This window comes from Cupressus sempervirens, chromosome 11 (assembly GCF_028749045.1).
Source record: "Cupressus sempervirens isolate cs-2001-9-10 chromosome 11, ASM2874904v1, whole genome shotgun sequence".
Taxonomy (NCBI): Eukaryota; Viridiplantae; Streptophyta; class Pinopsida; order Cupressales; family Cupressaceae; genus Cupressus; species Cupressus sempervirens.
The window spans coordinates 140,215,337-140,287,425 of NC_143128.1; positions in this window are offsets into that span (position 1 = coordinate 140,215,337).

Here is a 72,089-nt window from a genome sequence, read left to right on the forward strand (position 1 = left end):
GGAGTTAAATAAGAAATAAGATTTATCCATAATAATAGCAACTTAAGGGTGTTTTTCTTCCTAATACCAAGTGTGAAGATCATTTAGAACAAAATGGATAGTCATAGGACAATGATAGAGGACAATGACATACTTGATGTAGACCAATTAGTATGATAGCTGAGGGAGCATTTTAGAATTGACAAAGTGGATAAACTGTCACCAAAGAAATGACTGGTTTCTAATATAGATTAAACATTATTAACATGGTGATTTTTTACAAAATGATAATTATTGGAGACAAGAATAGTGCTTTAAAATGATGGAACATTAATCAGTAATCCTTAAAGAAAGGCATTTCTATTTAAATTAAGAGCAATAGACTAGGATATGTAAGACAAAGTAGAGCTATCCTTTAGAGCATTCATGGAGGACACCATTGTGAGGACATAAAAAAATAGAGGTCTATTATGTAATAGAAAAAGATGCACTAAGAAGATTGAGATCTCAAACCTTTCCATGAGCTCAAAGGGAATTTTCATGATGTGACAAACCTATGAGGTCCTTCTAATAGTATTGAAGACTGGTATGGTGAGCATGCAAAGGTTGTAAAAGGGATGTATAAATAACAATGATGAACAAATGATAATTGCACTATTATGATAGTGTTGAAGGTATGTTAAAAGTATGAATTAAATTTAATCCAAATCAACGATGTAGTAGCATGTCAAGGACAATGGTTAGTGAAGCATCAAGGTAGTTATTTTAAGTGGTAGACATGAATGACCAAAAAAGATGGCAACATTGTTCTTAATAACCATATGCAGTCTTAAAGTCGTTCATTAGGAAGATTATCAAATGTAAAACTACTATAAGGGAGATGTCAATAAGGAGTCATGAACAATTGCTAGAGCACAATACAAATAGAAAGAACCATGCAAGTGAGGAGTGTTGGAGGTAAAAGGAACATAGATTCAAAGCTATGAGAAAAATTTAAGAGCCGCATCATTTTTTAAAATCAAGGTCACAACTATGAAACAAGTTTTCTTGAGAAAAAGATGGATCTACTGAACAACATGCCAAAATGCTAATTTGTGAATGCTAGAGGAGCAACAATTTGGAGGACAACATAAAAACAATGTTTATGACAGTCATATCTCAAAATGAGGATCACCTATAGGCCAAATAATTAGAGGTATAGATGGTCATTACATGATAGTCATCTCAACACAAGCTTGACCTATAGTGCCAAATAGTCATAAAGGTGGAAAAGATTATCAATTGATGATAATGGTGACCATCTAATCAATACTAGTGCATGAAATTAGTAAGGAGTAGTCATTATGATTTTAATATCATGTAGCAATATAGAAAAATAATTGACAAACTTTTGTAATATGATGCATCAATGTACAATAGTGGCAAGCACTATGATTGAGTGTCAGTGAAGGAGATCATTCAATAGGTCGATGAAAACCTACTAAGGTTTTGTATGAGCTTTGACAAGCTAAAACAGAATAATCAACTGATACCCTCAAAAAGAGGATTTGTGATAGTGGCAGATCATGTTCATCGATAGTGCATAGTATATGAATAAATGCTAATATAAGGAAGAGTTGTTTTTATACATACAAGTTAGGTTTTTTATATAATGAAGTTGAGTGAAATATTCTAAGTAAAATTTTAGGATGCAAATATCAAGACTCAGGAAAAAAGCATGTGATGAAAGTCTTAGTAATAGTAGAGATTGTAGAACCTCCAAATAATCACCATGAAGAACATATTACAAACCATAAAGACAGATTTAGTTATAGGACAAAGCATTATACAATAAAATGAAGATATTTGACATGCCTAGCTGACATGTGATAGTTAAGAATATGATATATGAAGGTATCATGAGAAACAACCTTGAAGGAAATAATGACCAAATAAGGGTGACAGTCATGGTCTTATATCTTTGTTTGGTCTTTTCCAAAGATTAATGATAGTGCAAAGAATATACCAAACCCAATAAACAACAATGCTAGAGCTAATCATATAAATATGATCTCCCTTGAAAATGAGACATTTAATGCTTATATGACCATAAATTAAGCAAAAGATATACTTATAGAATTATGTTCACAACTTTACATTGGAGTATTTCTAGATTTCATACATTCTTCTACCATTCAGCCATATTAGGACCACAAATGGAGAAAGAAAAATTATTTAGGAGACCAGAAAAAAGCTAAAATGCAAAACACTAATGCTTTGATCGAGGAGGGCAACCTTCTTGATGTAGATATATTCCTATTTATAAGAGGTGTGTAACTAAAGTGGAGCAATTTGACACAAATCTAGGTCACCAACATTAGTGTCCTACTCTCATAACACATAAATATATAAAAATCGAAGGCAAAGAAAAGAAACAATTGGAACTCTCTATAATGGGCCTCCCTATTTCACACCAAGTAATACGAGTTCTCTATATAATTATATGTCACCAAGTTGGGTAAAAAACAAATTTAAAGAACTTTCTATAGATCTTAATATATTACAATTCTCCAAACAAAAGGAATAAAACACTTAAGGTACTATTTCAAAAAACCCAACATCCAATTCTTCTTTCAATCAAAGGAAAGTCTTTGTCAAATAGCTACCAACATCTTGCAAATGAAAAAATTGATATCAAGTCTTAAAGAGAGTTTAATGGTTACGATTTTGACCTATTATAGACATAGATATTTATTTTCCCTTTTCTAATCTAGGGTTACTATCTTTTTGATTTCCAAATGTCTATTCCAAGGAAAAGATGTAGCTTCCTGAACATGTGATTGCTAGTGTTTGATTTTTAGATAGACCGTAGTTGGTTTCCACAGAGTATACTGCTCAACACTCCATTTCTTTCTAGAATATCGCAATTTCTCATAGTGAATAGCTCCATTATTCTGACTTACCTATTGTAAAATGAAAAAAAGGGTTTCACCCTAATAAATTTTTTAATATATGTACAAATGTAACATTACAAAATGAAAACACATTAGATTTATAGGTTGCTAATGAAATATTTTACTTGTTTGATTCACTGCATTACATAAGAGAAAGGCCTAGTGACCCTTATGCCCCTAACTTTACCTTGTTTGATTACCCCTGTGCCCCCTTTGCCTATTCCTGAATCAAGTGTAGAACCATGGAAGATTAAAGAATAATAGTTATGGCATGAAATCTCATGTTGTAGAAGATTAAAGAATTGTGAGGTTTGGAAAAGGCATTAGCACAAGCAAAAATGGTTGAAATCACAAGAGCTAATCTGAAAACCCAAGCTCAAACCCACAAAATTACTAAAGCTTAGCAATGAAAATTTTATTAAACTCAAACCCACAAAATCACCAGAGCTAACTCAAAATCTTGAACTCAAACTTGTGAAATCGCAAAATTTTAGCAATGAAAACTTTATTAAACTCAAACACGAACTCAAACTGACAAAATCACCAAAGTTCAGCAATGAAAACTTTATTAAACTCAAATGTATGCTCAATTCTCTATTATTAAACTTTATCAAAAAAAAAAATTGATCAAAATTTAATAATGACCCAAGTTGGTCAAAATTTTGACCAACTTGGGAAAACTTTGGATATTTTCAACTTGGGCAAATTGAATTTGGTCAAAATTTTGACCAAAGTGGAAAAATAATTTATTTTCTTGACCAATGTGGGAATGAAAGCAAAAAATAAGGAGGATTCGTAGCTTTGGTCAAAAAATTTGGTAGAAAAATAGGTGCGAATGTACTAGTGATGGCTTGATGCCTTGGTTGATTTTCATGGTTAAAGTATTATTTTTCATCATTATGGTTAAAGTATTATTTTTGGTTTGTATCTTCTTGGTTTAGAGATCTTGGTTTCACATGGTATTGACAATTTGAATGGGTGTGTAGGCCTAGAGGATCTTCATACAGGAGATGCATTTTATGATGCCATGGGTGACTCAGTACCATAGTTGAGTGGGAGTTGTTGGAATTGATATATTTATTGAGTGTTTGTAAATGTTGGAGGTTTGTTTTAGATCTTATTTTTGTAGAAGCATCTTTGACATTTGCATGGTGCACTTGTTATCTTCGAGATGGTTCTTTATGATGTATGGAGATGGTTGCATCTAGAGGACATGTGGGGTTCTTGGTAAAGATGTGGTTTATACTTTCATTTGACATGATATCCTTGGTGTGAGGATGGTTTCATTATTATGTCATGGTATACTCTTGATATGCATTTATAGTTTTGATATGTTATAATATGTTTATATGGAACATGTTATCTCTTTGGTTGAGATGGTTTAGATCATGTCGTCATGTTTATGTTCCAAAGGCCATGGTTGGAACTTTGTTTTTGATCTTGGTTTAGTTTCTTGGTATTGATTACATTGATCATTTGATGAATACTTCATGATATTTCTATGTTGCATTTGGAGTTGGCATGGATTGATTGGTTACATGTGCTCATGGATACTTAGAGATGGTGGTGATGCTGATTTTTCTTAGATTAAAGAAGTATTTGTTGGGATAGTTCATGGTTTTAGTAGGAAGTCTGAGGGGCATTTTCCTAATATATATTTGAGAGGAGATTGTTCTTAGATGAGTCTTGGTTGGAGACTAAGATATCTTGATGAGCATTCTCATTCCCCACTCTTGGTTTACTCAATAGTTTGCTACTTGAGAGGTATAGCTAATTATTTCTCTTAGGTGCATTGTGTTTATGCTTGTCTTTTATAGATATGGATCTTGAGCTATGTTACATGAGTTAGTTTTAAAGGGTTCATTTTAGAGATGGTTTAGCATTGGTTATCTCCTTGTGCATATGTTACTACGGTGGTTCAGTTTAGGAGATGGTTTTATATTGGACATATTCCTTAAATTAGGAATGGTTGTTCCATGGTTTAGGAATGGTTTATAAGTTTGATCTCCTTGTGGGAAGCTTACATCTATGATTAGTTACAAAGTATGGTTTAGGTAACATTGTGGATTCCTGGTTGGGGTTTTATGGAGGAGATCATACTTGCGTAGTTTACATCTAGAAGAGTGTGTAGAAGGACATGATATAGGTTATGATTCACATGATTTATCTTTGGTCTTTCTTATCTTCCTAGATGTCCATTTTTCACTTATATTGGATTTTAGATTGGTTGGAAATTGTGATCACTAGTTTGTGTTCATGTATGTCATGTGAGAGATAACATGGTTATTCCTTTATCTCTTTCTTTTGTTGATTGTGGAGAACTTGGGAGAGTATTGGAGATTTTTTATGAGAGTTCTTCTTGCAGGTTATTGATTTTTATGTATTATGGATGTCCTTGATACTACATGGATTCACTTCTTTAAGATTTTGTGAGTGGATTGGTTATAGATCTGACATTATCTTTTGCAGTGGGAGCTTCTTGGTATGTGTGTGGCAGGTATTGCTCTTCATGCTTTTGATTGTAGGTTATAGATTGGATATGTTGATGATGTGAGATTCACTTGATATACCTTTGGAGGTATGGATAGTTGGATAGGTTGACACTTATTGTGGGTGTTATTTGACAACTATGGATACATATGATTACCTTTGGATCTAGTTTTTGTTCTCTGTATTTTAGTTGGTACATGATATTATGATCTTCTAATGTGAAAGGTTGGGTGGATTCCTCTTTGGATGGCTTCTATGTATGTCATGTGATAGTGGCATAATAGGAGGTGGGATAATTCATGTTTGAGATGCTGAATGCTTTGATTTTGTTGTAGGTACCAAGATGGATCACTTGGTGTACTTTGATCCATGATGATGGATGTGCTAGGAGTAATTTTTCCCTTGTTCATTTATGTGGCTATAGATTGCCCCTATGCAATGTATACAACAAGTGGGTGATTTTTGAGATAATGGGTGTTGCATCATTTATAATATTTTAATATTGTATTACTTTATTTTATTATGTAATTTTGTACATAGGAACACCTAGATGGACGTGCAACATGTAGAGATACCCATGGGATATACTTCATGAATTGTATTATAACATTGTGATAATATTTGATGTAATTATTTAATATTAGGGAAAAGAATTAAATGCCCAATATTAAATGTGGGGTCAATGGGTTAGGTAGCACATGTTTTTAGCACATGGTTTATGTAATACAACTTGGTGATTTTGTGAGAATTGCTACTATATGAGCAACCAAAAGGGTAGTTGTAGAGACAAGATGAAAGGGAAAAAGGAAAAAGGCTAGAGTTGAGCAAGAAAAGACTTAACATGTTAGTCAAGGGAGAATTTGTGAAGGTTGGATGCATGGCATGGGATGTGTATACTCATTCTTGTTCACATGGACTGCTTGGTTGTGGCTATGGCTTTGAAGGCTTCCATGGTTGTATTGCAATGATATTTTTTGCTAAATAATACATGATGATGGATGCTTTTGGAGGCTATATCTTGTGTCACATTTTAGTGGGTATGTTGTCTATTATCTTGCATGTGGAGTGATTACATATCTATTTTGATTATAGTATGAGTTATGTGGAAATGGTTATATTCTTCATTGCAATTTTCCTTACAAGTATATTTTCTGAGTGTCATACCTTGACTTTAAATCATCTAGATCGATCTTTTCATGTAGAGAAAGGTTAAGGATTAGCATAAAAGCTTCTCTTATTACCTCATTTGTTACTCTTAATAGGTTTTCTCCATAATGGTTCTTCACCATCCGCAACATAGAGTCATACCTCTTCACCAATATTATCAAAAAATCACTGTTCATGAAAATGCAAGGCACAACTAGCTTCCCAATGTCAAACTCCCATACATTACACAATGGTGTATCATGGTTTCTTTAAAAAAATCACTTCCTAAACAACTCCAGACCACTCATTGATGTCTCCACATCTCTCAACCAATTTCTCTAGTAATAGAAACCCTCATATATTGTCATTCTAGAGTTTTTGGAGACCAATTCATTTCCATTTGTTGTTTCATTGCTAGAAAGGGGAAATTGTTTGAGAAAATCATCACGTATGTTTCTATGTTGGTAATTCATCTTTGCGGAAAAATATCTTTGGGGAGGCTTCTCATTAATTCAAAAATTTGAAAATGAAAAAAATTTCACATCAATGTTAGGGCGCTTACTCACAAATTTTTGATCTTACTAAGACAATTTGATCATAGGAGTTTGTAGTATGGAGGCCAAAAATTTGAGCTTTGTTTTCTTTAGCTTCAGTTTTGTTTTTCTTTGTACTAGATCATGGAATGAATTAAAAAATTTATGCAAAATATTTTCACATGAGGTTTCCTTGAAGCACCATTAATTCTCTAATAGTCTAATTGTGCATCTTACACAAAGAATTTGAAAACTACCCATTGATCTAGAAAAAATCTAATGGCTATTGTTCAAACTTGATACTATGTTGCTTTGTACTTAGTAGGAAATGTGTCGTGTTCTCACATTGTTACTTTGGTTAAAACCTAAACCTTTTTATTTTGCTTGAGATCAAAACAACCCTCGATCACCTTGTATCTGATGATTAGGAAACATCCATGTCTTCTTAATGTTTCCCTTAGGAAATGGAGACACTAAGACATGTGTCATTCCCTCATACTCTCAATTTGGTTAAAAATCTAACATATTTATTTCATGAGAAAATGGGAATCATAGATCTTGGCAAGATCTTGGTACTATTGTTAAATTACTAGTTTTCTATGTTTCTTTGGTTACACAAGACATGTGTCATCTCCTTGTATTCTCACTTTGGTTCAACACACTACATATTCAAATCATGATATTATGATAGTCATAAATCTTTATGAAGATCAATTGTAATAAAAAACTTACCATTTGGGTTAAAGGAAAATAATTTATATGGGATAATGGCTAACTAGGACAAAACCATGGGTTAAGTAGAGACATGAGTTAGAAAAATAACCCTATTCTATTCAAATTCAAATTATTAACAAAGAAAAAACCTTACCAAAGGTAATTAAAAATAATATTAGGATTTTTCAAGGTATTTTACATTTATTTTTAGGGTTTAATTCAAAATTTTGACCTTGATCAGAGGATATAACTATTAAAATTTGAAAAATATTGCAGAACTACTTTGAAATAACTGGGCATAAGAACAAGGGATAACAATGTCTATGCATATACCCTTAAGCTTCTAATGAATTTGTAGATGTCTTTTTGTGTTTGTGTGATTGTAGTAGAGATGGTTTCCAGGTCTAGATCCATTTTAGTAATTATTAGAGAGTATATGATGCATCAATATATATTTTGGTTTATTCTTAAACTAGAATTATATTTCTCTTAGTGATTTAAAGTATATACATAGTTAACTTATTTGTAATAGATATTTGATAGTACATTTTGACTTTTAGTTACCCTAGTTGTAGTAGTAGCTTCCAAAAGTAAGCCTAATCCTAGGGGTAGATGTAATGCCCACCAATATTTTTCTTTTCTATTCTAATTTCTTAAATCTTTTAGGCCCATTTCATGTCTATGTTATCATATATAGTTACATGACATTCTTTCATGACTTGGATTACATATATATCAATGATGATCACTTGGTTATATTTCTCAAGTTATATTTGATGATAGTGATTACTTACATGGTAATGATGGTTTGATTATTCTTAGCTAGTAAATGTGATTTCTCTTACGATGATGTCATATGATAGGTATCTAAATCATGATTATTTTATATCCATGATGGTGAGTTGTTATGTTTGAATATAAAATGATTTGTCATCAATATTTACTATGGTACTTACCCATACTTACATGTATGGTGTGCATGTCTATTTTACTTTTCTGTTTGACATGTCTAATGTTGTTAAGGGAGGGATTCATAGTCACCTACTAGTTGAGATCTATGTGATGTACCATTCTTTGTCATTTCCTATTTAGCTTAGATATATATGAGTATGTATATGCTCATCTTTTATGTAGGTTAAAAGGTGCAGACATTGTCTTCCCTAAATTGTTAGGATGAGTGTGCCTTATCGTAATAACTCAATGGTAAGAATGAGAAGTTAATGATCAAATTCAATCCTATCCATAGCCTAAATACTTGTCCTGCAAGGAGGACTCATATTTGACTTTCTACCCTTTTTAAAACTACGAGTCTTTCTTTGTGTAAGTTTCTTGACTTTCCCTTTGATCGATTTTCCTTGTGTTTTTTTTTATGTAGTTTTATCTTTGAGATTTTCTTGGTAGAATTCTTATTTATGATTTTTGGATTAATTATTAATATTTGACTTTTTGAATGTTATTTGATTTAGAAAGGAAAAATATTAAATAAGATGAAATAATTCTTTGGAATTATTTGAACATATGCTTAATTTAAAGATTTTATTTAAAGTTCTAAATTAGAAAACTAAATAAAAAGAGTTTAAATATTAAATATTAAATATTATTTTATTATATAAATATTTATTTAATATTTATTATATTAAAGTGACATTTAAATAATGTACTTTAATTATCATTATTGATTAAAATAATGAATAATTACTTTTAACATGTTTGCATTAAATAATAAAGTGGGAAAATAAAATAAAAGAGTTTGTCTAATTAAAAAGTGAGTTGAATTTGTATGACAAGACTAATAAAATGCCATGCCACAATTTTACAAGGTCAAACATACTAACATTATTTAGGGTAAATCATAACATTTTTTTTGAAATGTCATGCCATACTTTTCACAAGGTGAAAACATAACCAATACCATAACGAATAAATTTTTTTATAAAGAGAGTGACAATAAGAGCACAATCCATTTTTGAATCAAGATGGAATGAGGAATGCTAGTGGTATAAGTGGGTCACTCGGCACCTTCCCTTGAGCATCGTTCAAATATATTGGTTCTTTGAAGAATGGTTCCATCATTCGATCTCATGTTAACCTATTGTTGATATGATAAGGACTATTCAGTCTTGTCGAGCTTTTGTATTTTTTGAGCTATAGTGTTGTCTAGGAAAGACAGTAAGAATCGAGTCATAGTTTTTCACTGAGTTGCAAGGTGTTGTTGAGTAATGACCATATTTGAGAGGTTTGCAAGTTTCATTGATTGTTGTTGAGGAACCTTCATGCTTTCCAAGTTACCCCAACTAGTGAGTATATATAGTCATGTTGCCCATCCTGATATGATGGTGTTGCAAGGGTGGCAATTTCTCTTTGGGTGGAAAATTCATGTGGTAAATGACCTTGATAAACTAAGTGATATCCAGTGTTACTTTCTTCTAGGTGCATGATTCTTTTGTTATTTGTGCGTTGTCTCTAATTATCCCTTACCTATCAAGTAGGAGGCTTATCCTATCAGTATTACTTCCAATGGGATCCTTCATATGTGATTACTTACACCTCAATATGGAGTCTACATCAAGATAATCATGGCATAAAATCTTACCCTTTCTTGTATAATATATTAGTCTTTGCATCCCTATACCACAAGTGGGGGGGTTTCTTAGTCACAATGTATAAACTTTCTTTCTTGACATTCTCATTTACCCCATTCAAGAGTATTTTGTGTTTCACGAAGCACTAGGATCTACAATTCAAAGGGGTTAACAAGATGACTTAATAAGATGACACACGACTAAATTTTTTTGTAAAATTTAGTTTACTTCTTATTATTATTTATTCATATGAGTGTTACAACTAGATTAGCAATGAGATGGACATCCCTCCATCATCTACTGATCCTAGGGTTTGAGATGTAGACTACTCATACCTACTTCTTCAATCTGCACTCCACATTTCAATGTCACCCTTGCTATTCTGTCATATGAGTTAACATTTCTTGAATGCATGAAACCCTCAATTAATAATCCATTAGAACTATCATCAACTTTGATGCCAACTATGCTACTCTAGGCAATCCCTTCGAATAACAATATTTACATCATTAACACTTTTCTAGAGTATTTAAAATATTCAAAAAATCAATGGGTGTTCAAGTTCTTATCAATACCTAACATCGTCAAGGTGAGCTACCACCCTATTAGTCCTAAAGGTTGGCATGATCAAGAAGAATTATTTTCATGTGTTCCGAGAACTAGAATCAATAGTCTTACAACTATCAATCAAAGGAATTGCATAAAGATCCTGTAAATTTGAACTTTTATAGGTTTGCGATAATATCCAATCTTATCTTGATACTTGATGGTTTAAAATTTGTTACCATGACTATTTACTATTATCTATTTAGGATGTTCAGTTTAGTTGCCCATTTAGTAACATTATATGTAACGAGCCAATTCTCTAGGAGGCCGTACTTTCCCTACAATATGGTGCTATGATAAACTTACCACTACACATTTCTTGTGGACTCATTAATGCCCAGTGTTGTATAACCTAGCTTTGATACCAAAATGTCATGCCACAATTTTACAAGGTCAAACATGCCAACATTATTCAGGGTAAATCATAAATATTTTTTTTTGAAATGTCATGCCATACTTTTCACAAGGTGAAAACATAACCAATACCATAACCAATAAATTTTGTTATAAAGAGAGTGACAATAAGAGCACAATCCATTTTTGAATCAAGATGGAATGAGGAATGCTAGTGGTATAAGTGGGTCACTCGGCACAGGATCTCAAGGTCCTCTTGCGATGGTCTCCTTAACTAATTTACAAACTATGTGGAGTGAAATGATTGTGGGTTCTCATCCCTCATGTACTCCCATATAATCATCCTGATTACCTAGGTGTTTTCCCCTTTCATTAATGTGGGTTCCAAAATTCTTTCAAGTAGATTCTATATCAAATTTACTTTTTTTTTAAAAATTATTATTATTATTATTATTAGTATTGTAATAATTATTAAGAGTTACATAAATTTTATGCAACTTCTATTATGATTCTAGCTTGACATATACCCCCTCAAACATATAAGTAAATTATCTTTAAAGTAGTGTATATCTTAGAATTAACCCTAAGATTATCTTTGTTACTTAAATAAAATTCCTCCTAATTACCATATTAATACCCTAAACAATATTATCCCCTTTATAAAAACATTTCTCCTTGTATTTCTTAAAGTCCCATTAGTACATTATTATAGTACTCTATTCTTAGTTACCTTATAGTAAACTTAAACCTAGACCTAACTAATCATCCACATAATATAACATGACAACTTACCCCATTCATCTTAAGTTAATAATTTCTATAAAAACATAGGCTCTAGGTTAATGCTACTCCCTAGAATCCTCAAAAGCTAGGTAACTTAATAAATAAAATTTATATCCAAGCCAATAATACCAGCTTGTACTCATCCTAGTATCTACCTAAGCTAATCAACTTTGACTTCTAATCCTCTAGTTAATTGTTTCCTAGGCTTTCTAAACTCCAACTAGCACTAATTCCTAAGTAGGCGACTTGGAAGGGGTGCAGTTTTCCAAGGGCATGTGCAGTCAAATCTTCCAACTCACATGTTTTGTTTAAGTCAAGGATAATTAATCACCAACTTGACTTTATCCTCTCTCATGTAGATCAACCTCCACCTCATCATTATTGATGACAGACAGAAGGTACTACTCATAACATGCTGCATGAGAAGGATTCAAATTTATTTAAATTGCCAAGTTTGACAATGAGCTTCTAGACGCCTAAGGCAATGAAGTGGATGTGCCACTTGTCAAATCCATAACAAGAACTTTATTACTTAGCATATTTCTTTCTTAGTTGTTTTCCCAAGCATGAATCACCTATTGGCCATAATTAATTGTGGATAAGATGTGATTGGAGAGGTGGTCAGGCAAGTGGGTGGGCACTGCAAGTGGTCTCCCTTTGGTTTTCATGAAAAGTGTTTTTTTTATTAACTTGCACTAGGTTGAGAGAAGAGGTCACATAAACTATGTATATTTATATTTTTTCTTCTTTTCATTTTATTTATATTAAATATGAAGTCACATCTAACCTAGGCTATGTTTGAATTTTTTTTCATTGAAGGTTTTATTTTTATTGGACATACCAAATACTATGAATTTATGGATGTTGTATTATTTTATTAATCTATAATAGAATGAGTTTATTTTGTATCTACCCATACATTTTCCAGAATGCGATTTCTGCATTTCTAGGTCTCTTTTCACTTGCTCATTGTCTAGTTCTACATGGCACCCATAACATCTATTTTTAATTAACTAACAATTTAGTATGAACATCTAATACACGGTTATCAAAAGACAATAAGGAAATCAAGATATCTTAAACTAATTTTCAGAAAATCAAATATACATTAAGGAAATCTTTTTCCCATCTAGTCTCTACAAATATACTCTCCAATGCATGAATCACAATAATTTGTTTTATTCCAATATAACTAATCTCATTCGCATGCAAGTCTAAAAAGATTAAGGTAGCAAAATAAATTCTCAATCCATTCTCCATGATATTCATGGTACAAATTCTTTCCTCAATATACACTAGAATTAAGCATCGATAAACCAAGACCAACATCAACATAATATCGATAATCATAAGGTGGTGGTAACATTACTCAAACCACACATTGAAGAGGCACACAATAGATATCTCAAACTTTTTACATGAAGCGACTGACAACACATCATAATATAATGAATGTTCATCATGAGGTGTAGTTCATTTCTCCATTCCAACACTAACCAAATAGACTCATCATCTTGCATTTATTGAAATACATGACATCAAGCATCCAATACTCTCCAAAAGAATACCTGCACAAGGAACCAAATAGGGAACCATGGAGGCTCACCTCCCAACCTAGGCCTCAAGGAGGACACCCACTGAGCTTGGGGAAACAAGATATAAATAGTTTCATGCTTCACATTCACATGCCATGCATATGCACAATAAAATTGACAGGATTGCACAATATACTCTCAACACACCCCATCCCAAGGCTTTGCACAAAGATTCAACAAATGAATCAAGAATCAGGTGAAGGTGGGCTCTCATCATGAGGAGGATTGCATAGCCTTCAAAATTCACATCTTTTCAATATCAAAATTCCCTTTCAGGGCAATCAAAATCTTCCCTTCCTCATACCACCTTATACTTCCCAAGATGCAAGTGAGCAAGATAATTTTCATGCCATAAACATATTCAACCATCTCCACACAAGGGAGAACTCCTCAACTCCATGTGTGAGCCCAAATAACCCCTTCACCCCAGACATCTCTTCCCTCCTAAGGGTGAGTGATGCCTCACACCCAATTCACAAGACATATAACATGAACAAAAAATTCAAGAGAGACTCACACAACACTACCCACATGCAACATACAACAAGATCCATTCACAAATACACCACAAGATACCACAATCCCATCATGAAGTGAAAACACCATTTCTAACCTACATGCAAAATGAAGAGACTTGATGGATCATGTTACCAACCTTCCTCCAAGAAAGGAAATGAAGACTTACAGTAGAGCTCCCTCCTCTTTCTTCAACCCTATTAGTTTCTAAAAGTAGAGAGTTGCCAAGTGAGTTTCAATTTTAGCCTTGCCTTTATTTATAACCCTCTTATTTTGGGATTCAATGAAGAATGTCATTTTCATGGGGTCTCCTAGGTCCACTAGACACCATAGAGGTCATTAATAACCCCCTAACCTATAGTACTAACATGGGTAGAGTTAATTTTAATCACAATTTACCCTAAAGTTACTTTATGACCCTCCTAAAGCTAGGTAATTCAAATTTCCATTTTTTTTGGTTAAAGATGACAACCTTGTCCTCTCTTAACTAAGACAATAATTGAATTCCTTAATTGAGGTATTTATCATAGAATAAGGTGGCCACATGATCCATTGATGAATAACATGTCATTTCTCATAATAAGTACGAGTGTCAAGTGACACACACAGAATACACTAAAATGTCACACATGATACGTCCAAAATCTACACATGAAAAACACACCACACACACACATCTCACATTTATGAAATAAGCACATCAAAACAAGGTTCATGAATCTTACAAAGATTCACCTTGGCGAAGTCATTTAACATGTGTCTATACCTTGTTTCCCTGTTAAAGTTTCCATGGTTCCTCTTCCTGTACACTCAACTTAAACATCAGTAGCTCAATAAAATAATATACAACAAATGCAGATAATGAAAAATCATATAATATCACATAATTTGCATAACATTTACAATTAACTTCCATCTAATAATCCTCATAAAATATTTAAAATATTGAAATATCAAATATGTGTGTCAACAATGATCTTTCTTAATATAACTCTTTATCATTCCCCCAACTCTTTCAATGAAACTCTAAATCCTCTTTAGTAAATCATGAAAAAATATAAAATGTATCTTAACATATATGTCCTAAGTGAAAATTGCTCATGTAGACTAGGTAACTAGTACCTTTTAATCAAGTTAGGTATAATGATGTTCCTAGCAATATCCCTTTATCACCTTATGAACAATTTGTGTGATTTCCTAGGGTTAACCCTCAGACTAATAGAATGTTTCAATAATTATGTCATAATAAGTTAGAACCAATTTCCAACCATATCCATATGTATTATAGTCATCATAACCTATGCTCAAAGTTGTTCTTAGTAGAATGAATGTTATTTAATCTTTCCTAGTTGCTTGGTAGATCATCCCTAGTATCTCGTGGCTAGATTCTTAACTTGAACATTTTGAATCTCATTTTCTTGTGGTATTTACCTATTGTTATTAGATAGAGTATCAACATTATGATAATCTAAAATCTAGATCAGTCTCCAAAAGAGACTCATAAATCCTTATTAATAGCGAAAATGTCAATCATGAGAGTGGGCCTTACATAAAACAAAATAATTATATTTTAGAGGTTTAAGAGATAGAAACCCTAAAGAGAGTTAGGGCTCTATATTAGAAGGTTTGTAGTTTTTTTTTTTTTTTTTTATTAGACTGCAGGAATTGGGTGCAACACAACCCCCCCTATAAATTGCAGTGCACCAGGTAAACTTTTTAACATGACTGGTAGCACTGGCGCAACACACCCACCAGTACCACGGGGACAAAGGAGACTAGAACCTGTGACCAACCCCCTACAACAGGAAAGATTTAGCCAACCGAGTTAGGGTCCCCATCCTCATTTGTAGTTTAATTTCACCCACATATTTTGGGAAGAAAAATTTGGAATTGGAGCAAAAATTTGTTGAAAGTTCTAGAGGGTTTAGATTTGCATGCATTCATAGATTGTCTCAGATTTTAACTATTTTTTTGAGGTAGGGTTTGAAAAACTATTGTGAAATTTTATTGAAAGATCTGTCTACTTTGTGTCTTCATGGGTGGTTGCATAATGTTTATATTAACTTTTGGATGAAGAACTTTGTTATAGATTTTGAAAAGGAAAACTTATAGATCAAGAAAATTTGATTGAGGAAAACTATAGAAAAATCCATAAAATTATTATGACTATATTATTTTAAAACCCTTTCTAATAGAGTGGAAATTAAATTATATAAAATTGGAAGAAAACAAAAAATTGAATAACTGGGGTTTCAACTTTAAATTTTCCTATAGAACCATGTAATTATCATGAATTTTCTAAATAAAGATAAATATTTTTCTTATATCTAAAATTATTTAGTTGTAAAATTTATTAGAAAAATAAAAGATTAATTGAGAGAAAAGCATGTTGTAACTAAACTTATATATGCATGTGAAAACAAATGTACTAATGATAGAAAACCAAGTATATTATGCTTGTATGATTTCAGAGATCAAAGGCATGTGAAAATAATAATCACATGTTTATTTTTATTTTATCACAATATAATTTAATTTTTGAATCTATATTAAAAAATATTACTAATTATTTATTTTGAAAATTAAAAAAATAATAATAAAAAAAAATTAAAAAATGGTTCAATGAAATTTGTAACGTATTAGGTTTATTTCTTTTGGGTTCCTGAGTAGGCATTACACATTGGATCTTTTTTGAATTTCTCTAGCCATTGATCTCATAACAAACTCCATCCTTATCTTTTAAACTTCTTGAACAATCTTTATTTTCATCAAATGTCAGCCTTAGGTTAAATCTTTTCTAAAATATTCTTCATATTCATGCTTGGTTAACATTAAAACTTGCTTGGTCAACACTAGAATCAGTTAACATTGAAATTACTTGGTTGACACTATACTTCACTTCTTCATTAGGTGCTCAGTGACAACTATAGTAGCTTAGTTAGTCCTATGCTTCATCAATCACTAACTAAATTTTCTTACTTATACATGATCTCAACACTTAATCAAATCATGTAAGATAATCAAACGGACATTATACTATCAGACTCTAACTCATTCAAGTGCCCATTGTATACCACACACTCATCATACTTTCTTCAAATCTTCTTCATCAATAAAATGATATGGCACTAACAAATTAGCATAATGTCTAACTAATTAAGGCTTGAAAAAAATAATAACATAACAATTTATATAATTCTTTTACATACATTAACATCATCATTAGTTGGGGCTAACAATCTCTTGCTTTGAATTTGATGACAACCCATAAACATATTAAAAATTATATATGAATTATCAAATGCCAAGAAATCTTTAATTCTCTAAATTCATTCAAGTTCTCTGCAACATTTGGTTTAATATCAAGTTCTTCAGCTTGTTTTGTAACTTTCTCCACTTTGACAATTTCTCCCCCTTTAGGTCTACTCTATTCAACACAATCTTCAAATTATTTGATCAACTATCTAAAAAAAATCCCCTTTATCTATATAGAACTTCATTGTATCATTTGATGTTTCCTCGTATGCTTCTCTATGATATTCTCCCCTTTTGAGAACAATCTTGTTTCATAATCATACTCCCAATCACTTCCTAACTCTACATCTTGCCCTTTGACAATAATGTCAAAGCTAACTATAAGTTTCAATGAGAAATTTTCATCAGCTTGATTATACTCACTTTCACAACTTTAAGAAATAATCCCTAAAAAGTGAGCTCTTGCATCAACTCCATAAAGATTTTCTAATAATCTATGAATTGATGCAACATGCATATTCTCCTAGTGAATCTTGAATAGGGCAAGGACCCCTAACTTACCTCTTAGATACTCAAAAGAATCCTTAGGTAATTACATTTTGAATATATCTACAATTTTCTCCTTGGACTTCACATAATCTAATCTTACTTGTTTCTCTTGAACTTGCTCCCTTAAGTAATGATACTTGGTAGATATGTGCTTGATTTTTGCATGAATCAGATGATTATTTGATAGTTAATAGAACTTCTATTGTCACAATATATGGTAACAAGTTTGGTGACTTACTCTTTCATACCTTCCAATAGTTGTTTGATCCATACTATTGGATACAAATTGATTAATTGTGTAAAATGTTTGATGTTACACAAATGTCATACCATTATCAATTAGTGAATATAGTTTTTTGTGTCTACCAAGTATTCCTATGTTTTCCTAGTTTAGGAGGTAGTATCTACTGAGTTCACTCGGGCATCGAAGGATAGTCTGTAGAAGATTAGTGTTAACTGAACTCACTTAGTTAATTAAGAAAAGTAGTGTTAACTGAGCCCACTAGGTTGCCAAAGGATCTTTGTGAGTTTGTAGTATCAACTGAGCTTCTATTGGTTAACATAAGAAATTATTTTTGGGGTAGTCTCTATCAAGCTGGGTTTGCTGACAAAGGATTTTCTTGTTTTGGCATATTAAGCTTAATTGATTTATGTATTGATTCTAGCCAACTAAGGTGATGAATATTAGTTATTCTAAGTTGTATATGAGCCAACTTGACAATATGAAAGATATAAGTATAAGGTCAAGTTGTGGATTCAATTGAAGTAAGAAGTTATGAATGTATTGAAGATCTATTGATAAAGAGAGGAAGCAAATTTGAAGGATAAAAAGAATATCCTTATGGAGTAGAAAAGATATATTTGACCAAGAAGAATCAAGTACAAGCTAGATTAGAGATCTATAATCAACAATTTAGATGCATTCAAATTAGGTCATCTGATTGTTACTCTCTAGCCATTATAGAAGTGATCTAAATCTCTTAACAGAGTTGGCTTAGCAACTATTTGTAAATCCTCTAACAAGGTGCCAGTTCCATTGAATTGTCTTAAGACCTCTAACAAGGCCACTCCTAATAGGGTGATTAAATCCTTTCAAAGGGTCACACCTAATAGTGTGTTTTGTAACCTTTAATAGGGTTGGCTTCTAATAGGGCTCACTTCAGAAGAGTGAAAACAATAACTACTTGTAATTGGTGGTTTTTTCCAAATTGGATTTTCACATTAGATCTAGGTGTCAAATGTGTTCATGATATTTTCTTTTATGTTTTTCCAACTAAGTTAAAGTAAGGGTAATCACAGATAACATTTAAAGATTTACATAATTAGTACTTATTGAGTTACAACATTTTATGTGTGTTTGCCAAGCATCAACAATATTTAGTTTTCAAACTTTATTTTGTATTGACATCTAAGAGTTCTGGGATTTATTTTAGTAGTAACTAATTCATCCATCCCCTCTTAGTTACTTCTCTTATATTTACAAAAATTGGTATTAGAGCTTTTAGTGTTTCTAGAGAAGGTTTCAAGGACCTAAGCTAGAGATCAATATGTCTTATAGAAGAGAGATTCCCAAGCTGAATAGAGATAATTTTGTAGCATGACAAGGACTTATGAGGTTACATTTGGCTACTATCAATGATTTAGGGTGAAAATATCTTGATGTTGAATAAAATACTCCTACTGGAACATTATTAGTTGAAGATATTGTTGAAAATAAAAATCATAACATCATGATGATTGATATTGCATCTACTCTTAGTTATGTTGAATTTGACGAAGTCAAAGACTTTAAACAACTCATGAGATGTAGACCAAACTAAAAGACATATATGGAGGAGATGAAAATGTAAGGAGAGCTAAGGCTAAAAGTCTCAGAGGTCATTTTGATTAGATAAAAAAGAGAGAAGATGAGAATATTGCAAAATATGTGAAAAGAATCAAAGCAAGTGTAAGTGCAATCAAAGCATTTGGAGGAGACATTGAAGATAAAATAATTGTAAGAAACGTGCTTAGAACTCTTCTTCCTATTTATGCAATTACAGTGTTTGATATTCAAGAGATGAGATGTAATCCAAATAATATAATATCTTTGGATGCTCTAGTTGGAAGATTCATAGCTTTTGAGTTAGATAACTTTGATAACTATGTTCCTAGTTCAAAGGTTATTGAGTTTTCTTTTAAAGCTAAACTCTCACTCAAAGAAAAGGGTAAGAAATAAAAGTCTAGTCAATTAGGAAGTGAAGAAGAAAAAATAGGAGAAATTTTAGATAGCGATCTTGAAGTTGTTGAAGCCCTACTTGCAAGAAAGTATTCCAAAGGAAGAGGAAAGTACAAAGGTAAAGTTTCTTTGATTTTTTTTTCTTGTGAAGAAGTTGGTTAGACTGTTGCAAGGTTTCCAAACAAAGAAATCAAAGATGACAAGAAAAGAAATAAGCAAAAAGAAAAGAAGGATTCCAAGAACTACAAGAACCACAAGGACAAAGGTAAGAAATCTTGTTTTATAGCTAAAGATTTTGATAACAATAAAGATAAAATGGTAAATATTGTTGTAAAAGATGAATCCGATGATGAAGGAGATAAGATGGAACTTATCTCTCATGTTAACAAAAATAATATATGGATTATTAATAGTGGATATTCACATCATATGACTAGAGATAAAACAAAATTTGAGCATATGGAATATTATGATAGAGGTAGTGTGATATTTGGAAACAATGAACCTTGTAATATAAAAGGAAAATGATGCATTTCATTGACTGAAGAACTTGTATGTGGAAATTCTTATTGGGTTGAAGGACTAAAGAATAATCTATTGAGTGTGGCATAGTTGAATAACATTAGATTCAAGGTAGAATTCATGAATGGACAAGCCAAACTAATGGATTCAAAATGAAATCTGGTTGGATCTAGAAAGCAAAAAAAATGTAATCTATTTTATCTTGATCTCAGTGAATGTTCATGTTTTATTTCTCAAGTAGAAGAAAGTTGGTGATGGCACAAAAGACTATGTCATGTAAATTTTGATAATCTGATTAAGATAAGAAAACAAAGAGTAATGTATACCTAGTTTGAAGAAACCTGATATGGGTTTATGCAAGAATTACCAGATTGGTAAGATGGGAAAGAATAGTTTCAAAAGAAAAAAACTATCAGTTAGAAGAAGTCTTAAAAATTGTTCATATAGACTTATGTGGACCTATTAGAATTGAGAGTTACAATGGAGAAAATTTTTTCATTCTCTTTGTTGATGACTATTCTAGAATGATGAGTGTAATGTATCTAAAAGATAAATCAAAAGCCTTTCAAAAGTTCAAATGGTATTTAGAAAGAGTAGAAAAAGAAACTAGAAAGAGATTGAAATTCTTAAGATTAGATAAAGGTGGTAAATTCATCTCTAATGAATTCAGTAACTTTTGCATTGAAAGAGGAATTAAAAGACAAGTATCTACCCCTGGTACACCACAATAGAATGGTATAGCTGAAAGAAGAAACAAATCCATCATGGATTGTACAAGAACCCTAATGATTGAAAAGAATGTTGCTATCAAATAATAGAAGGAAGCTATCAACACTATAGTTCATACCTTGAATAGAGTATAGTTGAAGAAAGATTCAAAAAAAACTCCATATCAACTATCAATGGCTACAAACCTAATGTAAGTTACTTGAAAGTATCTAGTAGAAAATGTTATATCCTGAAAGAATCTAGAAAAGGAGATTTTTATATAAAAGGTGATGAAGGAATATTTATAGGATACTCCTATAGAAGTAAAGGATACAAATGTTTAAATTTGTCTACTCATAAAATAATAGAAAGTGCACATGTTAGAATTGATTAGTTTACAGAAAAGAGTGAAGAAGAAAGAAACAAAGAGCCATAGGATTACAAAAGATTTATTTACTATGAACCCGATACCCTACCAAACCTATCTAAAAGAAAGTAGGCTTTATCTCTTGAGTCCCCAAAATCTCCAATAGTCACTAAGTTGTAGATAGTGCAACCTGAGTCACAATCTATAGGACCTGAGTCATAGTCAGAAGCTACCAAACTAGTTCAAATCAAGTCTAATGGACCCGAGTCATAGATTGTGGGACTCGATCTTGATATTGAAGTTCATTATGAAAATAGTGGAACTCATTCAAAATCCAAATAACCTATGTTAGCAAGATATGCTAGAAGGCATCATGTACCTTATCAGATCATTGGAGACAAATCTAATGGAACAATGATAAGAAGAAAATTAAAAGGTACATGTTTACTTGCTAAATTTGAACCTAGAAATGTTAAAGATACTCTGGAAAGTGAAAGTTGGGTTGAAGCAATGAATGAAGAAATAGAATAGATAGAAAAGAACAAAACCTGGACTCTTATTTCTAGACCTAAGGATAAAAATGTAATTGGAACAAAGTGGATGTTCTAAAATAAGTTGAATGAAGATGGAAAAGTTTCTAGAAACAAGGCAAGACTAGTATGTAAAGGTTATTCTCAAGAAGAAGGTATTTATTATGGTGAGACTTTTGCTCCTGATACAAGATTAGAAGTTGTTAAAACTTTACTAGCATATGCAACACATAGATGATTTAAAGTATATCAATTGGATGTTAAATCTTCATTCTTGAATGTAATTTTTGATGAGGAAGTTTAGATTGAACAACCAAAAGGTTTTGTAGATCCTAGAAAAAGAGACATGGTTTGCAATTTACACAAAGTATTATATGGTCTCGAGAAAGCTCCTAGAGCTTGGTATGAAAGAATTCATAATTACCTGGTATAGATTGGATCTCAAAGAACATATGATAATAATAGTCTGTATATCAAAGAAGGACCAGACAAGAAGATTGTGTTGGTGGAAGTATTTGTTGATGATACTTTATTCATAGGAAATGATGACTTGTGCAAAGCATTTTTAGAGGAAATGAATACAGAATTTGAGATGTCCATGTTTGGTAAGGTAAAATTCTTTGTTGAGTTGCAAATACAATAGAACAAAACTAGTATCTACAACACTCAATATAATTATAATAAGGAGACACTAAAGAAGTTTGGAATAGAAGATTCAAGACCACTTGGAACCCCTATGTCTAATGGATATAATCTTTCCAATAATAATGATTCCAAAGAAGTAGATTAGACCACATACTTATCAATTATTGGAAAATTGGAGTATGCAGTACATACAAGGCCTAATATTACACTAGTAGTTGGTATGGTGGGAAGATTCTCAACAAATCCTAGAGAAAATCACATGATGGCAATCAAGAAAATTATGAGATATCTAAAATGTATTGAAGACTATAGCTTATGGTACAAACTTGGAGGCAATTTGGACTTGAAGGTGTTTACTAATGTTGATTGGGCAAGAAGTCTTGATGACAGAAAAAGCACTAGTGGTGGAGTATTCTTTCTTGGTAAAAGACTAGTGTCTTGGACAAGCAAGAAACAAAATTGCATCTCTCAATCCACAATAGAGGTAGAATATGTGGTAGTAGTAGTTAATTGTTCTAACATTGTTTAGTTCAAATAGTTGTTGGAAGAAATGAAGATAGAGATCAAAGATCCAATAGTCATATACTTTGATAACACTAGTATGATGAATATATCAAAGAATCTAGTGATGCACACCAAAAAAAAGTATGTTGCTATAGAATATCAATTCATAAGAGAGTTGGTGTAGGATAAAGAAGTCAGATTGGAATATATAAATATAAAAGAATAGGTTGCAGGCATATTCACCAGGCCATTACCTAAGGATGCATTTCTATATCCAAGAGGTAAGAAAGGAGTCATTCCCCTATCTAAAGCTAACTAAATAAAGTTTAGTGATACACCAACCAAAGCAAGTTGAAGATCAATCAGTCAGTGCAAAATTGACAAAGGCGTATTGTAAATGAATTAGTACTTAAGGTACATTGATATTAATAGAGTTGTTTTCTTTGGCATATGTTGTCAAAGAGGGAGAATTTTACTATCATATCTCATAGAAATTTTTGCCATTCCAAAGAAGGAGAAGTTTTCTATTATAGAAACTTTATGAAGAAATATATAAGAAAGAGAATGAACTTTGGAAAAAGCTATTGTAGATAAAGGGAGAAATTGAAGAAAGGAAGAGCTCACATTAATATAGGAAGTTCTCATGAATAAAACTAAGGATATGTTCCTTATTTCATTCTTCTTCCAAAATTTCATTGTGCTATGACATGTTGTGTTGCCATCAATGCCAAAGAGGGATATTGTTGGACATAATTGATTAATTGTGTATTATCTTTGATGTTACACAAATGTCATATCATTATCAGTCAATGTATGCCAAGCTCACTCAGGCAGTGAAGATAGTTTTCTATGTCTACTGAGTGTTCCTGTGTTTGCCTAGTTCAGAAGTCAATATCTACTAAGTTCACTTGGGCATCAAAGGATAGTCTACAAAATATGAGTGTTAATCGAGCCCACTTGGTTGCCAAAGGATCTTTGTAAGTTTGTAGTGTTAACTAAGCTTTTGTTCATTAACACAAGAAATCATTTCTAAGTTAGTATCTACCAGGCTAGGTCAGCTAATGAAGGATATTCTTTTTTTGGCATATTAAGCTTAATTGATTTATCTATTGATTCTAGCTAACTGAGATGATGAATATTAGTTATTCTAAGTTGTATATGAGCCAACTTAACAATATGAAAGATATAAGTATAAGGTCAAGTTGTGGATTCAATTAAAGTAAGAAGTAATGAATGTATTGAAGATCTATTGATGAAGAGAGGAAGACAATTTGTAGGATAAGTAGAATATCCTTATGGTGTAGAAAAGATATATTCAATTAGGAAAGATCAAGTACAAGCTAGATTAGAGATCTCTAATCGACAAATCAGTTGCATTCAAATTAGGTCATCTCATTGTTACTCTCTAACCATTGTAGTAGTGATCTAAATCTCTTAACAAAGTTGGCTTAACAGTTATTGTAAATCCTCTAACAAGGTGGCAGTTCTATTGAATTTTCTTATGACCTCTAAAAAATCCACTCCTAATACGGTGATTAAATCCTTTAACATGGTCACACCTAACAATGTGTTTTCTAACCTTTAACAGGGTTGGCTCCTAACAAGCCTCACTTTAGAATGAAAATAGTAACTAGTTGCAATTGGTGGTTTTTCCCAAATTGAGTTTCCATGTTAAATCCTAGTGTCAAATATGTTCATGATATTTTCTTTTATGCATTTGCAACTAAGTTAAAGTGAGGGTAATCACAGATAATATTTAAAGATTTGCATAATCAGTACTTACCAAGCTACAACATTTTATGTGTGTTTGCCGAGCATCAATAGTATTTAGTATTTAGACTTTATTTTGTACTAACATCTAAGGGATCTATGATTTATTTTAGTAGTAATTGATTCACCCCTCCCCTCTCAGTTACTCTTATATTTCCAACACATACAATATTTGAACAATTAATAGAAATAACAACATACTTAGCTTAAGTAGTAGATTGTGATAGACAACTTTATTTCTTGCTCAACCATGTAATAAACCCTTCTTCTAAAAATAAATCTCCACTAGGAATGCTCTTTTTGTCATCAATATTTCTTTCCCAATCAACATCAATACAAACTTTAAGCTCAAAATCATCTCCCTTCCTATACTTGTAGATGTAATACCCTAAATTGGAATCCTAAACCAATTTTGTGCATTAGTCTTAAAACATCAATCTCTTAATCAACTAAGTCCTAATTTGTTAGAAATTTCTAATCCTAATTTTTTACTTAATCTATGCATCAATTACATAAAATCCTAAGTTTGCAATAATCTTATACCCTTATTTAAGTACTAAACATAGACTTGATTTAGCTAATAAACTCTATTGATCAAATTAATTTAATTAAAAGTCCTAGCAGATTTAATTTAATTGAATCACCCCTTTAAGCTTAATACCACATACAAAAGGAATTAAATAAATCTCCTCATTTTAATTATTCAATTAGTTGAGAATATAATAAAATACAAGGTAATATTTATTTAAATTCTCAAATATCCTCCCAAAACCTTCTCTTGAGATCAAAAATAGAAAAAAGAAGTAGGGAAAATTAACTACCTCATTCACTTTGAAAGAAAACAATTAACTCTTTCTCACATGGAAACTATCCATTTGAATAAAACTCTCATCTAGTCTCCATCATTCATGTGATTTGATCTATATTGCTGATTGATTCTAGGCTTTTATACAAATTGGGAATTCTCATATCTCATTTCTTATATGGAATTTGTGAGTAAAAAAACTTTGTAACTTTGAGTATTCATATTTTTTAAATTAAAAGCTTTCTCATATTACTTGCTTTATTTTCACATTCTTGATTAATATTGCATACATTTAGCCTAGTTTATTCTTTCTTTCAATAGTAATATTCATTTCATATATTTCATAGAAAATTGAAAAAAAGAGAGCTTAATCATGCATATCATACTTTCAAATCCTTCATTCTTAGTTGGTCTATGGTTAATGAGATCTTGATTTTGAGAGAAATCCTTCAACCCCCAATGAGATAGAAGGAAACAAGTAAATATGACTAGATCTTTTGAGATGAAAAATCTGATATTCATTCTTGGACGAATTATTCATAGAATGATCATGTTGAAGTTTGTGCCTAACCACAATTAGCACATACATGTTTGGAACCCACCACGAGGCAAGAAAATCAATTTCTTGACCTCATTTTCACCATTTTTCATCAAATTACATTTTATTTGCATACACTGCATTTAGTACTTTCCTAGAAGTTATTTTCTCAAATGGGTTCTTTGTCTAGTTGCACAATAGTTTGTTTAGGCTCACACAATAGAGTGCTAACTCATCTGGGACTTTCATAGTCTTGTGCTACACCACATTATGTGTCACTTGAGACAAAATTTTCTCACCTAGAAGAAACAAAGTCTCACACAAAATTTTTCATTAGAGCATTTGTTTTTCTTAGACATACAAGAAATTTTGAGATTGTTTGATTCTCAGGTCTTCTTATTATTTATCATAAAATGATATTCCCCATTATTGATCTAGTTTATGCAAATAAGTTAAAATTTTTTGTAGGATATATGCAAAAGAACACTAGTTAAAGACCAATTTAAACCACTCAAAACATTCTATCTTTTTTCATGCTTTTTAAGCATAGTATAAATAGGACCTCCTTAAAATCTCTTAAGGGTCTTGATAGAAAAATATACGATTAGGCTCTTCGTTACATGGAAGTGATGACCATCGACAAATTTGAGACCTAGAAACTATTAAGAGATAGATAATCGAGGAAGTGAGGAAAGGTAGTGATTTCTTCAACAAGTCTTTTAGTTATGGGAGTATGCTCTTTTCTCCTAGTGGGAAAATTAGAAACCTTGAAGCTTCCAAATTTTGTTAAAGAAGGTGCTATCTTAGTGATGAATATCTCTTATATGTCTGGGTGAAGTGACAAGCCTAGATGACTATTCTCTACTCTTTTAGAGAATCATAAATATAGAACCTTAGATCTAAACAAGTCAATTTGAGTAACCCTTTAGCAAGCCTTTGAGGGTGATCCAACCTCTGAGAATAACCCATGTGGGTACACACCTTTCACTAGTGATTCCACCCTAGTATAAAAAAGTAAATTTTTTAAAGTTGAAGGACTTCAAAACTATGGTAATCTCTCTCTCTCTCTCTCTCTCTCTCTCTCTCTTGTACCATATATCTCGAGAGTTCCATATCTATTGTACTGAGTGATGCTGCTTCTAAACTTGATTTTCCAAGGATGTACACTTATAGGTGTTAGTGTGGTCGAGAGGCCTAATGTATCACCTCACTCAAGAATCCAAAAGAAATAAACCTAATATGTTACAAAGTTTACTGAACTATTTTTAAAAAAAGGTTTAAACAACATCAAAGTAACAATAATGCGGAAGTAATATATACATACACATCAAGAACACATAATCAATTACAAATACAATTTCAATTCCTTGAGGGTTCCTTCATGTTGAGTCACATTTAAGAAAGTTCTATTAATAAGTTTAAGTCTCAATTACAATGCCCATAATCATAAAATGAATACACACATACATAGTCATATAAGTAAATGCATAAGTACAACTAATAATATGAAAGTGTAATGCCCCACTCGGGAACCCAAGAGAATTAAACCTAACATGTTACAATGTTTACTGAACTTTTTTTTTTTTTTTTTAAAGTTTAAACAACATCAAGATAACATTAATGCGGAAGCAATATGAACATACACATCAAATACACATATGTAAATATAGATACAGTTTCAATTCCTCAAGAGTTCCTTTACGTTGAGTCACATTTAATAATTTTAAATTAATTAGTTTAAGTTCCAAGTACAATGTCTCAAGATCATAAAGAAGTAACAGATACATAATCGCATAAGCAAAGCATAAGTATATCTAATACAATGAAAGTACATCCACTAAATAACATCCACTGCACATGTCGCAGGGTATGTGAAAATAGATACAATACACTAGGATATATGATAACATATATACATCATCTGAAAAGAAGTCTTTGAGATAAGAAATAAGAATGATAAAGGTACATCTTTTACAACGAACATCCAAAAGCTAGCAATGTGAAGGGGGACCCAAATGGTAAGAAGGCACTACCTCCCGGCCGCGTGGTTACCTAGTCAGGCTTCCACTCCCACCGTGCAGGGAAGATAATGAACGATCCACATACAGCTAATCAAACATAAAACATTCCTAGGCAAGGTACCCCTAATAGCCAAAACTACCTCAAAGGTAACACATACTACTCAAGAAGATAAAATAATCCAAAAGTATGAACACTCAAACCAATACCGACACCACATAACCAAACATCATACACGAACCAAGTACAAACCAAATACCAAGATCACAAGATAAAATCAACAAAAGACAATCACCTCAAGTCAAAAGCCACATGTCAAAAGTACATCATCCATGAATCACCAATCATCATCAATGAAAGTAATAACCACAATAAACACATCCAACAGTAAGTACACCACATCCAACAATAAGTACACCCCTAGAGGTACACAATATCTATAGAGGAGACTCAGGCTACATACTAGGGAGTGTCATCACATGGCTGCTTGAGTTACCCTGGAATGATCTCTTAAGAGACCCCAGACCCTCAAGCGTTGAGTTACCCTGGACTGGTTACTCTGAACCCCAGACCCTCAACATCACATATATGGAAACTAGAAAGCCCTCTCAAGAAGACGAGGCATTCATCTCATTCCCATCCTTAGTCTATACAAGCACTAAAGGCATGGGTAGATCAAAAATCTCTAACTTATCTTTTTAGTGTGTTTCCCCCCAAAAGTTTTAATTACTAGATTATCACTTATTACATAACTTGCATTAGGTTACCCTGGTACTGACCACTTTGGGTCCCGGACCCCTATGCAAGTCACTCCCAAGTCACGTACCTAGACAACCTCTCCTAATCACATAAATCCATAGTTGTGTCCCATACCACAACACCCATAAAGATCAAACTCGGTTCCTTAACAGGCAACCTGAAAATAAGATGGTTCTCCCATCCAAGTACACATAAATGTTCCACGAAGTAAACCTCATAAACATAATCTCAATTTTGAATCACAAAGCACATCATGACTTCCAACCACAAAATAGTATCAAAGAAATTCCATAAAACCTCTGGTGTACGTCCTAGACTGGTCAACATCTAATCAACTCCAAAATCCCAAAGCATAGACCATACAAGAAAAACAATACAGTTTTATAGTTTGAGTTACAAGTAAAGTTTCAGTTTTGTTTTCAATGTACGTTTTCAAGTATACAAGATTCTCAGTATTGCCCTTATAACTTAACCCAATCATTTATTCGAATAAAGTATAGAATTACCCCTAATTGATTTAAATCAATTTTCAATAATAATTTAGCATAACTATTTACTAAAATTATTACAGCAATACCTATTGATCTTTGAGTAAAATAATTGCGATTTTATTAAAAATTAATGTCATTAATTAATAATAAAAACAATTCACATCTTCTTATATAATTACCATTATTTAACAATCTCAAATAAAATAGCAATTATATTACTATCATTTATTAAATTATTAAATGTTAATAAGATTTATCAATAAAATTATTAACAAATAATAATTTAAATTTAACATAATCTAAACTTAACAATTTAAATTTAATATAATCTAAATTTAATAATTTATATATAAAAAATTAATATGATTTAAATTTAATGATTTAAAAATCATTTAATAAATTAAAATTAATATAATATAAATTTAATAATTTAAAATTTTAATTTAATTAAAATTTAATAATAATAAAATTATATTTAAAAACAAAATTTGAAAAAAACAAGCACTTAATAATAAAGTCGTTGGCTTTTTATAGCCCTGCAGTCAACCTTAAAAAGTTGCCACAGGCTTTTAAAAGCCCAAACCATGCGACTTTATTAAATCTACAGGTAAGTACAATCGCAGCATGTGTAATGACTATAGGGTTAAAATGGTAAGTTTTGTTTTATTGTTATATATATATATATAATTTTTTTTTAAATTAATTCTTTTTATATATATAAATTTCACTAAAATTCTTTCTAACACTCCTTTTATTGATTATCACTATTATTATTATTTTAAAATTGATTCCCTTCAAATGTAATAAAATATATATTATTTTAAATTTTATTTTTAATAAAATTTAAGCTACTAAACCAATTCTCCTTTTTTATTTTAAATAGAACATCTATTTTATTTTTAAATAATAATTTTCAATATTAATCTAATAAAGAAAATTTGAACAACCAATCAAATTTTTATTTATTTATTTTTATTTTATTTTTTTAAAATTCTTAAATATTAAATACAATAAGTTCTTTAATCTAGAGAACCAATGTCATTTTCTCTTTAAATTTTCTTCTACAAAATAATGAGAGACTAATTACAATCAATCAGATCTAGAAAATAATCAAGATGACAGCCATAATTTCAACCACCCAATCAAACACGGAGCAAACAGATATTTTCCAATTGAAAAGGTATTCACGGGTTTTCAAACCCTACCTCATACTGATGCTAAACTTTGACAGCTAGATGAAAATTCCTATGCAAGTGAAAACCTTCAAGCTACAAAATAAATTCCTTTGTTCCCCTTCCAAAAGTGTATTCCCTGAAACCTGTGTGTGTAATAATGACCCCAAAACCCTCTAATATAGAATCTAATTACCTTTTAGGGTTTCTGTCACCACCACTTCTAAATTAGAATAATTTTATTTAATTAATTCATTCATGCACAATTAATTTTCTTTTTAATTAAGATATTCTTTTATTATTCCTTCATGCACTTTAAGTGAATTATTAAATTACTTGATTTAATCTTCCACTTTACTTTACTTTAATAAATTTATAACTTTAATCTCATGCGCACTTTATTAAAATATCTTAATCAAGTGCACATATTTTATCTTTTAAATTAATCTCTTATATTTTAAACTCATTCATGCGAACTTAAATCTTTTTCATAATTTAATATCTTTCTCCTTTTAATATATTTTTGAATGTTTAATTTGATAAATATTTATTAACTTAAATAACAATAATATTTAGCATTTATTTAAAAATGAACTCTAAATATATTATTATTAAATTAAATAAATATTATCACGTTCTAAATTTAATCTTAAAACTTTTATCTTCAATTTAATTTTTTTATATTTAATTAATTTCTCAATTAATTAAATATAATTAAATATTCATAATATCATAATAATTTTCCATTAAATTAAATCATTAAGTTAATCCTTTAATTAGACTTAATTAATAGAAAATTCACCAAAGACTCACAAAACAACATACGCATAAAATACTCATGGGTTTAAAAAGGGTAGACAGTCTGTTACGAGTCTTCCTTGCAGGACAAGTATTATAGGCTTATGGCTAGGATTGGACTTGATCATTATCTTCCCATTCTCACCATTTGAGTATATTTAATTGGGCACACTCATCCTAGCAATTCAGAGAAGTCAATGCCCGGTACTTGCATCCTGCATAAGAGACGAGCATGTACATGTATATAATATATCTAAACTAAACAGACAATGGCAGAGAGTCGTTCATTATGTAGATCTCGACTAGCAGGTGACTACGACTCCCTCCCCTAACCACATCAAACACATCAGACAAAAAGATAAAATAAACACGCGCACCATACACATGCAAGTATGGGGTAAGTATCATCAAATGCGTACATACAATAATGCATCTCTATCAATACAACATAATCATCATTAAAGACATCATGTTAACATTTTTATAAAAGAAACCACATTTACTAAGTAGGATCATTAAGACATCATTAACGTCATGTGAAATGAAATCAACTAAACAATTATAACCGATATATTTGTAATTCAAGACATGAAATAATATCATAATATTGTAAATCCAGTATCTCTAAAGCTAATCAAAGCATAAAATCAACCTACGGAATGTGACAATGATAACAGAAATGTGATCTAGGGGCAGGCACTACATCCACCCCCCCTAGAATTAGGCTTACTCCTGGAAGCCCATTACAAAGAAACATGAATCAACACAAAACTAAGGTCCACAATCGGGGCAATTGGTCGCTCTATGACCATATTGTCCACAAAAGTAGCAATCTCCACTAAAGCCTCCCTGAGCTCCAAGTGCACACGAATGATCAAAACTACCAACACTAGCATCCTCACTGAGAGCTCGAGGAACTCGATCCAACCTATTGCGCATACTACACTTCCAGTTGCGATAGTTCCCTGACTCTGAACCACCACTGTTACCATGGAAGAACTTTCTTCCCGGCTTCTCCTGATTACCATTAGAGAAGTTAGGAGAATTTCTAGAACTTCTAGCCCCTTGAGACTGGTTATCCCTCAATGCTCCTGAATAAAGTGCCCCACTAGCCTGAACACCTGGTAGGCCACCTTGGCCTGAAGTCACACTCACCTCAACCAAAGTAGCTCGCAATATAGCATCCTTAAGGGTTTTAGGTTGGAAAACCTTAACACCCCCAATGATGTTAGCATTAAGTCCTCTAATGAAATGTTGGACCATCAATGGTGAACTATCACTAACTCCTGCATAAGACATAAGCTTGAAGAACTTACACTCATACTCCACCATAGTCTTGGTACCCTGTCTCAAGTCATGAAACTCATCTGCCCTCTGAAGTTGCCACTGCTCTGATAGAAATTGCTCATGGAAGTGTTCAAGGAACAACTCCCATGTGATAGTCTACATATTTATCCCAAGTTTCTTCTCCTCTATATTCCACCAATTCGCTGTGAAGATCTCTAAGTGGGTGATGGCATATCTTGCTTTGACATTGGAGTCAAAGTCTTGCATGGAAAAACATCTATCTAGAGCAATCAACCAATTCTCAGCATCATATCTAGTACCTTGTCCATTGAAAGGTTTGATCTTGACCCGTAATAGGTCCTTCATCTGGATGGACTGACTAGACCGCCTGTTGCTCTCTAGGATCCTCCCTCTAGGACTCATGGACCTATCTCTATCTCCATGCTCTAAATTATGAGCTCTATCCTGAAACGATAGGCATGCTAGGATCTCCTTGACCAAGTCTCTAGTGACTGGTCCTTCTGTCTCAGCATGATGCTTAACACTATCATCCTCTCTAGCCTCTTCCTAAATAAAGTCCCCTAAATGGACCAAGGAAGGAATGCGGTGACTAACTCTCCCATGACTTCTACCACGTCCTGAGCTACGACCCCTAGCAATGGATCTAAAATCAGAAGTCATCTCTCCTACAACACCCAAACACAACAACGACATCTAAGAATCCATCATAACCATAGGGTCATAACTTACTGACATAAAGCAATAATCCAACAAGTTTTAATAAGTTTTCTAGTTCCATGTTTAGAATTTTTATCATTTCAAAGTTTGTTTTTCAATAGTTTGGTTTGAAGTTTGATGTCAATATAAGTTTGTTGTTTAAATACGTTGTAAGTTTACTAATTTCTCAAGTGATGGCGCACATAATGTCCAGAGTTCCCAATGTTGAAACTTAGGCTTTGATAGAAAGCACATCTAATGAATAACATCTACTGCACATGTCACAAGGTATGTGAAAATAGATACAAGTACATCAATATGCAATACAATGTCCTGTAGGATCTCAAAACAAATGATACATAAATACATCAAATGAATAGAATTCTTCAAGATAAGTGGAGGAATGATAATGGTACCATTATATCAAGAAGCATCCAACATATGTCAATCTAAGGGAGACCCAAATGGTAAGAATACACTACCTCCCCACTATGTAATCACCTAATTAGGCTCCCATTCCCATCGTGTAGGAGAGATAATGTGCGATCCACACACAGATAATCAAATCATAAAATAATCCTAGGCAAGGAATCCTGATAGCCAAAACTACCTCAAAGGTAACACAAACTACTCAAGAAGAAAAGATAACCAAGGTTGAAAGAACACTCATCCAATACCAACACCACATACCAAGTCAACATCCAGATACCAAATATAAATCAAGTATCAAAATCCAAAAAGACATAACCACCTCCAAAACAATGTCAAGTGCCACAAGCACAATAATAAATATATAGCAATTGTCATCAATAAAAGTAAACCACCAATCACTAACTCCAACAATAAAAAAAAACTACTAATGAATAACTAATCATTCATTAATAAAATTCAATTGTCAACAATAAATGACATCTAATCAATGAGTACCAACTCACAATAAATATACCACCAAAAGTAACATCCAACAAGACCACTAGAGGTAAATATATAAAAAATCATGAAGAAGACTCAGGCTACATATTATGGATTGTCATCACATAAGCTAACTCTAAGGTTACTCTGGTAGTCTCTCAAGACCCTGACCCCCTAGTGACTCTATGTGGAACTAGGATACCCTCTCTTGAAGATGAGAAAACTAGTCATACCTCTCAAGATATCATCTTCATCTCATCCTTAGTCTATACAAGCACTCAAGGCATGGACGAAGAAAAATTTATAAATTATATTTTTATTGTATCTCAAGGAAAAAGGGCTAGGCAGGATATTTTAATTACTATGTTATCACTTGTTACACAACTTACAATTAGTTATCCTAGTAGCAACCTTGGGCCCTGGCCCCCATTGCAAGTCACTTCCATAGATATGCACGTAGACTACCTTCCCAAAAAATAATAAACCACAATAGTGTCTCATACCACAAAAAATAATATTGATTAAATTTGGTTCCTTAACAAACGACCCAAAAAATAACATTGGTTCACGAAACCCAAGTTCTTATAATTGCTCAATAGCATAAAACTCATAAAACATAAATCTTAATTCAAATAATAAAGCTCATCATGACATCCAGTCAAATAGTCATAAAAGAAATCTCAAAAATACCTCTAGTGCACATCCTAACTTGGCTAAGTAAACAACCCACCAAGAAAATCTATCAAAAAAATAAACATCATAAGACTATAAATAGAATATTAGAAAACACATGGTTTTCAGCCACATGATTTAATTCCACTAATTTCTCTTGTTTAGTTTAGGTTATAAGGATGTGTTTAAAAATAAGGTATATATATATATCATATTTAAATCATAAATGATTTAATCAATAACACACACACACACACTATTAGATTAAATATTAATATTAATTTCATTTCTATAATATTAATTTGACTTCTATTTAAGTCTAATATTAATATTTACTTTTCGTTTAATTCATAATGTAGCTAGAGATAAATTCATAAATTTAATTTAATTATTTATCATTTCTCTCATAAAGTCAAATAGTTATTAACTAAATGATTACAAAGTGAACTCCACCACAACTTCTCTTAAAATATAATAAAATTATAAATATTTATTTATTAACTTCCCTTCTGCATTAATAAATATAAAATCATTTATACGCAACTAAGAGTCTAAATACAGTTAAATAATCACTAATACTGACATTCAATTTATACTAACTCAGTAGTATTAATTTCATTTTTAAAATTAATTAATAATATATATTTTTTATTTGTTAAAAAATAAATAAATCTAAAAATTATATTATATTTTTATAAAATTAAAATAAACATGCAATTAGTATTTTCGCATGTCTTTGATCTCTCAAATCATGCAAGCATACTATACTTAGTTTTCTATTTTTAGAATATTTGTTTTCACATGCATGTAACCATACTCTACTTAGTTTCTATTTTTAGTATATTTATTTTCACATGCATGCATAAGTTTTGTTACAACATACTTTTCTCTCAAGTAATCTTTTGCTTTCTAAATAAATATTGCAATTAAATTAATTTAGATGTAAGAAAAATATTCATCTATATTTAGAAAATTCATGATAGTCACATGATTCTAATGACAAATTTAAAGTTGAAAACTAAACTGATCAATTTATTATTTTCTTCTAATTTTCAATAGTTGAATTTTTGTTATATTAGAAAGGGGTTTATAAGAATATAGTCACAATAATTTTCTACAGTTTTTGTATAATTGTTCTTAGTCAAGTTTTCTTGATTAATAAGTTTTTCTTTTCAAAATCTACAACATAATTCTTTATTCAACAATCAATATAGTAAATTAATAAAAAATATGCAAACACCCAAGAAGACACAAAGTAGAGAGATCTTTCAATAAAATTCTACAATGAGTTTTCAAACCCTACCTCAAAACCATAGCTAGAATCTGAGACAATTTGTGAACGGATGCAAATCTAAACCCTCTAAAACTTTCAACAATTCTTTTGATCTAATTCTAAAATTTTCTCCTCAAAACCTTGTCTAATTGCAAAATGAGCTCTAGATCTCTGATAAAGAATTCTTCACTAAATTGGGGCTTTGATTGTGCAATCACAAGAGAGAACTAACTGGTCAATTACTATTTATTACTTTATTACCTTTTACCTTTTCATGTACAACTCTTTTAGATATTTAATTACAAAATGTCTTAATTTAAATAATTAGTTTTCTCTCCTTAATTAATTTTTTAAGTATTTTTAATAATATATTTATTAATTTAATTAATAACATTATTTACAGTTTATTATTAAAATAAAACTCCTAAATAATTATAATTAAATTAAATAAATATAAGTACACCACAATTACAACTATAACTTTATCTTTAAATTTCTCTAGTTTATTAATTAGTACAAGCACTAATTACATCATAGTTTATTATTTAAATTAATAACAATAATCAAAGCTCATTGTTTAAATGCAACTCTAATTAAATTATTATTAAATAAATAATTATAATTAAGTAATATTAAATCTTTAATATTTTAATTCTCTTTTTTTCCAACTTCTTAAATTAAATCTTTTTAAACTAAAGTTCATATTTAATTAATTAATAATTAATTAAATATCATCATATTTTAATTTCTCTTTAACCAATTTTCTAAATTTAGGCTTTTAAATTAAAGTATATATTTAATTAGTTTTTTAATTAATTAAATATTCTCATGCTTTAATAGTTTTTTTTAATCAAATAATGTTTAATAATTCTCAATATTATATGATTAATCAAAATATTATAATTAAATCATTTACCAAATAAATCACATAGCAAAATCCACATAAAAGAAACATTACCAAAACATACCAAAGCTCAAAATCAAACAACATAGACAAAGATAAACTCATATGTTTTAAAAAGGGTGGAAAGTTAGTTGCAAGTCCTCCTTGCAAGACAAGTATTTAGGCTATGGCTAAGATTGGACCTAAACATTATCTCCCCATTCTTACTATTGAGTTATTGTGATGGGGTATGCTTATTCTAGCAATTCAGAGAAGTCGATGTCCAGTACCTACATTCTACAAAAAAGACAAGCATATACATGTATATAAATATATCTAAACTAAACAAGAAATGGCTTGAAGTGGTGCATCTTATAGATCCCAACTTGTAGGTGACTATGACTCCCTCCCTTAACCACATCAAACATGACAAACAAAAAGATAAAATAAACACACACACCATACACATGTAAGTATGCGGTAAGTACCATAATAATTATAATTCAAGCATCAAATGCTTAGTTAAAATAATGTATCATTACAAATATGAAGTAATCATCATTAAAGCATTATTTAACATTGCTATGGAAGAAATCACATTTATTAATTACAAATCATTAAAGCATCATTAATGCACTAGTAACCATAATCATTAACAATACATGAAATATAGTCAACTAAGTAATAATCATTTATATATCTCTAGTCCAAGTTATGAAATAATATCCTTAAAACTAACACACCTATGAAATAGGCTTAAAAGAATTTGGTAAATATAATGGAAGAAAATAAACTATGGGTGGGTACTACATCTAAATCTCATGTGAGAGAACACTAAGGGCCTATTAAATACCTCCTATATTAGAAGCTACCCAGTTTACCTTTCAAAGGGGGCATAATCCTTGTGCAAGGAGGGGGAAGATTCTCTCCTAAAGATACTCACCATAGGTATAAAAATGAACACTTGAAGGTAGTATATGATACTAGCCCTTGCTACAAGGGTAATATTTGAACATATATTATTAAGTACTTGAAAAACCAAAAAAATCTATGCCCTCTAGGAGCTAACATGGATGGGTGAGGTGCACATGTATGCATAAGATGTGGGAAAAGGTTGTGTCTTCTCTACCATTTATTTTTCTAGGCATAACATGTTCTTCTTGAGTAAATACTATCCAAATTTATCAAAATATTATCAAGACTCCCTCATCCTTCCAAGTTTCTTTGCCCTTGGTTGGACTATTTGTGACTACTTTTTGCATCCCACCTATCTTCTATTTCAAACAAATCTAGAAAACATACTCGAAAAATATGAGAACTTATTAAATGATGTCTGAAAACTATCAAAATTTAGAAATCTTGGTCTTTCCTCACCTAGTCCCTTGAAAAATATCACATAAATCAGGATCTTAGGACCTACTATATTTCTTTACTCACTTGGTGACTATGTATACCAAAATATTGGCACACTTCTATAAACCTTTATTCTTGAAAATACCCATGAAAGAGAGAATCTCAAGAGGTGGCTTATAGCTCTCTATCTATAATGTGCAAAGGTGAAAATAGTAGTATCATGTCTCTCAAATGAACCTAGCTATGTAAGCCTTGCAAGGTGCACCACAAAATGAGAGATTCAAAGTTGAGAGAAAGAGTGCTAGCATCCAAGAATAACCATGAAAATCTAATGTAAGATGAAAGTTAAGAGAATGCAAATGCAAGTACTAGAAAGAATCCTAGTTAATTTATGTGAGTTAAGCTAGAGCATAAAGAAAGCTAAGATACATGCAAGTAGGCCATGATGAAAGTGTGTGAATACAAGTGTAAGAATGCTCCAAGATCTCCAAAGCTTCAAAGAACCTAGAAATCATAAAACATAATGTTAGTATGAGAGTGTAAGAATTCAGAATGAGGAAAGAGCCTTCCCTTTTAAAGATAAATGGACAATCAAGATTAAAAGTCAAGAGGCTTAATCAAGGGTGGAGCATCTTGAGTGACCCATGTGCTCAAGAATATCACATAATCAAGATCAATGGTGAACTTCAAAAATTTAAGAGATGTGTGGAGGAGAATAAATATTCCACCCACCTTGGAAAGTGTGCACCTCATGAGAGACAAACAAACCTTTTTCTCTTATTTTTAAAATAGGAATAATGCTTTATCTATACACACTTAGGATAAGTACAATTTTTATTTAATTAAAAAGAAAAAAATTTATTTGAATTAAATAAAAGACATAAGATAAGTTGATCAAACCATGGGTTATAATCAAATAAATAGACTTATGATAATTTTGATCAAAGATGAATTATTGATAAATTATGCAAAATTACTAGAAATGAGGATCATAGTCTAGATGAACATTTTTTGGAGATTATTTTTAACTCTATTTGACTAATGTGTGATGGATCTAGGAATACAGTATGTCAAATAATGAAGAAGCCAAGCAAGTAGGAGATAAGAAAAAAATGACTCCAATAAATGGAGCACACAGAGATAGCAAATCAAAATGCATAAGTAGCTAGCAATGGAATTGAGCATTGGGAGAGAGAAATAGACAATACCAATACTCAATATGAGAACTAATATGAAAGCCAAGTAGCCAAATAAAGTAGAAAAATCAAGAGAAAATGGAAAGGTCAAGAATATACTCCTAAGGAATAGATAGTTTTAGTAACGATAGAATATTTGTGCCCCTTCAAGATCAAAATCAAAATGAGGTAGAGGAGATGCAGAAATGAGATGGATCTAGATCAAATTGAGATAAATACAAGTTCATGATGATACATAAGAAATTAAGATCAAAGAATAACCACCAAGAAATGAAAATATGCCTCACATTGACTAAGTTTGACAAAAAAAGTAAAGCACTAAAAGTAGGTGAAAACACAAAGAAAAATGAAATTAAATTAAATGAATGAGAAGAGTGAAAGAGAATAGAAATGATGAGAACATGATGAAATGATGAATGTCCTAGCAAGATTCATAAATTAAGCCTCAAAAGGTCATCCAACTATGAAGAAGAATGAATAACTTTAAAATGCAATTTTGACTAGCAAGATGGACATATATTTTTATTTTGATCCCAATAATTGATCTAGGATGTCAAAACTAGGCAAGGGTACAATTTTCATGAAAATTAGGTCAAAATACTATATAAAGTACCAAAAAGAGTTGATAAATGTGATTACAAGATTAACCCCATGTGATGATAGGATAGCAAAGAGGCAAGCAAAAGCTAGAAGCAGAGAACAAGAGATGATTGAGAGAAGAAGAGAGAGAAGATGAATGTAGTTAGTTTACATGTCCATGAAAGATAAAAATGACTCTCTCAACATTCAATTGTAAAACTAAGTTATAATGAACTCTAGAATGTAAGTTAGTATGGAAAGGTACAATTACAAGGGTTGAATAAGTAGGTCCTAGTTTTTATCATCGATCCTTATTATGAACATTGAAAGATCATAAAATTGTCTCTAGCATAAAAATATGAGGATATGAATGTGATCTATACTCGATAGGAGTGTGGGAACCCAACCCATGCATCAAAGAAATATAGGTTAAGATGATAATTAGTGTAGTTTGATTCCCTAATTTTAGTATAGAAGTATTATGCTTGCATTGAGACACAAAATGTCAAGATGGCCATAAGAATGAACTTATAAAAAAATAGACAAGGATGATATGTTGAAGATCCTAAGTGTCAAGTGGGACAAGCAAGAAGCTCAAGACACCTAAGATTAACAAGGTATACCCACAGGCAAGAATCAAAAGAAAACATGCCCCATGACCCCAATCCTCTATTCCATGACATCTTTGAGAGACTATTTGGGATGGAGCAATCAGCAATGATATCGTCATAGATATCACACAAAGTAAAATAATTTAAAAAGCCTCAACCAATGTTTTGTTTAATTGCATGTGTGGAAGTTACATTATGATCTCTTTAGGACTCAAGTCTACCAATAAGAAGTATTGTGACATCCTAGATTGTAACTAAAGTATGTGATAAGTGTTAAGAAATAATCGATGGCAAGGGAAGTGTTAAAAAAAATTGTTTAGTGAGCTCCAAAGAAACACAAATACAATAAGGAGACCATGATAAGGTATGCAGTTCATGCCCCCTAGACCTAGATGAGAATTAGTTCCAAGCTAGAAAAGGAAAAGCAATATGAGATGAAAGGTTCATAAGTGCACGTGACATACTGATGGACATTGATGCAAGGGTCTCAAGTAGCACATTTTTCTACATTTTTACCACTTGATAGGATTTACCAACTCTTTAGAAAGTTCACATCCTTTTATCCCAATTTCTAGCAAGGTGCATAAAATAATGGATTAGGGAGGTAATAAAGTGAATGTGATCCTCAAGGATTGACTCCTCAAGAGTACCCAAACTATGGAAATATAGCCATATAAAGAATATTTTGGACAAACCAAGAAAGCCATGAATGGAGACAACATGTAGGATAATAAGTTAAAGAAAATAAGTGAGATAGCCTATAAGATAAGTAGTGGAAGCCAATAAGTGATATAAAATATAGGTTAATCAATGGAAGATAATAAGAAAGATAACATATAGGATAAATGACTTGATGTCATCAAAGTGTATAGTCCAAATAGTGGACATGTAAGGAGGCCTATGACAACCATATTTTTCTTTGTGTGATCTAGACCAAGAGGTCAATTGGATAGGATAAAGAAGGTGTAGAATAATAGGAATGAAGCTTGATATGAAGGCTATGAGTGAATGAGAAAGCATTATAGGGAATTTTATGGATAAGATATCCAATATGGAAGGATAACTCAACATTTGTCAAGATCAAAGAAAGGAGTAGATGGATGATGGAAGAATTATGCATGATGCCTATTTGCTAGGTTTTCATAATGGTACTTATCCAAGGTACTACAAGAAGTGGTTTTCACCATAGGAAAAATTTATTTCTCTTTAAATTTTCTAACAAAGTTCCTATTTACCAAGTTTTCACCAAGGCACATTTTCTTTCACTACTTTATTTTATTTTATTTTTAGATATAATGGATAGTGCTCCATTGGAAGGATAAGTCATGATGAGCCAAGACCATAGAAAGGTATGCTCAAAGATGTTGATAGGGTGATGGGAGGGAGATAGTAGAAGAGGAGAAGTATATGGAGGATAAGAGTTCATGCCTTAGAAGGCTATACGGATTACAAATAGTATGTAAGTGTAGGATTGAAAATATTTCATAAGGGTAGGTGAAGAAGTGGGAAAGATAAACATTATCAAAAACCTTGAAGAGTGGTGAAATTAAGAAGGAATGATGGATGAAATAGATTAAGGTTTAGATGTATGAGGTGGTAGAGTAATTTTCGATAAATATGGAGTGGAAAGTTTTGAAATATTTTAAGGAAGATGTTTGTAATAACATGGAGTGGAAGCGTTTGGAAGCTTTAATGTCAACTTAGATTTATTTTCAAGATTCAAGTCTTTCAAAAGAGACTTGGGAATCTAGATAGATTTTATTTTTTCTTTTCCTTTTGATGTTTTGGAACACATTTCTTTAATGATGAATTTAGGAACCCATATTTTATTTGAATTCATTCTTTGGTTATTGTACCTTTTTGTCTCTTGAATGTTCTTTATATTTTTGTATTCACATATTGATAAGATAGGACATAGTGATCTTAATTTTTCAATTATTTCTTGTATTTTTTATTAAGTTGATCATTTAAATTGCTTCCAAAAGACTTGAGATTTTTGGATGAAGAAATATGATATGGAGGGGGTAGATGGATGGGTTTGTGAAGATTTATCGAGGATGAGTGCATTTTTTGATCTTGAGGCATAATGGGAGAATTAGGAGTGGAAGCTGAAGATGAAGGAACATAAGGTTCCAATGTAGAAGAAAGGTTTGAAGGCTTTATCTTAGATGGATAAGACCAAGGATAGACTTAGGAGATACAAATGGATAATGAGTAGGGATATTAACATCTTTAGAGTGAGTAACATGGAGAAGACCATAAATAGAATCATGAGTAACTTTGATAGTATAATTTAAAGCTTGAGCATAGTTTTGAATTGGATATGGAGAAGTAGAATAAGTGGGGATAACTGGATCTTGACAAGTTTCTTTGGATAGCATAATGTTGAAAAATTGCAAATGGAACAATAGTTGTTTTTCCATTGATGTCAAACCTATGAATGAGACATATTTCTACGTAATCTAAATGTCATATCAATTTGATTTATGAAAATAATTTGAGAAGTTAGTCATAACTATAGCACCTAGAGGAAAGGTTGAAGTTATGAAAATGAAGTTACAATGGAGATTTGATTGGATAGACTTTGATAAAGAAAGGTAATTGTTTATGTCAAGAAATCTAAGATAAGCCAATAAAAAGAATAAAATACTAAGAATGTCGAGTAATGCCAGTGTCAACCCAGCTATAGTTAGTGCCAAGAAAATCTAGTCTTGATTGCACATTAGTATCAATTGAGCAAGTTAGTTGATGTTGAGCCAAAAAACTTTAGAATAATTGAGTATTTCAGTGTTGATCACATATCAAAATTTTAGAGATTTTCATGATAGTGAGAGAAAAAATTCAAAGAAGTCATAAGATCAAGCTAACTTGGTTGATTTCTTGAGAGATGTAAAGCATGTTGAAGATAGGATTGATGAGTTGGATCATTAAATTCAAGTTGAATTTTATTGTAAATCCTAAGATTTATGGTGGATGTAGAAAATGGTAAAGCACAAATTTTCTATTTAAAGAGATATAGAACTAAACATTTAGTGTTGTGTTTAGTCAAGCCTAGCTGAGACCAACCCATGTGTATGAGTGAGTTTTTATGTGAAGTGAGACAACCATAGCAAGGTTTATTAGAAGAACACAAGAGTGTGGATGTGAAGCTAAAGGAGAAAGATTATAGATCTAATGTTGTTATTAATAAGTGAATTAGAGCATAAGGCTTAAGTGTTGATGAGAAGAGTTGACTGGTTTCTTGAAGGGTGACTAAGTAGATCAAGATCAGAGATGATAGTAAAAGGCTTATCAATAAACCAACATAAGTACCAAAAAAAGATCTAAACCTACAAAAGTGAGTTTTAACCACATAAATCAAACCTACTTTTTTCTTTCTTATCATTGTAAATAGTTTTTATTGAAATCCTTTTAACAGAGGTTGACCTAATAGTCATTTAAAGAATTAACAGTCTGTGTAAATCCTTTAATTGGGTGACATTCTAAATAGAATGATTAGAGTCCTCTTACAAGGAAACTCCTAATAGGTTGATTAAATACTCTAACTAGGTCACTTTAATAGTGTGTATTGTAACCTTAACAAGGTTGGATCCTAATAGAGCTCACTTAAAAAGAGTGAAAAAGAGCATGTTGTTGGTGTTTTTACCCGAATTGGATTTCCATGTAAAATCCTAGTGTCAAACTATGATGAATGTTTACATGTCATAACATTTTCATTTTGTAATGCAAGTTATAGTTTATGATAGTTTTATAGTAGAGACCAAGCAATAGAAGGATAAGAAGAACAATGAAGTGTTTAATGTTTAATTTTTCAAGTGGTACATATATACCTTGGGTAACTGATTCACCCCCCAACTCTCAGTTATTCTAAAAATTTCTAACAATTAGCATTAGAGCTCAATGCTTATAGAATTTTTTTTTGAAGATAATTAAATCTAAAGATCATGAAAAATGAGAGAGATGTACCCAAGTTGAACAAGAATAACTTTCCTACATGTAAGACCCTGATGAAGCTGCACATATCCATATCAATGATGTTGCTATCAAAACTCTAGATAATGAATATGTAGAAGTAACACCTTCTCCTCTAACTATTGAAGAATTGAGACAGAAGTTAGAACACAACCAAGAAACATTGGATATTGCCTCAGACCTAAGTTATGCCAAGTTTGATGACCTAAAAGATTGCAATACTACAAAGAAGATGTGGGATAGATTAAAAACCATATATGGAGGTGATGACAATGTTCTAAGAGCTAAATCTAAAAGCATGAGAATACTGGAAGGTGAGAACATTGTACAATACTACACAAGAGTTAAAGAGGTTGTTAATGCTATTCAAGGTACAAATGTAGAAATCAAAGATGAAATAGTGATAAGTAAGGTATTGAGGACTCTACTACCTACATATAATACTAGAGTCTTTGAAATCCAAGAAATGAGATGCTAATAGGTAATAACTTAACCTTAGAAGGTGTAATTGGTAGACTTACTACTTTTGAGATGTGTAATTTTGATAACTACACAACTGCTACCATTGCATCTTTGATCAAGTCACAACTTGTTCTTAGCAAGAAGAAAGACAAACATGTGAAGAGTAAAAGTAATAGTTCTAATGATGAGATTGATGAAGTTGAAGCCATCATTGAAAAAAGGTTTGGAAGAGGAAGAGGTAAATACAAAGGTAAATTACCTATAATTTGTTTTTCATGCAAAAAAATTGGTCATATTGCCACTAGATGCCTTGAAAAAGAAGATAAGGATGAAAGGAAGGAAATCAAGTACACATGAAGAAGTAAAAAAGACTACATGAGAAAAAAGGATGAAAAATGTAAGAAATCTTGTTATATTGATGAAGAAAATAATGATAATGAATCAAAGAGTAATGATGATGAGGTTATCTATGTTGCTATGAAAGAAGATTTTGATGAAGATGAGAAAACTACATTAGTTTCTTATGTGAATAAAAGTGATAGATGGATAATTGATAGTGGATGTTTTGATAATATGACTGGTGATAAAGAAATATTTGAAGATATAGTTCCATATAATGGTGGATGTTTTAAATTTGGTGATGATATCTCATTTGTTATAAAAGGTAAAGACAATATTCAACTAATTGACAAGATAATGTGTGAAAATGTTTACTAGGTTGAAGGTCTTAACTACAATCTATTGAGTGTTTCATAGTTGAATAAATCAAATTATAGAGTTGAATTTCACAATAGAAAGACCAAGATACATGATGGTGATGGTAAGTTAATTGGAATTGGTGAGTAGACATAGGTAACTTATTCTATCTAGATCTATTAAGTGAGACATGTATGTTTGCACTACAGGAAGATGTTCAGTTATGGAATAAAAGATTATGTCATGTGAAATTTGAAAATTTGGTGAATATAAAAAAAATGAAGAAGGTAAGAGGATAAGAAAAAGAAGCTTGACAATGCTATGTGTAAATAGTGTCAATTAGGAAAGATGACAAAGTCTAGTTTCAGGAGAAAAAAATATACTGCTAGTGATATTTTTGAATTGGTTTATACTAACCTATGTGGACCCATTGGTGTTAAAAGTTACTATGGAGATCAATATTTCATTCTATTTGTAGATGACTATTCTAGAATGATGATTGTAATTTTTCTTAAAGCTAAATCTGATGCTTTCAACTATTCAAGTGGTATTTAGCCAAAGTTGAAAAAGAAACAAGGAGGAGTCTGAAGTGTTTGAGATCTGATAGAGGTGGTGAATTCATATCACATGAGTTCAATACATTCTATGATGATAGAGGATCAAAATATAGTTGTTAGCACCAAGGTCCCCTCCTCAAAATGGGATAGCTAAAAGGAGAAACATATCAATAATGGATTGTGTAAGAACACTATTGATGGAGAAGAATGTGTCACAAAAATATTGGAGAGAAGTACTTAGTACTGATGTCTATACTCTAAATAGAGTTCAAGTCAAGAAAGGTACAAATGATACACCTTTTGAACTATGGTATGGCTATGCTCTCAATGTTAAATATTTCAAAATATTTGGTAGAAAATTCTATATACTGTTAGAAATAATAGTCCACCAAGATAACTGGGGGGGGTGGGTGGGTGGGTGTGAATGAGTTATCCAATTAAAACATTTATCAACCTTAATTAATCTTAACCATTCAATCAAAGTAAAAAAAAACCATAACAAGATGTACATACACAATTACACTAGATTTGTTAACTAGGGATACCCTTGATTAGAGGCAAAACCCCAGTGGGAATGATTCCCACAAAGCTATATTGATATATATATTTCTTGTTAGAGGATGGACCCTGTTAGGAGTCTATAAACACATTAAATACATAAAAGTCCCTACTAGAAGGCTATAAATCCCTTTTAGGAGAGTCCAACCCTATTAGGAGTTGTAGAAGGCAAAAGGACCCACTCTCCAAATAGCTTCTGGGACAAGACCATTGAACTTCATTGTCCAACTAATCTCTCAACTATTCCTTGTATAATTATTGTTCATACTCTAAATTATCCTCTTTCCTCTATTCTATCAACTAGACCAATCACCGTAAGAACTTTTAGACCAAGTCATGAACCTCAAATCCAAATGTCAAACCTTGGCAATGAAGTCTTCTCCAACTTCGCTCTATTCTTCTTATTCTTGCATATCAACTTGTTTCTCTTATATTATACTCTTCATGCTTCATGTAAATTTTCATACATAACAAAGGAAAATGTCCTTCCTTTATACCAAGTCCCTAAAACAATTCCCTAAGTTGGTTAATACACATTCTCAATTAATTATTATAAGACCTCATTAAGAAGATGTTATACTTAGAGATAACATTAATTTTTCATCTTATAACTTGAATAACTTTTTATACATGTAATTTTATGATGAGTAAGCTTAACCGCATCATCTCCAAAATGTCTTCTAAATGCCTTTAACCTTTCTTCTTAGAATAACAACTCTGCTAAGACATATAACAAGTTTACCAAAACATGCTTCTATAAACTCTATCTTAGAATAGTCTTCACCAAAACTTAAATAAATTCTTCTAGATTTATTATATTTTTCTCCCAAGTTTAGCTGCATATATTAGACACTTATTAGTATCTCCCATTAACCTCTCTAGTGAAAATACTCAATGATTTGTCTGTACCAACTTGATCTTTACTATTGTTCTTTTGTTAGATACTATAAACAACTGCTATGTTGACATCAATGACAAATATAGTCATGAATGTAACATATCATCTTCATAATTCTCTAATCATGTTTCTACAATACTCCCCCATAGGGATATCTTCAACATTTATTCTTCCAACAATCTCCCCCTTTGGCATTGATGGCAACGTAGATGAAAAAATCTAGTTCAATAAATACCAATTGTTAAAGGCTATTACCCTTTCTTTTCAAATCCTCTTCATCAATCAATCTCCCCATTGATATAACTCAATGCACTCTGCAACTTCTCCATGTATCAAAATGTTTTTCATATTGTAATTGCTCCCCCATTGACATCAATGTCAAAGGTTTCAACAACCATCTATCACTGCAACAATTGTCTTTGACCTGCTGAAGTGTCTAAAGACATTGTTCAAAGCAACATCTATCAAGAGTCCTAGATGAATCTGTCCATCACCAATACTCACCCATACAGGAAGCATCAGTATATAGTCTAGAATAATAATAGTTCTTTGTATCACTAGACTGATGCACTCTTGCATCATCTACTTTGATGTAGGTAGGGGCATAACCCCTAGCTTACCTCACAAATACTCAAAAGTCTCTTTGTGAAGAGACTTGATGAAAATATCTACAATCTATTCTTTGGTGCTTAAATAATCCAATCTAATTTCCTTTTCTACAACTTTTTCTCTTAACATGTGATATTTAATAGAAATGATCTTAGTCTTAGAATGAAACATAGGATTCTTGGACATATTCATTGTGCTTGTGTTATCACAATGTATGACAATAGGTTCATTTAATTCTATCCTTATATCTTTTAGCATCTACTTCATCCAAACAACTTAATTACAATTGTTTTCTGCTACAACATATTCTACCTCTACTATACTCTGTGAGATATAGTCCTGCTTCTTTCTTAACCAAGAAACCAATCTTCCTCCAAGAAAAAATGCTCCACCACTGGTGCTCTTTCTATCATCCATATTGCTTGCCTAATAAATATCAGTATAAGCATATAATTAAAACCATTAGATTTTCCATCCCACAATCCAAACTTTGGTGTTCCCTTCAAATATCTAAATATCCTTTTAACTATAGCATAATGTCCTTCTCTATGATCAACTTGAAATCTTGCAACAATTCAAATTATATTTTCTATATCTGACCTTGTGTAAGTCATATATTTCAATCCTCCAATCATAGATCTATATTTTTTCTATTTAATAATAGGTGTCTCATCCTTTGTAGATAACTTGTGTCTGGTTATCACAGGTGTTTTAACTAGTTTACATGTTTCCAAACCAAACCTTTATCCTACATAATTTGTAATCCTAGGAAGTATTTTATTTCCCCTATCATGCTCATTTCAAATTCCTTCTTCATTTCGTCTACAAAATTTTCATTTTCATTTTCATCTCCTCCAAATATGATATCATAAAAATATATTACCAAAATCATCAATCCATCATCTATTTCTTTCCAATATAGACTATTGTCTGCCATAGCTTTGCTAAATCCAAGTTTTGTCAAATGCTTGTCCAACCTTGTGTTGGTCTGATTTTTACAAAATAAGTTTTTCCAAATCCTAGGTTAAGAATCAAAATTTAATTCATTAATTACATGATTAGGGTTTTTGATTCTTTTGCCTTTCATTATAATCACCTTTGAAAAATCTATCAAAACCCTAAGTCTTGTGTTCCTTTTAAATTTATTCGGGTGTGAAGATTTTCAAATTTCAAATATTCCATGTTTTGTTTAAATATTTTGTACCCCCCCAAGTGCCTTTTTCCTTTTGTCTCCCATCATTTGATCCTTACAAAACCAATTCTCATCACTACATTTCCATAGGAAGTTGCTCAAGTTTTATGTATAGCAACATAGTGAACAAGGAAAATAAAGGAGGGACCCACCACTTTGATTAAAAATGCATTAAAATGTCTACCATTAGATTGAGGTAAGATCAAAGGCTAGTGCTTTTCTGGATTAGGGACATGCAAGGAATTTAAGCAATGTGGGCAAGTTCCTTAATGCCACATAGCTCTCATTGATGTTTGAACCTTAGTGCGCCGCAAAGTCTGCAAATTGTCAAATGTGTCAAAACTTTTTTATAGAGTTGTTAGTGCTCATCAGTGCACATTCTAATTTCCAATGATTTCATTGGTTGGCCCATTTAATAAGGATGACACTTTTTATTCAATTTTTCTGCACCATTGATCTAAGTTAGATCAACGGCAGGCACTTTATCACTTGATGAATTTGATCAAAGTTTAAATAATGCGAGCAAGCATTGTGTTGAAACTTGTAACAGGTGAAGCATTATTAGTAGACCTTAATGTGTTATCTATCCACTATAGATCTAAAGGGAGATTGATTCTTGGCACTCCACTACTTGATCAAAATGCAAAGGTTTTAAATAATATAGGAAAGTGCATTGTGGACACGTGTCCATGCTAATGTCATTACTTCTATTTCAAACTGTAAAAGAAGTTCAAATTGTGCTACCGTTGATCTAAGCTAGATCAATAGTTGGCACTTACCCAGATTGTAAAGATGATTCATAATTAAATAATGCAAGCAAGCACTTACAGGACATGTGGATTATGATGAGGTCATGGGCTTGTAGTCTTTGAGGAGTAATAGTGCAACATGAATAGTTGAAAACTGTCAGATATTCAGCAAAAAATAAAGGGTGACAGGTTGGCACAAGAGCAATGCATTTATTGGTTGGTGTGGCTGACTGGATCCTAAAAGGAAAAGATTTTGATGCATCATCAATCTTGTTAAGATCGATGAAGGGTACTTACCCACATTAAGAAAATGAAGGAATTTTAAGCAATGTGATGAAGCACTAATGTGACATGTGGTGAATGGGACCAACTGCAACCAAATGTGGGTTGATGTGTGCTAGGTTGGAAGATTTATCACACCCAAGTCAAAAGTTAGATGAAATAATGTATTCCATTTGATCAAAGACCAAATCAATGATCATTGCCAAGTCACTATGAGAAGTTGTGCATTATTTATCACATGTGACATGGTGACCAAGGGACCCACCATAGTTATGTAAATGTAATGCAACTTCCTCGCCTTTAGATTAAATGCAGATCTATGGCTACCATTTCATCACTATGGGAACATGCTCACTATTTTTGTATAGCAAGGTAGTGACTCAATGACACGTGTCCTCAAGGATTAGTGTGTCCAGTTTGAAGTGCCAATAGTGAAGAAAAGGTACAAATGGAGAGTTTTCATTGGTTAGACTACCAGCATGTCAAGTGGAAGATGAAGTTAGGAGACTTTACGGTTTGAAATATTAATATGTTCATTGTATGTGTAGGGGTGTAAAACAATTTTCAAAGGGCTCTAGTGATACTTGAGTGTATGGGTGGAAGGCAAAATTTGGAGGTTCAGAGTGCTACGGTGAGATTAAAATAATTCAAATACATAATAAATGTTGGGCCCACTGGGTGCTATTGAAAATGAGAAATAGACAAGTTGCAAGGGGAGTAAGAGAAAATGAATTAAAAATTAAAAGTTCAGAGGTATTCAACGTGCAGATGTTGAAAGAATTATAAATTGAATAATATTATATAGTTTTGACTATATAGTTTTATTTTTCATTTTAATGCTATGTTCAGTTTGGGAGCCAGATTTTTTATTTGGTCTCAAAGGCATGATTTCTATCAAAAATAGGTAGTATGATTTTCATTTCTAGGATCAATTTTTGTGTAGGTTTTAACCATGAGCAACTATAGGCAGATTTTTGTTTCCGTGGGCTTCTCAGTGAAAAGTGTAAATTTATTGTTGTAGATGAAATTGCAATCGAATATAATTAGATTTTCATCATATGTGATTTCATCATTAGTCTTAATGGGAGACTTGATGGTTTTAAATATAGTTGGTTGTAAATGATATTTTTGGCAATAGCACAAGATGAATTTCACGGCAAAAATAGATGTGACCAGCTAAATCAAGTTTTGAGCCTCCAACAGATTTGATTTGTACTTGATATTTTCTCCATGAGATATTTTGCTAATTGTCTAAGTGAGATATATCTAATATTTTTTGCTTTATTTATGGTTTTTGTTGGTAGGTAGATAAACAAAGTTCAATTTTAGCAAACTTTAGATTGAGGACATTTCCAATGGGACACATGTCAAATTTAGCTTCTAGAGCTTGAAAATATCTTCTCTCCTATACATTCCTCCTCTCTGCTCTTTGTAAGGGTTCCAATTCTCTAGAAATTTTTTGAGGATTGTGAGACCAGTCAGGTTCCAATTTTTATGACTTGTGAGACCACAAGGTTGGCTCTAGTTTTGAGATCTGTGATACCAATTTCTTAGTGTTCTTCTATTATGAAGAGTAGTAGCACATTTCTTGTGAATCATTCATAATATATAATCATTCATTTTGTATTTACTAAATTTTGACATCTAGATGATGTATTGGTTTCAAGGAAATTAATGTAAGAGTTTAACCTTCTTAGTTTCATTCTAATTCTCATCTCCTTCTTCTATTATTTCTAATATTTTGTGTTTGAGAATGAAGAGCTTAAACTAAATTGCAATCCCTTAAGGTTGTATCTCACAATGAATTTACTATTGGAACAAAGATCCATGTAAATGCTTGTTTACATTGATAGGATTGTGGGTTATACTAGGAGGATATTACCATAAGTATGAGAGTTTTCATGAAGATTGATGTCTGTTTGCAAGTCAAATAGATAGATCATATGTCTGAGTATATGAGTATACTTTAGGTATCCATCTGTATGTCAAGGTTTAGTTGATGCCCAATGGATAGGGGACTGGTGAGCTTGGAGAGTGCATGTTCTCTGTTGTTGCATACTTGGGTTATGTTGAGATACAAATCTTTAATTGAATAGATTCAAGTACACCCATCATAGGAATTTTCTATCCTTAGATGTATTGGTCTAGTTTCTTGGTTATTTTCAAAACTATTAAATCAAGAGCCAACAAAATGGCAACTCTGTTGGGGACCATGTGAAGTAATTCATTGTTAAGAGGACAAGAATGTTTAGTATAAACTTATATATTTTAGTTTTTTATTTTGGCATGGTTTCTCCCATCTGAGCCAGCCAAGAAAATGGTGACTATACTAGGGAATATTGCAATCTAAAAGCTGATTCAATACAATTACAAGAAAGGTATGTGTAAAATTTGTTATCAGCAGCAAGGTCATGCTAAAGTTTCATGTCTCCCAGTGATGTTTTATCTAGGACAACAACAACTTTGAAGGTTGAAGAAAGATTTTATTATCACTAGTGATTCCATCATCAATCAGTTTAGCCTGGAAGTGTTTTTAAAGTGTTGTAATGTTTAGAGTCAAGAATGAACAAGCATGGTTTGTTCTCTATTTTCAAGATTGTAAATCTATAAGAGTGGTTTGATGATTTGTATTTCTCCTGCCATTGAAAATCTGGTTCAGATTTTTCCCTCACTTGGTTTATTAGGTTCATGTGCTTTGTTATTAGCTATTTTACCCATGAATGCTTGCATAAACATAGAAGATTAAGGAATTTTATCTATTTTCTAGATTCATTTGTATGCCTTTACACTGGTACCATATAAAGAATCTGAGGTCCTCCCACCTAGGTCTAATAGAGCCTAAAGAAGAAGAAGGATTTATCCTTATAGTTGGACTAGGATAGTAGTCAAGTACATCCATCATAGGAATTTTCTATCCTTAGATGTATTGGTCTAGTTTCTTGGTTATTTTCAAAACTATTAAATCAGGAGCCAACAAAATGGCAACTCTGTTGGGGACAATGTGAAGTAATTCATTGTTAAAAGGACAAGAATGTCTAGTATAAACTTATATATTTTAGTTTTTTATTTTGGCATGGTTTCTCCCATCTAAGTTAGCCAACAAAATGGTGACTGTACTAGGGAATATTGCAATCTAAAAGGTGATTCAATACAATTACAAGAAAGGTATGTGTAAAGTTTGTTATCAGCAACAAGGTCATGCTAAAGTTTCATGTCTCCCAATGATGTTTTATCTAGGACAACAACAACTTTGAAGGTTGAAGAAAGATTTTATTATCACTAGTGATTCCATCATCAATCAGTTTAGCCTGGAAGTTTTTTCAAAGTGTTGCAATGTTTAGAGTCAAGAATGAACAAGCATGGTTTGTTCTCTATTTTCAAGATTGTAAATCTATAAGAGTGGTTTGATGATTTGTATTTCTCCTACCACTGAAAATTTGGTTCAGATTTTTTCAAGTAACAAATCTTGTTTTATTTCTCATTTATGAGTGGTGACTTTGTCTATGTACTAGTGTATCCTGGTTGATTTTATGTTCAAAAGTTGAAAGACTTTCAATTGTATGGACAGATTTGAAGCTCTTGATAGTTTCTTGGAAAAGAAGTTTTTCTTTATTAAGGTTCAATGTTGTTGTTCCTACTATTATAAAAATTTGAATGTTTTATAGTAAATCATTGTTATGATTTATTGGTCCTCTTCAAGGATGTGGAAACTCTACAATGGTTTCATAAATGGCATGAGGAATTTCACTTCACACTAGTGCCAAACTCAGTAGAGGAAAGTTTTTGTATCAACACTGAAGGTATTTTGCTTTTCATGAGTTTCATTTTCATGAAAGTTGAATGTTAAAATTAGTACCTCTATTTAGTGAATTTTAGCACTAAAGAAAAGGTGAAGTTTTATTTTAAGATGGATTTAGACATCAGGTCTGAGGTTAGTCTACAATTTTTTGATAGTTTGAAAACTGTGGCTAGTAATATTGTTATGTTGAATAAGAAAATCCACAATGTGATTATCAGTATAATCAAGGGGAAAATGGGAAATTTTCAAGGTCTAAATGTTCAACAAGTTTATATAAAGTTTAAATCAGCAGTTAGTATGATGCCCTTGCATTCTAAACTAGAGGAATCTTCCCTACCTAGTGTTTTCCTAGGTACTATAGCACCTGATTCAGTTAATTGGCCAACACCTATAAGATTTCAAGAGCTTTTACAAGCTGAGAGATTCATTAGGGAGATGGAAAGTGATAATGATAGTGTTCATATTATGTCTGCTAATGATGGTAGTGCAAGTGCTAAAAGTCAAGGTAATCATGAATGTAATGAATCCATAAATAATGATTACCTATCTTTTGAATGTGAAGAGATGGATTCAACTTTTAATGAATCAGAAGATTGAAACCAACATAAAGAAGATGGCTATGAAATTGAAAATGAGTCTTGTGACAATGAATATGGGTTTGAGGAAATTTGTAATAGTAGTAGAGGTGTTGGTTTCTATGATAGGAATGAGAATTATAATGATTCTGATATTTTAGATTGTTGTACTAATGTTGCTGCTATTGTGAGTTCTTCATATCATCTAGATAATAATCATAGCTAGGAGAAGATTTGTGAGGAAGTCTTCCTAAGCCCTAATGAGATTTTAGATTTATTGGCTTGTGAGTTTTAAAAAATTGTAAGAACTTCTAAGGATGTTTTTTTTTTTTTCCCTCATAGTGTTTCTTCATTTAGTCAAGTCACTTCCCCAATGTTTGATGTGGAAAAAGATACAAAATCTGAAAGATCTTTATCAACTTTAGGAGGTGCATATAATAATACCTCAAGTGTATGTGCACATAATGGTGTATGTGCACATAATGACTTGTTAGATGTGGGAGATGTATTTGGAGGGAAGTTTTCTATTTTCTCAAGGTTTTCTCATGTTGGTGATTGTACTACAATATGTTTTGATACTTTGAATGAAGAGGAAAACAATGAAAATCCTATTGTTAATTTCGAGTTTCCTTTTTACTCTGACAAGTCTTGTAATTGTAGACACCTAAAAATCCTTTAGAAAATAATATTTTTAATTTTTGAAAAAATCCCTGATGACATCATCATTAATTAATTAATTAATTAATTAATTAATTTTTATGCCATTAAATCCCTTTATCTTAATTAAAAATATTTAACTAAGGAATCCCTCCCAAAAATGTTTAAATCTTATTTAAACATTATTTCCTTATTTATTAATTATTTAATTAATAAATTGACCAAAAATCCCAAAATAAATAATTAATTAATTTTTTCCCCAAAAGTTGGCCAATTTCCTTAAGACCACTAACCTCTTCCAAAATCTTCTAATCCTTCTTTAATTTCGATTAAAGGCTAATCCCATCATTTCCTACCCCTAATCCCAACTCAAAATATTTAATCAAGATTAAATATTAATCGTCATGTTTATTAAAAATATTTTAATAAATATCTCCTCAACCCAAACCCTTGAAATAAATAAAACTTTATTTATTTCATAAAATCTTATCCTAGGAAGTTCTAGACTCTTCTAGAAAGTCTTCATCCTCATCCAAAGTCTAGACTCTTCTAGAAGATGTCATTAAACCTAATCCTAATCCCCTCCTAACCTTGTCACATTCCCTAAAAATGGGTTAAGACTTACTAACCCAAGCCAAAGTTAACAAATATCTCCTCCTTCACCCACCCTCATTAAATGCCATCCACTTGCCTATCCCTAAGCTAATCCTAAACCATCCTAATCCATCCTCTAATCATTTGCACAAGCCTAAGCAAGATTAAAACCCTCCTAATCAAGTCCAAGTTGAAATTGCTCTCATCTCCCTCAAAATATCTCAACCACAAAACTTTATAAAGCCCACAAAGTCATAAATGTTCTTACAAAGCACTTATGAAGGGTCTTTATGAAGATTTTATCCCTTGAGCCTCCTTTGTTGACTCATCCTTCCCCTTTCCTCCATCCTCTCACCATGTGACATGTGTCACTCCTTGATTGGTTGTAAGGAAGCACAATCCATGTGCTCTCCTCTCATGCAATCTGAGCCCTCCATGGGCTTTTTCCCATCCTTGCATCTTAGCCCTCAATCCCTCAAGCCTCTTGCCTATAAATTGGATCCTTCCCCTTTGCAAAATAACACAATCCATGTAGTAAAGTCATAATGCCATTTTGAGAAGCCATTTTACATCAAAACCATACACTCACACCCAAATTCCAACTCCATTTGAAGCCCTTTTTGAAGCATAAGCTTGAGCATACATCCTATCTATTTAGACAAAGCTACTCAACAAGAGATCTTCTCATTGAGAGAGCCCATTAATGGCTCATATTCTCAATTGAGAGTTCATCTTAGTCTATCTTGAAGTTTATGAATTTTGTTTAGTTTGTAGAAGCTTTATTTAAATTTGGTTTCTATTAGCATACTAACATTGCTCATATACAGTAATGATTAGTCTAATGGTAAGTTTACAAATTCTAAGGTCTACTCTAATAGTTTTATAGATGAAGACAAAGTTTGTGATCAACATATTCTAGATCAGCATTTTTAGAATAGTTTTTTAGATTTGGTGACTAACCAAATTTTTCAATGTGAAGAGTTTTCAACAAGTGATAAATTTGATGTGATGAGTAATATGATTGCAAAGAGGTAGGGATCAAATTTTATGTAGCCTCACACCTAGATACACAAGATGAGTTGCAATTTCTCAACATGTGCAACTTGGTGAACAAAGTGGAATATGAACATTTTGTGTTTCCTCTTGATAGCATGCATTTGTCATATGTTTATGATGGTTTTCAGTTTGTTTTTTATATTTAAGAGCATGCTGATTCACAATTTCATAGTGAGCAAGATTGAAGGAAGTAATTCTAGTTTTTATATCCACTATGAAAATGGTTTTGTTTCACCTAATCTGTTAATGTGAATATTTGATGTGTGTGGTGAAACTGATGTAAGTCAAAGTTTTAGTTTACCTCAAGAAGATGTTAATGAAAATTAGGTATATGATAGGGGTAGGAAGCTTTGAAAACTTTTCATTGGCTTGGGGTCACCATCTTATACAATTAGAATAGTTTCCTTGCTTTCAATTTTTGTTCAGAGAAAATTTGAGTGGTCTTCTTCATCTAGAGATCTGATTTCTTGCCATGCCTACAAGGGACATGCATTCCCAGATTGAACCATTGTTGCTCTAATTTTTACAAAATAAGTTTTTCCAAATCCTACGTTAAAAATCAAAATTGAATTCATTATTTTCTTGATTAGGGTTTTTGATTCTTTGGCCTTGCATTTTAATAACCTTTGAAAATTCTATCAAACCCTAAGTCTTGCATTCCTTTTAAATTTATTCTAGTTTGAAGCTTTTCAAATATCAAATATTCTATGTCCTATTTAAATATTTTTTGCCCCCCAAGTGTCTTTTTCCTTTTGTCTCCCATTGTCTAATCCTTACAAGATCATTTCTCATCACTACGTCGCCATAGGAAGTTGCTCAAGTTTTATGTATAGCAACATAGTGAACAAGGAAAATAAAGGAGGGACCCACAAATTTGATTAAAAATGCATTAAAATGTCTACCATCACATTGAGATAAGATCAAAGGCTAGCACTTTCCCAAATTAAGGATGTGTAAGGAATTTAAGCAATGTAGCAAGTGCCTTTGCACCATGTACCCCTCACTAATGTTTGAATCTTAGTGTGTTGCAAAGTCTGTAGATTGTCAGATGCATTAGACCTTTTCTATAGAGTTGTTAGTGCTTGTTAGTGCACGTTCTAATTTCTAGCAATGTCATTGGTCAACCCATTTAATAAGGATGACACTTTGCATTCAATTTTTCTCCACCATTGATCTAAGCTAGATCAATGATGGGTGTTTTACCGCTTGATGAATTTGATTGAAGTTTAAATAATGTAGGCAAGCACTATGTTGACACTTGTCCAAGATCATGATAGGTGAAGTATTATGTGCAGACCTTAATGTGTTTTCTATCCACCGTAGATCTAAAGGGAGATTCATGGTTGGCACTTCCCCAATCCCCACTTGATTAAGATGCAAATGTTTTTTATAATGCAGAAAAGAACCTTATGGACATGTGTCCATGAAAATGTCATTACTTCTATTTCAAACTATTAAAAAGGTTCATATTATGTTGCCATTGATCTAAGCTAGATCAACGATTGACACTTACCCGCATTGATCAACGGTTGGCACTTACCCACATTGTGAAGATGATCGATAGTTAGATAATGTGAGCAAGTGTCTACAAGACATGTGGAATATGATGAGTTCATTGGCCTACAGTCTCTGAGTGGTAATAGTGTAATATGAATAGTTGGAAATTGTCAAATAGTTGACACAAAACAAAGGTTCATGCATTGGCACAAAATTACTACATTTATTGGTTGGTGTGGCTAATTGGATCCTAAATGGAAAATATTTTGATGCACCATCAATCTTGTTAAGATCAATAGAGGGTACTTACCTACATTAAGAAAATGAAGGAAATTTAAGCAATGTGAGGAAGCACTAACATGACATGTGATAAAGTGGGACCAAGTGCAACCAAGGTGGGCTGATGTGTGCTAGGTTGGAAGATTTATCACGCCCATGTCAGAAGTCAAATGAAACAATGTCCTCTATTCAATCAAAGACCAAATCAATGATTGTCACCAAGTCACTATCAGAAGTTGTGCATTGTTTACCCCGTGCAACATGGTGACCAAGGGATCCACCATAGTTATTTGAATGTAATGTAGCTTCCTCACCTTCAGATTAAATGCAGATCTATGGTTGTCACTTCATTGCTATGGAAACATGCTTACTCTTTATGTATAATGAGGCAGCGACTCAACAACACATGTCATCAAGGATTAGTGGGTCTAGTTTAAAGCACCAGTAGTTAAGAAAAGTTACAGATGGAGAGTTTTCATTAGTTTGACTACTAGTATGTCAAGTGGAAGATGAAGTTAGGAGACTTTATGATGCTACAAAATATGCCCAATCATGTGATCACGAGAAGATAAATAAGGTCATACAATGCTATGGGAGAAGGTTTGAAATAGTAATAAAATATTAATATGTTCATTGTGTGTTTAAGGGTGTAAAACGATTTTCAAAGGGCTCTGGTGATACTTGAGTGTATGGGTGGAAGGCAAAATTTGGTGGTTCACAGTGCTATGGTGAGATTAAAATAATTCAAATACATAATAAGTGTTGGGCCCGCTAGGTGCTATGGCGAATGAGAAATGGACAAGTGGCAAGGGGAGTAAGAGAAAATGAATAAAAATTAAAAGTTTAGACATATTCAACATGCAAATGTTGAAAGAATTATAAATTGAATAATATTATATAGTTTCAAATATATAGTTTTATTTTTCATTTTAATGCTCTGTTCAATTTGGGAGATAAATTTTTTATTTGGTCTTAGAGGCATGATTTTTATTAGAAATAGGTAGTATGATATAGCATTGGAATTGATAAAGAATGAACTTTTCATTTCTAGGATCAATTTTTGTGCAAGTTTTAACCATGACCGACTATAGGCAGATTTGTGTTTCTGGTGGCTTCTCAATGAAAAGTGCAAATTTATTGTTGCAGATGAAATTGCAATTAGATATAATTAGATTTTCATCATATGTGATTTCATCATCAGTCTTAATGGGAGACTTGATGGTTTTAAATGCAGTTGGTTGTAAATGATGTTTTTGGCAACAACACAAGATGAATTTCATGGCAAAAGCATATGTGACCAGCAAAATCAAGTTTTGAGCCTCCAGCAGATTTGATTTATACCTCATATTTTCTCCATGAGATATTTTGCTGATTGTTTAAGTGAGATATATCTAATATTTTTTGCTTCATTTATGGTTTTTGGTGGTAGGCAATTAAAGGAAGTTTAGTTTCAACAAACTTCAAATTGAAGACATTTTCAATGGGACACATGTCAAATTCAGCTTCCAAAGCCTAAAAATATCTTCTCTCCTATATATTCTCCCTCTTTTCTCTTTGTAACGGTTTCAATTTTTATAACTTGTCAAACCACAAGGTTGGCTCTAATTTTGAGAGTTGTGATACCATTTTCTTAGTGTTCTTCTATTATGAAAAGTAGTAGTGTATTTCTTGTGAAGCATTCATAATATATAGTCATTCATTTAGTATTTATTGAATTTTGACATATAGATGATGTATTAGTTTCAAGGAAATTAATGCAAGAGTTCAACCTTCTTATTTTCATTTTGATTATCATCTCCTTCTTCTATTAGCTGTAATGTTTCATGTTTGAGAATGAAGAGCTTAAACTTAATTGCAATCCCTTAATGTTGTATGTTAGGATGAATTTGTTGTTGGAACAAAGATCCATGCAAATGCTTATTTACATTGATAGAATTGTGGGTTACACCAGGAGAATATTACCATAAGTATGATAGTTTTAATGAAGATTGACATCTGTTTGAAAGTTAAATAGATAGATCATATGTTTGAGTATATGAGTATACTTCAAGTATCCATCTATATGTTAAGGTTTAGTTGATGCCCAATGGATAGGGGACTGGTCAGCTTGGAGAGTGCATGTTCTCTGTTGTTGCATACCTGGGTTATGCTGAGATACAAATCTTTAATTGAATATCTTTTCCCTTTATGTTTAAGGAATTGAAAGAGTTTTCCCTCACTTGGTTTATTAGGTTCATGTGCTCTTTTATTAGTTATTTCACCCATGAATGCTTGCATAAACATAGAAGATTAAGGGATTTTATCTATTTTCTAGATTCATTTGTATGCCTTTACACTAGTACCATATAAAGAATCTAAGATCCACTTTCCTACGTCTAAAAAAGCTTAAAGAAGAAGGAATCATCCTTATAGTTGGCTCAAGACTGTAGTCAAGTACATCCATCATAGGAATTTTCTAACCTTAGATGTATTAGTCTTGTTTCTTGGTTATTTTCAAAATTGTTAAATCAAGAGCCAACACCTTGCATACCTAGTTCTAGGTACTTGTTTTAAGCCATATAATGCTTTCTTTAATTTGCATACCATGTCCTTGTCATATGTTAATGGAAAATCTCTAGGTTGTTCTATGTATATATCTTCTTCAAGTTCTCCATTTAGAAATGATGACTTAACATCCGCATGATACACTTTGAATTTCTTATGTGTTGCATACACTTAGAATAACCTTACCACTTTAATTCTTTCCACAGAAGCATAGGTTTCATCATAGTCTATTCTTTCTTGCTGTGAGTAACCTTTACATACCCATCTTGCCTTGTTCCTTATAACTTTAAGTTGTTCATTCATCTTTTTTTTGAATACCCATTTTGTTCCTACCACATTCTTATCTACTAGTCTAGGGACCAATTCCCATGTGCCATTCTTCACTATTTGATTCAATTCTTCTTTCATAGCTTGCTTCCAGTAGTCATATTTGAATGCCTTATCTACATTCTTTGGTTCTACTTGAGATATTAGTCATAGTTCTTCATTGTTTCTACTTCTTGTCATCACACCTTTATCTCTATTTCTGATGATATGCTCTGGTGGATGATTCTTTGTCATATTCTTACCAGAAGTAGGAATTGTTATCTGAAATCTTAGCTCAGTTCTAAGTTCTAAACTTTGTTCCTACCTTGTCTCTCCTTCATTCTACAAACCATTGTTAGTTTCAAAGAATAATTCATCATTCTATCTAATAATTCTAGAATTATCCTCTTCTTCATTAGAATTATAATCTACCATCTTCTCTTTAGTATGAGACTTTTCATCAATAATAATTATGAAAGTTGTCTCTTCTAAGACTTCCATTTTTCAATTCACTCTTATCATCATAATCATTCAAGAATCTTTCCATATTTGCTTTAAATTCTTCATCTTCATTAGAAAGTGAGCTCTTTCTAATTTTTCTTATTCTCTTATGGCATGTAGATGATAAATGACCAAACTCATTACATGTCCAAAAAGAAAAAAATCATGTACCTTCTTTTATCTTTTCATTAGTAGATTAGTACCTTCTTTAATCTTCATATCTTCTTTGAAACTAGACTTCTCTATACTTGTGTCTCTATCCAAAACTCAATGGTCAATTCTATACACAATTCTAATCTCTCACCAAGAAGCTCCATCATCTAGGTGTCAAAATTTCCTCCATCAGATTTAGGACTATCTTTAACTCACCATCGATCTCCCAAAGCTATTAAGCTTATTCTTCAAGGACCTGATGCTTTCATACCAATTGTTAGAAATAATAGTCCACCAACATAACTAATTTAAGGGGGGGGGGGGGGGAGGGTGACTAAGTTATCCAATTAAAACATTTATCAACCTTAATTAATCTTAATGATGGGGCCACAACACGAGCACAGAATGGACACAATAGGAAAGGAAAATTTTTATTAACTTTGAAAATATGCTAGTACACTTTAGTGTAGAGAAAAAAACTCCAAAACATGCCCTATGGACTTATAATAGCATAAATCCAGAGATAAATTCTTCTTCCAGTACCTTCTCTCAAACTCCACTTCGAACTACCTTTTACAATGCTAGAAATGTTCTTAAATAGGCCCTAAAGGGTTAAGGATTAGGAATACATTCTATAAAGTGCTAGTTGGCATCCACCAACCAAATAGAAGGCTCCAAAACTTGCATTAGAAGTCAGCACAAAATTAGAAGAATCTAGAAATGATAATCAGACTTTCGGGAGGCATAACTTTTGAACCATAGCTCTGATTGACAAACCGTTTAGATTTTTGGAAAGATCTCAAAGTGCTCTATAGTCCTATGGACCAGCTTCACTCATCCTCTATTTTTTAGCCCTATTTGAGTTCATTTAACACCCCAAACCTGACTTTGAAGCATTCTTAGGAGGTCTCCAAAAATTGAAAAACTGCGAGAACTTTCAAACCGTGGGGCCTTTTGACCTAATTCTTTTTTTGAAATACTCTAAATTACAATTACATTCATTCGGCCAGTTTACACCCTCTAACTGACCAAAATTATGGCTCAATTACATACTCCTATTTTTTTGGCATTTACACATATCCCAAGGTATTCAAATACTCTAACCTAGAACACTAATAGTGGAATTGGGAGAGTTAGAACCTTTATTTGACCCAAATGGGTGTCCAAAAATGAAAACACATGAAACAAAAACTAAGTCTAAGTAAATTTTTTTTGGGTGACACAGGATTGCCCTTATACCTGTGGATGCTCCTGCATCAGACACCCAGTGTAGATTGAAAAGTGACCCTGTCACTTTATGAATGGTAGAGGAAATCCCAAATGGGAAACCTCAACTGCTGATATCCAAGTTGAGTCCTCTATCGGCCATCCTTTCCACTTGACCAAATACTCTTCATACTACCTATTTCTAGTACTCCTACCCACACAACTATCTTGAATCTCCTCTATCTCCTCCTTCTTAGAAGTAGGAATTGGACATGGCTCTAACATCAGCTCCTCATCTGCACCATCATAATGATACTCTGTCAAGTATACAATGTTGAAGATAGGAGAAATGTGAATACCATTTGGAAAATCCACCTCATATGCATTTCCTGAGTCATGTTTCTTCAGAATTTTGCAGGGGCCAAATTTCTTCATTTTTAGCTTGTTGTAAGTACCGGCTGGAAATATTTCTTTTCTTAAGTGTACCATGACTAGATCCCCTACTTGAAACTCCTTATGTCTTCTCCTTTGATCAGTCCTAGCTTTATACTATTGGTTCATCTTGGTAATGTGTGCCTAGACCTCCTCATGTAGACGCTTGATATGTTCAGCAAATTCTTTAGCTTCTCCACTTGTCCTCTCCCCTTGCTCTATCTTCCTCAATTCTAGTGTAGTCCTTGGGCTACTTCCATATAAAATTTGGAATGGTGATTTTCTAGTACTCCTATTTACAGAATTATTGTAAGAAAACTCTACTTGTTGTAGAATCAAATCCCACCCCTTGGGCTTATCCCCAACTAAACATCTTAGTAAATTGCCTAGACTTCTATTTACCACTTCAGTCTATCCATCAGTCTGTGGATGATGTGTGGAACTAAATTTCAAGTCTGTCCTCAAATTTTTCCACAATGTTCTCTAGAAATACCCCAAAAATTTAGTGTCTTTGTCAGAAACTATACTCCTTGGGAGACCATGTAGTCTTACCACCTCTCTGAAAAACAAGTTTGCAATATGGATAGCATCATGAGTTTTGTGGCATGGAATGAAATGTGCCATTTTGGAGAACCTATCAACCACCACAAATACTGAGTCATTACCCCTTTGTGTCCTTGGCAATCCAAGAACAAAATCCATACTTATGTCCTCCCATAGCTTTGATGGAACAAGCAATGGCTGATATAGTCCAGTATTGTGACTAAATCCCTTGGCCACTTGAAAAACCTAGCAATTTTGTACAAACTTCTTCACATCCTGTGACATTTGAAGCCAAAAATAATGTTCTTTGAGAATGGCAATGGTCTTATCTCTACTAAAATGTCCTACCATCCCTCCATTGTGTTTCTCCTTAATCAGATTTTCCCTCATGGAACTCCTTGGAATGCACAATTGACTGCCCTTGAACAACATACCACCCTGAATCAAATAGTCTAGCCACTTGGTTCTATCTATAGAAACAAGCTCTTTACAAGCTTTCCATGATTTAGAAAAATTAGGATCCTCAGGGTACAGATTCTTGAGTTCATCAAACCCAACTACTTCAACCTGCATTACTGTAAGCAACAACTATCTCCTACTTAGTGCAACTACAACCCTGTTAAATTTTCCACTTCTATGCTTCAACACAAATGTATAGCTCTGCAAGAACTCTACCCACTTCATATGCCTCTGATTCAATATACCTTGGCTATTTAGGTACTATAATGCCTGGTGATTAGTATATAAAACAAATTCCTTTGGCAATAAATAATGCCTCCATTTCTTTAAGGCCTGAGCTATTGCATAGAAGTCTTGATCATAAATAGAATACTTCTTTTTTGCATCATTCAATTTTTCACTAAAATATGCAATAGGCTTACCTTCTTGGCTCAATATAGCTCCAATAGCATTGCCACTAGCATCACAATCCACTTGGAACACCTTTCTAAAATCTAGAAGTGCCAACACAAGTTGTTCTATCACCTTCTTCTTCAGCATTTCAAAACTTCTAGTAGCTGTCATAGTCCATTTGAACTCTTTTCTATGCCCTCTTATTGTGTCAGTCAGGGTTGCACATATGCCACTGAAATTCTTAATGAACTTCCTGTAAAAACTAACTAGACCATGGAATGATCTTACCTTAGTAGTAGACCTTGGAGTAGGCCATTCCAAGATGGCTTTTACCTTCTTTGGATCCATTTTAAGACCTTCAAGTGATATAACAAACCCCAAGTAGACTAACCCCCTTTTTGCAAAGATACACTTCTTCAGATCAATTAACAGTTTCTCTTCCCTTAACCTTTCAAGGACACTGTGAATATGCAATAAATATTCTTCCAAAGTCTTGTTGAAAATCAAAATATCATCCAAATAGACAAAAACAAATTTTCCCAAGAACTTCTTAAGTACCTCATTCATAAGCCGCATGGAGGTGCTTGGGGCATCCATCAATCCAAAGCGCATGACTAACCACTCATAAAGACCCTCCTTGGTCTTGAAGGTAGTTTTCCACTCATCTCCTTCTCATATTCATATCTAGTGATAGCCACTCTTGAGATCTATCTTTGTGAAGTATTGAGCTCAACTCAAGCAATCCATAAGATCATCCATTCTTGGCAAAGGAAATTAATACTTGATGGTTATCCTATTTATAGCTTGAGAGTCTGTACACATCCTCCACTCTCCATCCTTCTTTGGTGCTAGTACTACAGGTACTGGACATGGACTCAGGCTCTCCTAAATAAAGCCCTTCCTCAATAGCTCTTGGACCTATCTATTTAGCTCCTCAATTTCAGTAGGAGTCATCTTCTAAGTAGCCTTGTTAGGAAAACTAGCTCCTGAGATCAAATCTATCTGATGACTGATTTTCCTTACTGGTGGTAATCCTTCTGGAACATTATTAAAGATGATATCTCAAAACTCACCTAGTAAATCTGAAACTTCAAGTGGTATTTCACTACTACCTTCTTTATCTTTCCTAGGAATCAAAGCATAACACATACACTGATGTTTCATGCCATCTAAAAACTTCCTTCCATCAACAAGACAAATCTTAGCACTTCTACATACCTTTTCCCCTTCCTTTTTCATGGGCTTCAGTTTGTGGTGAACTCCATCCTTTGTTAGAGAGCAGGTGTTTGCATGACCATCATGTACTACATGCCTATCAAATTACTATAGTCTTCCCAACAATAGATGGTAGACATCCATTGGAATAACATCACAGAGAACTTCATCATGGTAACTCCCAATTTTAAACTTCACTAAACATTGTTCATTTACTAGGACCTTATGATCATCTTTCACCCAAGAAATCTGATAGGGCTGGGGGTGTTTCTCCCTCTTGAGCTTCAGCTTAGAGACCATCTCTTCTGATACCAAGTTATTAGTGCTACCACCATCAATGATCACATCACAACATTTATCCTCACACTTGCACCTAGTACGGAATAAATTCATCCTTTGTCCTAGTTCAATCTCACCATCTAGTAGGACCCTTTCATTTACTAAAGTCTCTTTTCTTTCTACATCCTCTGAATGTGAGATTGTGTATCCTCATCCACATGAGCAACCCTAGCTTGACCCTCAACTCTCCTATCTGTCCTTCCTTGTCATTGAGGGCATTCAAAGGCATGATGACCTTCTTCATTGTAATGGAAATAGGTACCATGAAAACCTCCTCTTCCTTGTCCACATCCTCTAGCTCTTCCTCTCTAATTTCCAAAGTCTTGATCATGAGAGCAATTGAAACCCTCATTCCTTTGGTTCCTGCTAGTACCCACATCTTTATTTTTCTTTTGGGTCTCATTTCAGCCTCCAGATGACCTACCACTACCCCTTCCTCCTTGAGCATGCCCTCTTTGTCTCCCTTCAAACCTTTTATTTAGCTTCTCTTCAACTCATAGGGAAAACTAGTATGCCTCCTCAACGGGTCATTCTTACCAGACTTAATTCCTCCTGGATGCTAGTCGCAACCCACTGATATAATGAGAAACCTTCTCCTTATTTTCTTTTTCATTCCTCACTCTAATTAGAAGTCGATAAAACTCCTCTTTATATTCTTGGACTAATTTTTTTGCTTGCTTTAACCCATGCATCTTCTTAAATAAATCAAGCTTGTAGTCTATAGGAATGAACTGCTTCTTTAGTTTGTCCACCATGCGATCCCACCTTGTAATCTTATCCTTTCCTCTTCTATTTCTTTCCAATTGAACCTCTTGCCACTAGATTTTGGCATGGCCTTTCAGTTTGGCCTTTGCAAACTTAATCCTATCTGGGTCCCTGATATCCTCATACTCAAAGTACTCTTCCAGTTTATTGATCAAGTCAATCAACTCATCTGGTTTCAGATTTCTTGAAAATACACCCACATCAATTGTAGGTCTTTTCCCAAACTTAGTAATGGCCCTAAAAAGCCTTTCCTCTACCTGATTTAGAACTTCCTTGTCAACTTCCCCTTCTGGTCCAATTTCTTCTTCTTCATTGTCGTCCTCACTTTCATCACTTGCAGTAACATTTGTTCCTCTACAGAGCTCCTCCTGCAATGCTTGTACCTACCTTTGGAGGGATCTAACCTCCTTAGGATTAATAGCTCCAGCCCTTCCACCATGCTCTCTTCATGGAGGCATCTTCTCAATTCAAACCCACAACCACACAGTCCTGGTGCAAACTGCTTCACAGTCAGCACTCTATCTACACACTCAAGAAAACTAGCTCTGATACCACTTGATGGGGACACAAACCAAGCAAAAAATGGACACAATAGGAAAGGAAAAATTTTATTAACTATGAAAATATGCTAGTACACTTTAGTATAGAGAAACAGACTCCAAAACATGCCCAATGGGCTTACAATAGCATAAATCTGGAGATAAATTCTTCTCCCAGTACCTTCTCTCAAACTCCACTCCGAACTGCCTTTTACAATGCTAGAAATGTTCTTAAATAGACCCCAAAGGGTTAAGGATTAGGAATACATTCTAGAAAGTGCTAGTTGGCATCCACCGACCAAATAGAAGGCTCCAAAAGTCACATTAGAAGTCAGCACAAAATTAGAAGAATCCAAAAATGGTAACTAAACTTCTAGGAGGCATAACTTTTGAACCGTAGCTTCGATTGACAAACCGTTTACATTTTTGAAAAGCTCTTGAAGTGCTCTATAGCCCTATGGACCAGCTTCACTCATCCTCCATTTTTTGGCCCTATTCAAGGTCATTTAATGCCCCTAACCTGACTTTGAAGTATTCTTAGGAGGTCTCTAGAAATCAAAAAATTGTGATAACTTTCAAACCGTGGGGCCTTTTGACCTAATTCTTTTTCTAGAATACTCTAAATTAAAATTACATTAATTGAGAAAATTTACACCCTCTAATTTACCAAAATTATCCCTTAATTACATACTCCTATTTTTTAGGCATTTACATGTATCTCAAGGTGTTCAAATACTCTAACCTAGAACACTAATAGTGTAACTGTGAGAGTTGGAACCTTTATTTGACCCAAACGAGTGTCCAAAAATGAAAACACATGAAACATAAACTAAGTCTAAGTATATTTTTTTTGGGTGACATAGGATTGCCCTTATACCTCTAGATGCTCCTGCATCACTTAACCATTCAATCAAAATAAACAACAACCATTACAAGATGTACATACACAATTACAATAGATTTGTTAACTAGGGAATCCCTTGATCGGAGGGAAAACCTTGATGTGAATGATGCCCACAAAGATATATTGATATATATTCCTTGTTAGAAGATGGACTTTGTTAGGATTCTATAAACACATTTAGTACATAAGAATCCCTATTAAGATACTTTGAATCCTTGTTAGGAGATTCCAAACCTATTAGGAGTTGTGCCAACCCTATTAGGAGTTGTAGAAGGTGGAAGGACCCATTGTCCAAACAAATTTTGGGGAAAGACCACTAAACTTCATTGTCCAACTGATCTCTCAACTATTCCTTGCAAAATATTTGTTCATACTATACTTTATCCTCTTTCCTCTATCCCATCAACTAGAACAATCACTGTCATAACTTGTGGACAAGGTCACAAACCTTAGATTCAAATGTCAAACCCTTGATCTTAAAATAAAATCTTGGCAACCAAGTCTTCTCCAAATTCACTATGTTATACTTATCCTAACATATCAACTTGTTTTTCTTCTATAATGTATTGATATTCTAGTCATGTTTGTTATTAGTGACATATACTTATTTAGATTGTATGTATCTATCAAGCATATTGTACTATTAACAATGTTAACCAAGCATTTTAATTGCTACCAAGTTCTACAGTTGCTACTGAGTCCTTTGGACAATTTTTAGTTTGTGCTATGAAGTTACTACTATGTTGATGATTAGTAGTGTAAACCAAGAATTTTAGTGTATGTTGAGTTTACCAGTGCAAACCAAGTTGTGTAGTTCTTACTAAGTTTGTAGTTGACATGATACGAGTCTAGTGTTAACCAAGTTATTTAGTGTTAATCAAGTGACTAAGTTTATACCAAGCTTATAGTGATAGCATTGGCCAAGCTATGCAATGTGAATCAAATAATTTAGTTTATATGCCAAGTTTCATAGTATTCACTAAGTCACTAGTATAGACTAAATTCAAGACTACTTGGAAGTGATCAGTATAGATCAAGCTTCTATGTCTACCTAGTGCATGATGATGTCAACCATTGACAGTGGATGCCAAGTATTAGAACCTCACCAAGTTAGTCTTCGATTTATGAGTTTCTACTATTTGGCCGACTTTGTAATATTTTTGTAAACTTTTATTTTAGCCAACTTTTTAATTTATAAATTGAATTGGTATATATGTAATGTATTATGTCACATCCAAAGAATGAAAATGTAATGGAAGTAATGTAATAATTAGAGAAGAGCAAAAGGGAGAATTACAAAGGCTATAGTAGTATAAAGAGCACATAAGATTTATCTATCATAGTAAGGTGATTTGTTACTCAAAGGAATCTCATTCAACAAACCAAGTTGTAGATAAGAGATTAGCCATTGCTTCATCCTAATAGTTGGATCAATTAAATCCTTTAATAATGTAGACCTAATAGTCTTGTGTAAATCTCTTTACTGAGTGTATACTTTATTGTATGTTTGTAAATCCTTTTGTAAGGTGGACCTAGTAGTCCTTATTGCTCCTAATAGGCAAGAGCATTAGAAGTGATCATTGTAAGCCTTAATAGGCCAACTTTATACTACAGTACTAAATCTTGTGGGTTATCATCCCCACCCCAATTTTACTTTCTATTTAGAAGGTTTTTGGGTCACCAAATTGTGTGTCAAAAGTGTTATGAATGCTTTAATGTTTTCTATTTCTCATGCATGCAATTAGATTAGAATTCACATGAAGGATTAATTGCTAACTAAGGATTAAATTTTATTAGTTACTAATTCACCCTTCCCCTCTCACTAACTAAGCCTATCATAATATTTCCAAAAATTGGTATTAGAGCTTTGTGGTTCTTAGAGAAAAATTTTACTAGCTTAAGCAAAGATCAAAGGCAATAGAGGTATTCAGACTTGACAAGGCTATTAACAATGATAAGCTACATTTGGAATTGGCTATTGGACAAGTCAAGAA